The sequence below is a fragment of the Trachypithecus francoisi genome, unplaced genomic scaffold, assembly GCF_009764315.1.
Source record: "Trachypithecus francoisi isolate TF-2019V2 unplaced genomic scaffold, Tfra_2.0 Lachesis_group21, whole genome shotgun sequence".
Lineage (NCBI taxonomy): Eukaryota > Metazoa > Chordata > Mammalia > Primates > Cercopithecidae > Trachypithecus > Trachypithecus francoisi.
In genome coordinates, this window is record NW_022681467.1 from 58462354 (window position 1) to 58531963 (window position 69610).

A 69610-nucleotide genomic window follows, 5' to 3' on the forward strand; every position below is an offset into this window, starting at 1 on the left:
TCGACAGCTCCCCATAGGCAGACTCCAGGCTGTCTGCAGTTTGCTGAGGTAGGGTTGCGTGCATTCTATCTGGTGACAGGCAACGTCAGGTTATTCTCCCAAAAGGCCCTGGCAGGTTACCCCACACCCAATCCTTGCTGATTTCACCTTTGCCACCTCCCTCCGGGGACCTCTGAGACAGTTCTCCAGGACAAGGAACAGCATGAACATGTCAGCCTGTGTGGATAAAACAGGGAAGACGGCTGCGAGGCGTGTGCCCACACAGAGGTGTGGCCGTGGCCCTCAGCGGGAGGCTGGTGGGGGCACACAGAGGTGTGGCCGTGGCCCTCAGCGGGAGGCTGGTGGGGACACACAGAGGTGTGGCCGTGGCCCTCAGCGGGAGGCTGGTGGGGACACACAGAGGTGTGGCCGTGGCCCTCAGTCGGAGGCTGGTGGGGAGGCTGCAGCACTGTGGAAAATGCAGAGCGCACAGCGCGGAGGCGAGTCCGTCCCCGGAGCTGGCATCATAAATGTGGCTATCACTGGGCAAGGCCAGAAGAAAATATGGAAAATAGGAACATTGCTGCTGGACTCATGTCCTTGGGCCTTCAGCAAATGTTTTCCTTTAAACATTTCCTTTAATACTGTTGTAATGTGGTTTTTGCAATAAATAAAATTCCTGGGACAAATAGAGGAGGCAGACAGAAAGACAGAGGCAGAAGGAGAGAGAGCCCACAGCCCACCCGCAGCCCGCAGCCCAAAGCCCGCAGCCTGAAGCCCGCAGCCTGTGGGGGAAGAGGAGGGCGCCTCCAGGCAGTACGGCGGAGGCTGCAGATGGGGCTGGACCTGAGGAGGGGCTGGGCCGTGGGATTCTCTGAGCCCAGAACTTGGATGCCTTGCTGCAGACATGTCCTGGGGCTGTGCAGGACACAGATGGCCACAGAAGCCAGGGTGTGGTCGGGGCTAGACCTGTCCTGAAGGCTGCTGAGGAGGAGCAGGTGATGGTGGGGTGAGGACTTGAGGAGCAGGGGACACTCGTGTTCCCAGAGGAAGCTGCTCTCCCAGGGGTGCCAAGGTGGAGCAGAGCAAATGGGGCGAACGGACTGAGTTCACAGCATTTTAGGACGTGGGACTTGGGGTAGGGGCTTGGGTAGAAAGGCAGGGAACAGGATTAGCCCTGGGAAGGAAAGGGGGATGTGGCTGCCTCTTTAGGGGCCGGGGTGGGAGTCGGCCCAGGAGGGCGGCGGAGGAGGAGAGGGTGGTGCGGGCAGGGAGAGGTGGCCACAGGCACTGGTAGTGCCCAGGTTTTCTGACAACCTCAGCCACTTGGCCAGAGCCTCTGGAAAGATTTGTGGGAAGCATATCTGGGGGAATCAAGCCTCTGTGACAGCACAGAGGAGCCCAGCAGGCCTGGCTCCAGCGCCAGCCAGAGGAGTGGCTGGGGGATGAGACAGGCCAGGAAGGCACCCCAGGGAGGTGCAGCGCGCACCGGCTGGCTCAGCCCTGGGCCCTGTAAGCAGGAGCCACCCCCTTCCTGCAGATGGAGCAAACCATCTGGGGTCAGGAAATTGAGCTGGCTCATCTAATCTCCCCGAGAGCTCCACGTTCCTGGGGTTTAAGTAGAACATCCAGGCCTCTCAGTGAGCCAGAAAATCCCATTTCTACCCTGTAATGGGGAAAATGAAAAATCTGTGAGTCCCCTACATGGGAAAGGGTCCGGCTTGCCTGCAGGATGCAGACCACATGGCACCTAATCACAGAAAGTTCTGGAAAATTCCTTGCCCCTGTGTGGGCTTAAATGTTGCTCACTAGCTTTGACAGTTCACCCAGCCCCTGGGCAGCATGTTCCAGGGCAGAGCAGGTCGGCACAAGATGGACATGGTCATGGTAATTCCAGGGTCACAGGACTCCAGGGACAGCAGACACCACTCAGGAAGGAATCTCAGGGACCTGTGGGCATCCCTATTTTTGTGCCTCTGGGTTCTATCACCTGACTTCCCCCAATAATGAGCTCTGCACAGGGCCAGGGAGCTCTGCACACGGCCAGGGAGCTCTGCACATGGTCAGGGAGCTCTGCACACATCTAGGGAGCTCTGCACACAGCCAGGGAGCTCTGCACATGGCCAGGGAGCTCTGCATACAGCCAGGGAGCTCTGCACACAGCCAGGGAGCTCTGCACACGGCCAGGGAACTCTGCACACATCCAGAGAGCTCTGCACACGGCCAGGGAGCTCTGCACACATCCAGCGAGCCCTGCACATGGCCAGGGAGCCCTGCACATGGCCAGGGAGCTCTGCACACGGCCAGGGAGCTCTGCACACATCCAGGGAGCTCTGCACATGGCCAGGGAGCTCTGCACGGGGCCAGGGAGCTCTGCACACATCCGGGGAGCTATGCACATGATCAGCAAGCTCTGCACACGGCCAGGGAGCTCTGCACACAGCCAGGGAGCCCTGCACACGGCCAGGGAGCCCTGCACACACATCCAGGGAGCTCTGCACACACATCCAGGGAGCTCTGCACACGGCCAGGGAGCTCTGCACACACAGCCAGGGAGCTCTGCACACACATCCAGGGAGCTCTGCACACAGCCAGGGAGCTCTGCACACACAGCCAGGGAGCTCTGCACACTGTCAGGGAGCTCTGCACACAGCCACGGAACCCTGCACACTGTCAGGGAGCTCTGCACACTGTCAGGGAGCTCTGCACACACAGCCAGGGAGCTCTGCACATCGTCAGCGAACTTTGAAAGGGCCTGGCAGGTCACCTTCCTTTCACCCCCAAGTGAGTGAGGCTGCAGTGGTGTGTCCATGTCCTTGGACAAAGCTCCAAAGCTCCTAGCTTCTCTGAGGCTCACAGAGGTGTCAGCTTGGTGGGGAAGGTGCCAAGGCAGGGCCCTGGAGGCGGGGACAGGGACTGTCCACTTCCATTTGCCAAAGTCCCAGTAAATGAAACATGAGGGAATGAGTGCTCAAAGAGGGCGGCAAACAATTGCCAACAACGCAAATGATTGCATTTAATGCTTTTACCGTAAACACCCTCAATGCAATATAATCTTGCTAGTCATGCTGGGTGGGCCAGGATGAGAGTGGAAGACCTGACAGGTCTGTGCCTCGGCGGGTCCGGGACTGCACGCATGGTTGTATTGGAAGCTAAGGTTATCACTTACCTAATGCCAGGCCCTTCCAGAATGTGAGGTCCCAGCCAAGTGAGCCCTGTGAACAGCTCCACCCCCAGACCTGCGGGCAGGCACAGGAGCCAGGCAGACCGAGGCAGTTCCAGATGCCCTCGGGCTGGCAGACGTTTATCTCTTTGTAAGAGCGTATGTAGAAGACCTCACAAGCAGATCACCAGGGAAATTCAGATGACCCTTCTAGAGAGGCTGTGGGCAGCCAAGGCCCCGGGTGTGGACAGGGCTGGTGCTCTGCAGTGCTGGGGGCAGCACGTCTCTTCCTGCAGCTCCATGTGCCTTTGCCATGGAGCCACCGGCATTCAGTGGCCTTTTCCCCACTTGGCTGATATGTGTCCCCTGGAACTCAGGGCACTCCAGGTGTCCTCAAATCATGTGTCAGAGCTCAGGGCCGTCTGGCCAGGCAGGGAAGTCCAGATTCCAATTTTTTCTACCCCAAACCTAATCTCTAACAGCAGGCTCTGAACACACAGGAATTAGTTGGTGGCTTCTAAAGAGAACATGATACCATAATGTAGCTGCCTGTCCAGATGCTGAAGCCTGTGCTTTCGCCAGACCCCAGTGCTTGTGAATGACGGTCTCTGTTCTCCTGGGTCAAAACTTCCTTCACCACCATCAAGAAGGCCACCCTTTGTCGGCAGGTTAAATGCAGTGTTATTCACATATGGTTGATTTGGGCATCTATAATCCCAGGGCGAGAGCCCACCATCCACCAGCATTTTGGAAGAACGCCTGAGACCTGAGACCTGGTGCAATGGAATCAGATTCCCTGGTGGCCACTTTTAATGGTGACAGAGTCTCTGAAACAGGCAAAGACTGAATTGAGTCTGTCTCCCTGGAGTTGTCCTGCTCTGGGAGATGCAGAGGGAGGACAGCAGGAGGGAGGACAGTGGGAGACCTCTGTTGTTCAATTGCTAGGCTGCTGTCACCGGACGGTGGATGGTGTTTGTATAGCACTGGCCAAGGGCCCAGCTCAGCGGGGCCAGTGCCTCAGGTCACATCGCGGGCGAGAAAAGCAGCGTGGATGGAAGACGAAGATCTTCATCCCACGGAGGGCTTGCTGTGTGCCCCGCAGGACACAGATCACCGGGAAGAGCAGGAAGCAGAAGCCCAGGAAAAGCAATGCCATGCCCGAGGCATGGCCAGCAAGCTGGGCCCTCCAGCCACACCCTGCTCCAAGGGAGCTCCCAACAGGGAGGGACATGGACTGACGATTTCCAAGAGAGAACATGCTTTCTATCATCCATAGAATTTTGCTACCTAAGAGCCTCCCAGCCACCTGTGCCCTTCCCTAACCTGACAATCTTAATGCCCCCATGTAACTCCTCCATCGCAGACATTTGGACAACTCTGGGCTGAGTTTTTCCTAAGGCCACTCCGGTCTTGTGCTTCTCCTGTTTGCTAAGCTGTGTGCCAGCCGCCAGCCCACATCTGGGTCGCACCATGATCCTAACTCGTCACCTGAACTTAGCATTTAACAGATTGAAACGTGCGACTCTGTAGCTGGGGACTTGAAGCCACGTTTTGCCTGCAGCCCGATCACCTTGAAGCTTCAGCAAAACCCTCTTTCTCATGCAAAGCAGTGCAGTCATAACTTTAAATCATGGTTAGAAACTTTCTCGAGAGCCTCCACTGCATGGTCACAGCCTAAGACTTTGAAATAATGAAACAATTAAGCGATGTTTTCATTTCTGAGGCTTATCCATTATCATGAGGCTGAAATGGCCATTTTTTTGGTAAGTCAAGGAAGGACAGGCAGTTTCAAATGCGTCAGCTAAGACACATACCAAATTGACAGAAAATAGAAATGAAATATGACCACAAATGGAAGCAACCACAAAAATATTATCAGGATTTTAAGTATCCTCCTAATCAAGTACTAATAGCTAAGTGAGGTCATTTTTTGGATACCATTCCTGGTCAGAGCCGGGAATGGTGTGTGTTCCAGGCTGGACCCCCCAGGCGGAGGCATCGGGATCCCACGCTGTTTCTGGGTTGGCCAGGATCCCACGCTGTTTCTGGGTTGGCCATCAACCTGTCCCTCGACCTGTCGTATCTCTCTCTTCTCTCTCTACATTTCTCTTCTGATCTTCAGATCGATTTTCCTCCAAGTGACAATGTCCATAGAGAGGGAGGCGGAAATACAGGCTGTCACCTTTCAGCTCTTTGGGGTGCCTCTAAAGATGATGTCAGAGAACAGTAAGTGGCCAGTAAACACGCAGCATCTGTTCCCAGCCTCCTGAAGCCGCCCTGACAGGTAGCAGTGCAGCCCTGCAAGGCCACAGGGGAGCCAGGGGGTTCTTGCTTTCTTTTTCTTTTAATTATTTCCTCTCAAAAAAGAAAAAGAAAAGAAAAGAAAGAAAAAAAGCCCTGCTGGGATAGAACTTATTGAGTTCAGTATGTTCCAGGGCACAAAATCAGGCTGCCCTTGTTCCAAGACACTGCTGTGCTCTGTAGCTGACCCCAAGTCCTCTAGGGCAAGAGTAAGGACAGAGTCAGCTCCCGAAAACTGGTGCAGATGGACCCCACCATGTGGGGCCTGGAGTTGGGCCAGACCTGCAGACCACCTTGATGGCCTGCGGCAGGACCCTTCCGGCAGCTCGCACAGGTGAGGCCTGGGTGAAGGCCTCCTGGCGCTCCTAGGAGCCTCTTGGGGAGCTTGGGTACCAGGGTTTGCCTTTGAGGACAGGACTGAGGGCCTGCGTTTGCATGAATGTACCCGAAATGTTTGCTCTGGATTTACATTTCCAATGGTGCCTATGCAGGAATCCCAAAGAATGCCTGGTGGGGTCTAAGGCAGGCCTGAGGCCGGGAACACTCCACAGGTAGCAATATTTGGCTAGAGTTTAATACCATTTTGTTTCTTTTTATCTATTTTTATGGTAACCTCTTTGTGGTAATTGACACTGACCTTTTTAAAAATAAACTTACCCTTTTAACCAAATATGTGAATTGTTTAAAGGAAAAACATTGTGTAAATAATGTTTTGAGGGGATAGAATCCAGAAGTGAGTTTTGGAAACAGAGTCCAGTCATGCTTCTGACAGTCGAAGTGCTTCTCCAGCATTATCACCAGAAGATGGGCTGTCTCTGCTCACACGCCTCCTGTAACAGGGAGCTCACTACCTCTCAAAGGCACCTTCTGTCAGGTCTGCCTGGAAATGCTGCTCCCGCAGACTCCGCACCCGAGGCCAGGTCTGCAGTGAAGCTCAGCCCCCTTCCTTCGCAGGGGATATACTTCTGGAAGTGCACCTTCCACTCCTGGCAGTGGATACTTCTGGAAGTGCACCTTCCACTTCTGGCAGTGGATACCTCTGGAAGTGCACCTTCCACTCCTGGCAGTGGATACTTCTGGAAGTGCACCTTCCACTCCTGGCAGTGGATACTTCTGGAAGTGCACCTTCCACTCCTGGCAGTGGATACTTCTGGAAGTGCACCTTCCACTCCTGGCAGTGGATACCTCTGAAGTGCACCTTCCACTCCTGGCAGTGGATACTTCTGGAAGTGCACCTTCCACTCCTGGCAGTGGATACCTCTGGAAGTGCACCTTCCACTCCTGGCAGTGGATACCTCTGGAAGTGCACCTTCCACTCCTGGCAGTGGATACTTCTGGAAGTGCACCTTCCACTCCTGGCAGTGGATACCTCTGGAAGTGCACCTTCCACTCCTGGCAGTGGATACCTCTGGAAGTGCACCTTCCACTCCTGGCAGTGGATACCTCTGGAAGTGCACCTTCCACTCCTGGCAGTGGATACCTCTGGAAGTGCACCTTCCACTCCTGGCAGTGGATACCTCTGGAAGTGCACCTTCCACTCCTGGCAGTGGATACCTCTGAAGTGCACCTTCCACTCCTGGCAGTGGATACCTCTGGAAGTGCACTTCCACTCCTGGCAGTGGATACTTCTGGAAGTGCACCTTCCACTCCTGGCAGTGGATACCTCTGGAAGTGCACCTTCCACTCCTGGCAGTGGATACCTCTGGAAGTGCACCTTCCACTCCTGGCAGTGGATACTTCTGGAAGTGCACCTTCCACTCCTGGCAGTGGATACCTCTGGAAGTGCACCTTCCACTCCTGGCAGTGATACCTCTGGAAGTGCACCTTCCACTCCTGGCAGTGGATACCTCTGGAAGTGCCCTTCCACTCCTGGCAGTGGATACCTCTGGAAGTGCACCTTCCACTCCTGGCAGTGGATACCTCTGGAAGTGCACCTTCCACTCCTGGCAGTGGATACCTCTGGAAGTGCACCTTCCACTCCTGGCAGTGGATACCTCTGGAAGTGCACCTTCCACTCCTGGCAGTGGATACCTCTGGAAGTGCACCTTCCACTCCTGGCAGTGGATACCTCTGGAAGTGCACCTTCCACTCCTGGCAGTGGATACTCTGGAAGTGCACCTTCCACTCCTGGCAGTGGATACCTCTGGAAGTGCACCTTCCACTCCTGGCAGTGGATACCTCTGGAAGTGCACCTTCCACTCCTGGCAGTGGATACTTCTGGAAGTGCACCTTCCACTCCTGGCAGTGGATACCTCTGGAAGTGCACCTTCCACTCCTGGCAGTGGATACCTCTGGAAGTGCACCTTCCACTCCTGGCAGTGGATACTTCTGGAAGTGCACCTTCCACTCCTGGCAGGGCCGCGAGCCTCTGCGGCACGCTTCACCCTCGGGGAGGGACCCTCTTCATCTGGGAACAATGCGGGTAGTGTTTTCTCTTAAAGGGCAGTGTCAGGAATGGAAGCGGATGCACCCAACAGCAGTGGGCCTCCCATCTGCTTCCAGAAGTGGAGGCCGGCCCGGGACAGCGGGAACCCTGAGGACACCACCAGGGGGTCCCAGGACCAGATGCGAGTGGGCACAAGCCCCAAGCCCTGGAGGAAGGAAAACCATTTCATAAATAACCGCATGGGGTTGTGGGCCTTTTCTCACAAGCCTCGGCACCTCCTTGGCCTCTCCACGGTGAACCCACCCCCTACCCTATGCGACCAGGCCAGGTCCTGCAGCACCGCCTTCGTGGCTGGGACTTCCTCACCAGCCTGCGGTCGTGGGGTGGTCATTTCCCCCTTACCTGACTTATCTCAGGATACACACACACACACACGCTTGACTTTTGGAAACTTCTTTTAAATTAGTTTCACTGACACTAAAAGGGAAGCTTTGTGGAGTGTGGCTGTGGTTACCTGTTAATACTCGGCAACAATTATGAACCCTGATATGAGCCAACTTCTTCCGTCTTATCCCCTTTGAGGACGCTCTGTTATCGCCCCCATTTTACAAACGAGGAAACTGAGGCTCGGAGGCCTGGGGCAATGTATTCCAGAACGGACGGCAGGAAGCCGGGGCAGGAATTCCAACAGGGAATTCCCTCTGTGGAAGGGAACGTGGCTGGCACCTCCCTGCCTTCCACCCTCAGTGCTAACATGAAAAAGAGGATGGTGTTATGGAAAAGGCAATGGGCTGGAGATCCCCCGGATTCCCAGGTTAGGGCGCCGGTCTCACCGTGGCGCAGATGGGGCGCGTGCCAGAACAGGACCTGGGGTTCAGGCCAGGGGCGGCGGGCACCTTCACCAGGGCCGCCCGTGACGTTCCCCCAGCCCCTCCGCCGCGGGTCCCACGTGGCCCAGACCCTGCGGCGGCCCTTCCGAAGGGCGGAGCCGAAAAACGGCGGCTTCGTTCCACTCGGCCCCACAGCGCCCAGGAGCGAATCCCGAGTCCGCGCGGAACCGCCTCGCCGCGTGGCCTGGGGCGGCGTCGCCACCGCGCGTTCTCGGCTTCCCGGCTGCGGCAGCGATGCCGGTCCTTGGAGCTGGAGCGGGGATTCCGGGAAGCGGCGGCGCCCGGGAGAGAGACGCCCTGGTACCCCGCCGCGCGTTCCCGCCTCTGTGCCCTCAGGGGTGGGGCCCCGGACGCCGCTGCCATTGGCCGTGGGGGGTGAGGCGGACCCCGCGCAGGAAACCCCGCCCTCCCTCTGCGGCGGGGGCGGCCCCAGCCGATGAATGAAGAGGCGCGGGCGGCCGGGGAGGCCAGAGCGTGGAGCGCAGCGCTGCGCGGCGGCCAGGCCCTGGAGAAGAGGACGGTGAGCGCGCAGGGAGCGGGGAGCGGGCGCGGGTGCGCAGGGCCCGACCTGGTGGCGTAGGAGCGCGGCAGGTGCCGCCATCGTGGGCGGGGGCTGGAGCGCCGGGGCGGGAGGCCTGGGCACCGGTTCAGCTCCCCGAGCCCCTCCGTGGGGGAGGGCAGGACCGAGCAGAATCGGAGGCCAAATTGGCCGCTTCCCGCAGCCGGCTACGCAGGTAGGAGCTCCCGAGTCGCCCGCAGGAGGACCGCTGCAGCGGGTGCGGGGAGGAAGCGGGTGAGTAGGGGCTGGGGCCCTGGCGGGGACTGTCGGAGTGGCCGGGGCGGGTGACCTGGGCAGGTGGCCCGGAGCGCGCGCAGGTGCAGGCACCACAGGTCCAGCTGGGGACGAACGCACCTCCGTGGAGCTCCAGGGTTGCGGAGTCAACTACTTGCGGCGGCCGCTGCTGCCGAGTCAAGGAGGAAACCTTCATGCACTGAAGTTTCTCGGGGGCGGCCGGGCTTTGTTCGCGCGCTCGAGACACCTCCAGGAGGGTAGCGCGGGCGGAGCGCACGGGGCTGGTTTCCAGCAGTGGCAGTGCCCCTTTCCCTGCCCCACCACGCGACGTCTTGACCTTGGCTTGGGGGAACTCGGGCGCCCCCCAGGTGCAGGCAGAAGGTCGGGTGCCCTCGCGTTGCTGTTGGGCGCCCCTGGCCAGGGAGGATGTAAAGGAAGGAGCAGGCAGGCTTAGCTGCCCTAGACCGGCCCTAGACCGGGAACCCGAGAGCAGATCTGACTTCCACTTCCAAGGGAGAAACCGCCTCCCTCATTGGCGTCCCGAGGGGAGAGAGAAGCTCAGCTAGGTTTCCATGTGGTCTGCGTGGTTGATGAACCCTCAGGCTGGGGGGTACCCCGCTTGGCGTGCAAGGCCCTCTTTGGAGCTGCCTGCCGCGGGACCAGGCTATGCGTCCTGTTTCTGTCTGGAGGCGGCTGGAACGCGGTAGTTTTCCACATCGATGCAACCAGCTTGTCAGCTGCTGCTGCTCAGCTGTGGTTTTTGGAACCTGGGTTACCTCCATCTAATCAGAAACTGGCTCTGTGGAGCCCGTTGTCAGTGAGGCTTTCATTCCCAGCAGCGCAGAGCAAATGGATCTCAGAGGACAGCTCCTTGGTCTTAGCCGGTTCCACTTGTGAATCTGGTAATAATGACAAAGACAGTGACAGCCGGGGTGAGGTGTTGAGTGCTGGAATGTGCCGGGCATGGTACCCCTGCTTTAAGCATCCTCTCATTCAGTCCCTAACGACCCCACGAGGTGGCCATTATCACTCCCACTTTATAAATGAGTAAACTGAGGCACCGAGAGGTTAAGTGATTGACTCTAGGCCACACAGCTCATAGGTGCTGAAGAGGTCTGACTCCAGGTTTGTCTGATCCAGGCTTGGGCTCCTGCTTTACGACTCTGTTCTTAAAGAGGCAAAAGGCAACTGTGGTGGTGGTGGGGGGCAGGCCAGAGACCCAGAGCAGCGTCCCAAGTGGTGGGCCCGCGGTTACCGGGCCAGAACATCTGTTCTGGGTTTCGGTGACTGCAGGACACCAGTAGGATGTCGCTCGGGCGGAGACTTTCCTCTGTGCTGCTGGAGGGAGTGAGGGCAGAGGCCGGCCACTCGGTGAGACCTGGATGCTGACCGGTCAGGCTGCCCTGACTGCGCTTGGCAGGCTATGTCCTGCCTTCCTGCTGGGCAAGGTCAGCAGGTGGTGCCTGGAAAATTCTTCATGAGGGAGCTTCCCTCCCGAGTGGCCATGACCTAATCTGTGGGTGTGGCCCCCAAAGCAGGTGCTGGGCAAGTCCCTACCATGGTGGAGAGCTGGCTGGCACGTGGCAGGCAGGGCAGGCTGGGCCGGGTGAAGGGTGGCCAGGTGGATGGACGTGCTCTCCTTGCTAGAGCAAGTGACTCCAGTGACTAAGCCCAGAGAGACTGGCTCTCCTTGGGGCTCTGAGGGGCCCCTTGGCTTGACCAAGCCCCATTGCAGTTTTGGTTCCAGGTCGGTCTGACTTCCAAATGGCAAAGTTTTTCTCAGCCCATTGTAGAATGAAAAGTTAACTTATCGAATTTAGTATTGTGCCTACAATGTCCTTGATCTGGATGTCTCCATGAGTGTTCATCCATTTCTGGGGCGGATACTGCTGAGCCAATATACATTCCTGGCTTTCTGGACTGGTCAACCAGAACATGTTGGGTCCTGGTGCTCTCCCCAGCGGTTGGTTGTAGGTGGTCAGAGATGAGCCACAGAAAAGTCAGTGTGCAGCCTGGTGCTGGGGGCAGGAGGGAGCGGGGCCCTGGGAGCACCTGGCCGGGAGGGAGCCACGCCAGGCCAGCCCTCCTGCTTCCTCCAGCGGGGTGTGGACAGAGGCCACAAAACGTTCCCTCACTTGCCATGTGACTGCCTCTTTCGCAAGTGGCAAGGTGCACACTGTTGGCTTTTGGACAAGGACATGGGACAGTCCTCGGACCTTGCTGTTGCTTTCATTCTGGGACACGGACCACTGTCTGGCCCCCAGCAAGCTTACTGAGTGTCAGCTGACTTCAGGCAGGATCTGGGTCTTGCCCACTTGTTGGAACCACAGGCGCGTGGGGATTGCACCCTTGAACAGGGAGGGAGGCGCCAGCAACTCACATGCTAGGTTAACAAGTTCTGGGTGACTCGGAGCCTTGGCCCTGCTAGGGGTGTGGGGAGGAAACTGGCCCTGCTTCTGGGACAACAGTCTCTGGACTTGTCCTCCTGTGGGTCTCTGCAGAGGAAGCAGACTGGGGCCACAAAGAACAAACTGGTCCTGGGGACCCTGCTTCCTTCTCTGGCCCCTGCCGGCCCTTCAGGCTACCTGCTGTCCTCAGATGCTGGGGTCTCCAGCTGTCTCCCACCCTTCAATTCTTTTCCGTAGGCTCCTTCCCACCAGCATCACACAGAATTAGACCCTGGGACTACATTTCTGGGGGAAAGTGTCTGCTTTTTAAAACCACATGCCTTCTGCAGAAGCCACTCTTCGTGTAGCCCAAGTGTAGGGTGAGACTTGCCACCACTGGCCGGGGTCGCATATGGATGCCAGAGAACCCAGATTCCTCTCCCTGCCGTGTACACCCAGGCCCCTCCTGCCCACAGACCTTACCTTTTCTTGGTGTTTGTTTTAAATCTGGCAAGACTTGGGGGGGACCTGAGGCATTGCCCCTCTGGTCCAAGCCACAGGGAGAGCTTGGGATGCTTTGGGTGGCATGTGGTATCCAGTCTGCCCCAGGCTCACTTGGGGCCCTTGCATTTGCCACTGGGCTCTGCCCTTCAGGAGACACTGCAGACCTGACACTTGGACCCATGGGCCTAGGAGGCCACCTGGAAGGAGAGTGGCCCAGCTGTGCTAGGCAGGTCCCTCATCTGGACAGAACCTGCATCCCGTAGCCTCTCAAGCCCCCCGAGGGCCCTGCTGGGTCTTGTCTCTCCCACAGGTTGGCGGTCAGATTTGAGCCCCTTTGCTGGCGGGCCCTCTGAGCTGCCCGCTTTTCCCTCCCACCACCTGCTCTGCCTCCTGTGGTGCACAGGGTTCTCCTGGAGGAGGGAGGTCATGGGCATCCCCCACCTCCTCACCTTCACCCTCAGGAGTCCCAAGGCCCTGGCTGCTCTGCACAGCAGGCTGGGAAGCAGGCTTTGTGCCCAAGGACTAGCCTGAGAACCGGGAGGTCCTTTCCCCTTCCCCAGAGAACAAGGAGAGCTGTGAATACCACGGGTCTGTAAAGAGGACCCCCACATGCAGGAAAAACTGAGTTGTGGCATCACTTACACCTTCAGTCCCCAGTAGCCGAGGCACAGTGGGGGTCCTGAGCATGGGCAAGGCAAGCCACTTCCACTGCAACCATGGAAGGAGGCTGAGGAAGCCAGGGCAGCGGTGCACATCCGCGGCAGGCAGGGCCTGCGGGGCTCCGGGGCCGGTCAGGATGGATTTCCATTCTGAATCTGTTTCCCATAAACTCCAGTGCTGACTGGGCCCACTTTGAATAGGCCGCTCAGTGGCTCATTCCCATTCTCATGATGTCTCTGTTATGGGGGAAACTGAGGCAGAGAGAGCCCCCCCCATGACCTGCGTGGCTTGGAGCCACCCTCTCTCTTCTTCTCAAACATGCCCTCAAATGGCAGGAAGCTTTTAGTTCCATGGATGGGATGATGAGTTGGAAGGAAGAGTAAACCTGCACACCCAGGTTCAGTGGGCGGAGACTGGGTGCAAGTAGGGACCTCTAGGTTGAGGGACGGGTCTGTCTGGGCCCGCCCTGCTGCCGCGCCCCAGCTCCCTCTCACTCAGACAGTCCTTCATTGTTGGCCCCATGCAAAGCAATGGCTTCCTGCCTGCTCGCCTATGCGAGGTCACCAGGTATGCAAATTGGGGTGCACCAGGCACAGCTGAGGCCCCCAGATGCTGCTCCCAGAGTCTGTGCCTCAACCTAAAGAAGTGAAAGCTCCCTTCATTCATTTACCCAGCTTGAGGAAGAGACCCCGGGGTGAATTTGGAGACAGAGGAGAGAGTCCCAGGTGTCACAGGGGGCTGGTGTGGCAGGGGAGGCGGCTGAGGACGGCGTGGGGAGCAGGCAGGTGCTCAGGGCAGCCTCAGAGCCGTCAGGTGCCAGGGGGAGGGACTCAGCTTTGTCAGGCAGTACCTGGGCTGGAATCTGAAGAGAAAGGAGAACCGAGACCCTGTGGCCCTGCCTGGCCTCCAAATTCTGAGTGGGGCCTGGAAGCCGGGCCTGGGACATCCCCTAATGTGGAGGGGGTGCTACCCACCCAGCCCAGCTCCAGCCTCCCTGGGAACATTTGCTGGGCCACAGTAAGTCAGGCAGGTCAGGCCCAGGGGCTGGCAGGCTTAAAATAGGTCTCTCAGAGATGCTGCGTCCTTTCCATGTGCTGCGCTGAGAGCACTTTGCAGAGAGCCAGACTGGGAAGTAAGTGGATGGGGCCTGGGGAAGTAGGTAGGCTTCTAGAAGTGGCACAGGCTGGGCTGTGTCAGCTGCCCGCACATGGGGATACAGGCTGGCACCCCAGTTCCCATAAGCCAGGCCGTGTCAGCTACCCGCACGCGGCCACTGGTTCCTCACAGGCCACTGTCCTGGCTTGAGAGGAGGGGGAGGCAGAAGTCAGCTGGATTCACCTCTAAAAGACCCTAGCAGAGGAGTCGACCTCTTATCCCGGGGATGCAGCTGACTGGCCAGGCCAGCATGAGGAAATTGGAAGAGAACTCTGGCCCCCATGGCCTCCTCCTAAAAGAGCGGGCACAGACGCATACACAGGTGCACACGCATGCGTACACCCTCCCCAGGCCTGCCCTCGGCCGGAGGCTCCAGGGACACATTATCCCCCGGCTGATCGCCTTGGCCTAATTCACGCCCTGGCTGCCAAGGCCTCTGGCAGCAACTTTCCCCCTTCCTCCCCTGCGGGGTTGTTGTGGGTTAGAGCAGGGACAGGGCCTGAGGGGGCTAAACTCCCAGGGAAAGGGCAGCTGGCTCTGTGGATGCACAGGAGGGGCGGGGTGGTTTGTGTCTCTCTTGGGCTGAGAGCCACCTAAGGCTCTGCTCGGCTTCCTCTGGTCTTAGATGGTCTCCCATGGATGGAGGCATCAGGGTGGCAGGGAAAGGATAGGCCCAGAGGTGAGTGGGTGTCCCAGGGTGGGGCAGCCACAGGGGGCCTGGAGTGGCTTGCAGACAGGGCCACCAGTCAGGGTTCCAGGCCTGGGCACATGGGCAGGCTCTGCTTCCAGGGGCTCCTTCCCACCCACCGGCTGCATGGGAGCCGTGTGGCTAGAACCCTGGGGAAGACCTTGTCCCTCATTCTGGAGCAGCCGTCTGGAGTACAAGGCCATGGGAGAGGGCCCTACGCTGTGGAAGTGATGGACCCTCCTCCCTTAATGGGGCAGATTTCAGTGACTGTGTGTGGACAGGAGAGCTCAGCTGGTTCAGGCCTCCAGAAGGTTCCCGGACGGCAACGGCAGTGGTGTTCTGTCAGAGCTTCCTCCCGAAGCCCAGCTCCCAGGGCCTCGGATGGTGCCTGGAGTGGACTCCGGGTTCCGTGCCTCTTGTCCCCGCCGGTCTCTGCAGCCCAGGTGGTTCTGATTTGCAGCCATGGACAGCTTTTGCGCCCTGCTCTCGAGTGACTGCCACTGGGCTCCTCACGGGTGCGACGGTGTCCTGGGAGTCCCTGAAGCCCGGGTTTCCCGCACAGCAGGCGTTAGGAAGTGGGTGCCAAAGCATAGAGGGACTGGCTTGTATTCGTCTGAGTTATCCAGAGAAACACAACCAACAGGATAGGTGGAAAGAGATTTATCCTGAAGACCTGGCTCACGCACTTATGGAATGGGAAGTCCCGAGACCTGTCGTTGGCAAGCTGAAGGCCCAGGAGAGCTGATGGTTTCGGTCCAGTCTGAGTCTGAAGGCCCAAGAACTGGAGAAATACCACTACAGGTTCCAGCCTGAAGGCTGGAGATCCAAGAAGAGCTGGCATTTCAGTCCAAGCCCAAAGGCAGGAAAAGACCAAGGTCCCAGCTGCAGCAGTCACCGGAGGAGGCCTTCTTACTCAGCCTTTGGCTCTTTGTAGGCCCCAGCTGATTGGATGAGGCCCACCTCCCTGCGAAGGACCATCCCTTCACATGCTAATCTCACCTGGAAACACTCACAGCACACCCAGAACGATGCTGGGCCAAATGTCTAGGCACCCAGGGCCCACTCAAGTTGACATATGAAATTCACCATTACAGTGCTCTTGGCCCTGACCCTGAGACCATCGCACATGGCATCAGAGGCTGTAGAGTGGGCCCCGCAGAAGACAGGAAGCAGATACCCTGGTGTTAGATATAGTCAGGGTGTTCAGATGAGGATGACAGTGGACTGGAGCTGGGAGGCTGACAGGAGCCAGAGCAGCCTGGGGGCTGGCTGCTGGCCTGTCCTTCCCGCGGGTGCAGTCTCCTGCACTCCATGGCTGACCCATCCCTACCCCGGGTCTCCCACTCCCTCCTCTGCCACCTGGCTGCCACTGCCCAGCCTTCCACAACTGCCTCTCAACATCACCCCACCTGCAAATTCCTCATCTGCAGCACTGGGGTGCAGTCTGGCCACATCAGCGGGTGCAGTCTCATCTGCGTATAAACCAGCCCACCCATGCAGCCAGCTTGGGATGAGAGGATAGTCATGACGTCCCCGTGGCCCTTGGAAGGAGGCCTTTGGAAGAGGCAGGTCCTTTGAATTTGGTCTGGGGTCAAGGCTGCCTGCAGCTCCCTCCCCAGCCCCGTAGTGGGGGCTGTGTCCATGCATCAGAAGAAGCCACTGCCTTTTCTAGGGGAAGCTGAGGGTGTGGCTCTGGGATGAGGATGAGGCTCCATCCTTCACTGTTGCAGGGACCAGCTTGGGAAGCTAATGCACCTTTTTCTCAAAACCAATTTCAAGTGGAAAGAAACTATAGGCACACGTGCCTGTGTACACGCACCTACACAGCCGTGCATACACAGGCACACACGGGGTGCCAGAAAGAAGATCAAAAGGACAGGCCTCCCTTCTTCCCTGAGCCCAGCTGCAATGTCCTGTTCCCCTTGGCGGGGCCAGTCCAGGGGCCAGGCGGCCTCTACATAGGGCTGCCATGAGGCCCTTCCAGCTCCTGAAACTCCCTTACCCCGTCCCACACCAGCTTATCCATAATGGGCCTGAGACCAAGAAACCAAAGGTGTGGGCCGCCGAGCTGCCCGCCTTAACGCAGACCAGACAGCATTACTCCAGGCACCATTAGCAGCAAACACAGAGGCGACGTTCACCTTCTCACTGAGCCATGAGCTTGTCTGCCTTGGCCATCTCAGAAGCTAGCAGATCCCAGAAGGAAAGCCACATGTGAGTGGCCTGGATGGTCCTCATGGGCCCCAGCAGCATTGTCCTTCAGGGAACTGATTCCTGAGACCAGGACGGGGCCGCTGGCTGCCTCCACCAAGCATGCGTCTGGCTGTCCACATTGCTGGACTCGGCTGCTGCGGCTAAGATGCTTTCATGTCCCGCGTTGGGCTGGTTTTCGCGCCAAACGCTAGCCCTGAACTGTGAGTCCTGCACAGCGTATTCAGCAAGGACTCCTCCAGGTCCAGGCCAAGCATTGACACACATGTTGGGCACCCACTTCTCCAGGCAGAGTTCTCATCCCTCTGGCTCACCAGCTCAGAACGGCAGGCTAAGTAAATTCCAGTGCTTACGATGTAGCCACGTGAGGTCTTGCTACAATCCCAGAAACTTCCTTTGGAAAATGCATGAACATGGGACTGTCCTCATCACCCTGAGAGTTCAGGAGTGTCGCCTGCTCTGCATCACTCAGCAACCCATCCGTCTCCTGGTGATGGCAGGAGCCAGGCAGATGCCCCATCAGAGCCAGCTTTTATATTTGCTTCTGTTGTCCTGTAGCCCCTGAGTCATGGAACGCCCACCCTCCCCTTTGCAATCTAGACGCCACTGTTTAAGGGGGAAATGGCCTCCCAGAGATTTTCAGCTTCAGAAGATAACCCAGAGCTGAAACTCTTGGGCATGATGAAGATGGAATGGGTACTGTCACACGCATGCCGCTTGCGTGAGGGCAAGTACAGATTCAGATAAGGGGAGGCTGGCCCGAAGCCAGATCACTGCTGGATCTCAGAAAGATGTCAGAACCAGGCCCCAACGGAAGCCCCTGGAGGTGCACAGCTGAGTGGTGCTGCGTATTTCTCATCGTGTGCAGCCGTCTGATGGGCATCTGCCAGAAGCCACATGGCTAATATTTAAAATAGGATTTTAAATTTGCTGATTTAAATTTAATTTTAATAGGTGACTTTCGACTGAGCTTTACATATTTATGTCAGAGCTTTTAATTCAGGTAAAACAGCCTTCAGCTTGGAGCTGTTTGGACCCCTGCAACTACCTGTTCTTTCTCAGTTGCGGCTTTCATTTTCAAGAAGGAAGTCCTTCTGTTTCTCTGTGGCCATTGCTGATCACGAAGCTTAGCGATCTGGCTTCCTCTCAAAGCTGTGCAGATGGGAACCTCTGCCTTATCTGCTTTGACCCCCAGCGTCTGGTCCTGAGGCCAGGGCTGAACACACGGCGTGTACAAGGCAAACCCAGTATCGGGCGTTGAGTGCATGTTTCGCGGCAGCCAGTGTCTTGGTCCGCAATGGTTTACGTGGGTTTGCCCACCACTGAGCATCCCAGGACCTCATCAGACCCTTTGCAGAAGTGCTGGTGAATCCGACCCGCGCCCCAGCCCGCCACCCCCTGTCCCAGCATTGGCAGCTAGGCGGAACCTCTGAGCTCTCCCTTGCCCGCGTCAGGCTGTTCCTTCCTTGGCCCCGCTGAGGCTCCTTCCCTTGATGTTCTGGCCCAGCCCGGAAATGAGGTCAAGTTTCTGCTATTTATGTGTCTGCATGTGTGTGTGTTTGCGTGTGTGTGGACCTTGGCCTCCAGGCAGTCCCCAGGGTACTTCTTGGCTCTGTGTGCGTGGGCTAAGAAAAACGACCGAGGGAAACACACCCAGATGCTGCCTGGGGAGTCTGGGTAGCTCTGAGCCTGGTCTGTCTCTGAGGTTGCTTCTGTTTCAGCGGCCGGTGGAGATCCTCCGGGCTGCTGAGTGGTGGAGCCGTGGCCCCTCCTCACCAGTCCCACCCCAGGGCTGTTGCTCCTCCGTCTTTTCCACTCGATTCCTGGCATTCGAGTTCTTGTGTTAAAAATGCTCCTGGGACGTCCTCCTTGCGACAGCTCACTTCAGTGGCAAGCCTGTGGCTTGGGGGTGGCAGTGGGTGGCTCTCTGTCCCTCGGGGAGGTGTGGAGCATTGCTCTTACAAGGTAAAAGTCTCTCCTTCCTTCCACGCACACTCCCTTTCTGACACAGCAGGTCCCAAACCAGCCTGGCCTGCCAGCTCGTGCATAGGTGTTGGCACTGTAAATAAAACCCCGGGTGTGGCCACGGGCACCCAGGGAGCAGGCCCCAGGAATGACTGCTGTGGAATCTCTGCTGTCCGAGGCCTCCAAATACGGCCTCAAACAGTCTCACAGCAGCGTCCAAGATCAGTGGACGCACGTGAGTGCCACACGAGTGTACACAGCTCTTTCAATAGGTGTCAGAAGGCAGCTGTGACGCAGACTGTCAGCTCTGGGGCCAGACCGCAGGGGCTGCATCCTCATTGCCACCGGCGGGCTGTGTGGCCTTGAGCAAATGACTGACCCCCCTGCGCCTTCTTCCCCTACTGTGAGGCCTGGGACAGTGCCTGGTACAGAGCTGGCGCTCAGTGTGCACAGCGGGTGTCAGCACCCCGCCACCCAGCGGGATTCTTTACAGCAGCTGCCTGCATTCGTCCCAAGGAGCCTGGGGCTGGGGCATCCATTCACTGAGAGGCGAGACCTCCGATTCCACAGAGGAGCTGTGTGGGGACCGCACTTCGGTGGAGGACGTGGGGAGAGGACCCAGAGCCCAGCTTTGGGGGCTCAATTCTGAGATCCGTGTGGCCTTGGGGAAGGGGTGCTGGTGCTGCCAGATCTCTCCAGATGTAAAACAAGCCTTGCCTCGACCTGGGGGAGATCCCACGGCCCGCTCGCAGCCTGACCATGCTAGGCCCGTTTATCTGCCCTCACAGATGAAGTCACCCCTTTATTTAAAAAACAAAACGAAAAACGAAAAAAGCAGTTTGTCATCCCCAAATGCTGCAGTGTCTGTCAACGTAGGCCTGTCCTAGGGCTGGTTCTCACTGATACCCCTGTGTCCCCTTCCACTCCCATGGTGGATCAGCGGCTGTGCCTCTGCTCCCACCCGCCACGCTCACCTTACAGTTTGTGTGTCTGTTAAGCTCTAACTCTGCCTCAACCCCGGGGTCATCTCTCTGGGCCCTCCCCAGGTCTCTGTCATCTCCCAGATTTGGGGGCACATGTGGCACCTGTTTGCCTCCGTGGGGGCTGCTGCAAGAAATGACCACACACCAAGAGGCTGAAAACATACAATTTTATTTCCCCAGCTCCAGAGGCCAGGAACCCAAAATCCACACGGGCTGTGCCCCCCCGGGGCTCTGAGGTGGGTCCTTCCTGCCCCAATGGCTCCCGGGGCTCCAGGTGGTCCTGGGAGCGCCATGCCTGTCTCTGTCTCTTCTGCAGGTGGCCTTCTCTGTGTCATCTTCTTCTCTAAATGCACCTGTCACCAGGTTTAGGGCTCACCCTGTTCCAGGATGATATCTTCTCAGATCACTCATCACATCTGCAAAGACGCTTTTTCCACATAAGGTCACGCGCTCAGTCAGGTTCCAGGTGAACGTGACTGCCTGGGGAACGTGGGGGGCACTGGTCCACCCACCCCAGTCCCAGCGCAGGCCCAGCAAACAGACTCTGTAAGGAGCTGCCAGGAGGATCCTGGGACATCGCCTAGCCCAGGTCCCCATGGGACTGCCCACTGTCCCTGCATCTCCATGCATCTCTGCGCATTGCCAGCTGTGGCTGGAAGGAGACCCCATGGCTGAATACGTGAAGCTTCGAACTCTGCAGAGCCCTGAGCATGGCTGAGGTGGCCCCAGCCTCAGCCTGACGTCAGTGGGCAGCATTTCTTACGCTTTGTGTTTTGGAGCCTCCCGGGGTGCGATGTTTCATGGACTGAAGAAGCTTCTGGAAGCGCCAGGTCCCTGTTGATTGTGATACAATGTGGCCCAATATGGACACGCCACTGCCCACCCCACCCCAGCTCCGCAGTGAAGACAAAAGACCAGACTGTGGACTTAGACAACAGAAACAGGCCCTGTCTTACTGCTGAGGACCGGAAATCAGGGATCATGGTGTCTGCAAGGCCGGCCCTCGGAGCCTGCGAGGAAAGGAGCCGCTCCCGGCCTCCCTCCCGGGCAGGGGAATGGTCTTCACATCCACGTGGCGTTCTCCCTCCCTGCGTGGGTGTTCACATTCCCTTTCTAATATGGACACCGGTCACATTGGATCAGGGCCCACCCAATGTCTCTGTTTAACCTTAGTCATCTCTTTAAAGGCCTGAGTTTCAAAAACTGTCACATTCGGAGGTACTGGGGGTTAGGGCTCCAAGACAGCTTCTTTTGGGGGTCACAATTCAGCCAGAACAGGAGGTGCCCCGGATGGCAAGCGCCTTGAGGTCTGCAGGAAGGACCCTCCCAGGCCGGGGGCAGCACAGGTGTTCCTTCTCACAGCATCCCCAGGAAGGACCCTCCCAGGCCGGGGGCAGCACAGGTGTTCCTTCTCACAGCATCCCCAGGAAGGACCCTCCCAGGCCGGGGGCAGCACAGGTGTTCCGTATCACAGCAGCCGGTTTATTTCTGGTGGGGAAACCCCTTAAGATGCAGCGAGACTGCAGCCACCTGGGTTTCCCAGAAGGCCTTGGGCCGTGGCGGGGACCTGTTTGTCCGGGAATTGGTGTGGGGAGTGAGCAGGCGCCCTGCGGAGCCTCGGGATGGTGGGAAACGGGGCTGGTGAGGGCAACGGGGCAGGGGCAGTGCAGGGTTCAGAAGGAAGGTGGCGCGTGGACACATTTTCCTGGTAACTGGTTCACATGGCTGCCGATTGCAGCTCCTGTTAGCCACAGGCAGCGATGCCAGCTGCCGCAGACCAAGGCCGACCCAGCACCGGCCAGAACTTGGCGGCCGGGGGCGTCTCCAGTGCTGGGGGCACACGTGGCCTGGGAGGCCGTTTCTAGCTCATTCCTGCACCTCCCAAACTGCACCAAGAGGAGCTCCTTTCTCACGCCAAAGGGTACAGAAAGCTGCCAGGGCATGAATTTAAGGATGAACAAGGTCAGGCTCCAGGACCAACGTGGAGACCCCCTGTGGAATTCATCCGGGCCACTCGGCTGCAAACGGCAGGGGACATGGCTGACACAGCGAGTGGGGGCAGGGCGGGTGCAGGTCGGGGTGACCTGGGACCCCAGTGTCTGACTCGGCCTCTGCGTCTCAGCTCCACTCTCCCCTGTGTGGACCCATCTCGGTGGGCCCTGCCTTCTTCACAGCCCCGACGCCACACTGCTGAAGCGGCCGCTTCTCCTTCCAACAGTTCTAGAAAGGGCAGGAACCGAGCCCCTGTGAGCAGGCTGGGCACAGCCCCCTCTTCCCGCAGCGGAACTGCGGCTGGGAGACAGTGCCTGAGTGTGGGTTTGGCCAGACGCCACCCTCGATTTGGGAGACTCTTGAGACAAGGCAGGCAGAGCTTTGAGCCACCCCCATGATGGGTGTGCTGGAATGTTCCCGCCTGGTCGTGCTGTATCCGTGGAGAGACATGAGCTTGCTAACCAGACATTCTTCTCACAGGACACACCAGCCCCTTGGATACCACTTGGCCACTCCCACGGAGGCCACTCACACTGTGGCTGAAGCCTTGAGGTCACCAGGTGGAGGCGCAGAGATGCCCCTGCACCCGCTGGGGGACAAGCCGCTCACCTTTCCCGGCCCCAATTCAGCCATGGAAAACGGGCTTGACCACGGCACGCCCCTGAGCCCTGGCTCCCTGCGCTCCGCTGCCCATAGTCCCCTGGACACCAGCAAACAGCCCCTCTGCCAGCCCTGGGCCGAGAAGCGTGGCACCCAGGGGACCCACGAGGTGCGGTACGTCTCGGCCGGGCAGAGCGTGGCATGCGGCTGGTGGGCCTTCGCACCCCCGTGCCTGCAGGTCCTCAACACGCCCAAGGGCGTCCTGTTCTTCCTGTGCACGGCCGCATTCCTGCAGGGGATGACCGTGAACGGTTTCATCAACACGGTCATCACCTCCCTGGAGCGTCGCTACGACCTGCACAGCTACCAGAGCGGCCTCATCGCCAGCTCCTACGACATCGCCGCCTGCCTCTGCCTCACCTTCGTGAGCTACTTCGGGGGCTCAGGGCACAAGCCGCGCTGGCTGGGCTGGGGCGTGCTGGTCATGGGCACGGGGTCACTGGTGTTCGCCCTGCCCCACTTCACAGCTGGCCGCTACGAGGTGGAGGCGGACACGAGCGTCAGGACGTGCCCTGCCAACCCCAGTGCAGCGTGTGCAGACCACACCTCGGGCCTGCACCGCTACCAGCTGGTCTTCATGCTGGGCCAGTTCCTGCATGGTGTGGGCGCCACCCCCCTCTACACGCTGGGCGTCACCTACCTGGATGAGAATGTCAAGTCCAGCTACTCGCCCGTCTACATTGGTGAGTGGGGCTGGGTGGGTAAGCACGGGGCAGGGAGGGTGGAGGGTAGTGTTGCAGGAATGAGGGTGACCGGCGGAGCCAGCCCCGCCCCCTGCCTTCGTGTGCCCCTTGTCTGCATGGCCCCGGGGCTGCTGCGAGAGGTGGTAGGGGAGGGGAGTCAGGCCTGAGGCCCAAAGCTGACATAAGGGACTACGGCTTTCTCGTGCGGACCCTGCTCAGGGCTCCAGCCTGCTGTGCCCAGGAGTCTCAGTGCAACCCCTGCATAGTGTCCAGCCCACCTTGCCAGGAGACTCTTGAGACAAGGCAGGCATGGCTTTGAGCTACCCCCATGACGGGTGTGCTGGAATGGGGCACAGAGTCACCAGGCGCTGGGTGGCACCAGGTCCAATGGTGGCAGACCTCATGCTCCAGCTGGGAACCTGGCACTTGCCTGGGAAGGAGTTTCATGTGGGGTAAGTGACGAGGGACAGAGCCCGGAGGCCACACCCATGTCTCCCTGAAAGCACCATGTTGGTGCCATCAGCCACACAGAGGTGGAAGGACAGAGCCCTGAGACCACACCCATGCCTCCCCGTGAGCACCATGTCTGCTCTGGCAGCCACACAGGGGTGTGGAAGAGACCGAGCAAATCCGGAGAGTCAGAACTTTGAGGGGAAAAGTAACATGAAGCAGCTCGTGGCTGCTTCACAGCCCTCTGAGAGTACAGATCTGTCACAACCGTATGCCAGGCAGCTGAGCTCACTGCCCTGGGGCAGCCCTGGGCCCCTCACTGGCTTCTGGCTCCTGTTTGTTGAGACGTAGGGAAGCCCCATGGCCTGTCCAACAGGGCCAATTTGACCCTGTGCATGGCCCGCCCGACCCCACTTCTCGGTGTCCCCTGCCTGACTTTCCTGTCCTGGGTAGGGCATCGTAGGGATGGTCAAGGGGAGCAGCTGGCCCCAGCCGGACTCTGCAGTGACCTCGGCCTCCTCATGTCCTCTTTGAGCTCTGCTCATCCCAAGAACCAAGGCGGGCGTTGATCACTTCACTCCAGTGAGGGTCGTCCCACCACCCTGACCCTTTCAAATCCCAGCCTATCGGGGCATAAGCGTGGCTGGGCGGAGGGGCTCAAGCCTCTCTGGTCCCTTTCCCACCCTGGGCCCCTAATTCCTGCCAGGGTCGGTCTGTGCGGCTACTTAGACGTCCTGCCAAACCAGGCTTTGAGGACCTTTGCCCTATTGTAAGGGAAAGACGACAGTGCGCTTGGCTTTGAGAAGGCTTTTTAAAGTTGACGCTGACCCACGTCAGGCCCAGTGGTGGCTGCACGGACTCGCCTAACTTGAGGCCCACGAGGGGAGTGGGCCAGAGATGCAGTACGGTGGGTGCAGGGCTTCTCTCAGGCACAGAGGCCCACACGGCCCTCCGCAGCCCCAGGGTGGTGCACAGTGGCCCTGATGCCTCAGCCTCTCTTGCAGCCATCTTCTACACGGCAGCCATCCTGGGCCCCGCTGCTGGCTACCTGATCGGAGGTGCCCTGCTGAACATCTACACGGAAGTGGGCCGACGGTGAGTGGCCACGCACCCTGCTGCCTGCTGCAGGTCCACACCCACGGGAGCCCACCAAACTGCCTGCGCTGGAGAGACCACGTGTCTCTGGAAGGGGGTTCGGAGCCAGCAGGGCCCACTCTGAGTCTGGCCGGGCGTGGTGCCGGTGCTGGGGCCCCCGGGCTGGAGGGAGTCAAGGCTGGCCTTGGCTCTGTTGGACTCAGGGGATCTTGGGGGCCTTGGGAGTCCGCCCCAGGGCAGGGGGCGAGGCAGATGGACAGTGCCCAAGGCCCAAGCGCTTGCAAAGTCCAGCGAGCCCCGGCCACTAGTTCCCTGATGGAACTGAGATTCTCTTGTTTCTTTTCCTTTCTTTGTATCTTGTGTGTGACGCTAGTTTCTGTAAATGTAAGCAGGAGAAAGCAAGTGGGGGTGGAGGGAGAGGCAGAGGGAAAGACACAGAGACAGGAAGAGACAGAGACAGACCAAGAGACAGACACAGAGATGGAGATGCAGAGAGAAAGATACAGAGAAAGAAGACAGACAGTGACAGAGAGAGACAGAGGGAGAAGGGGAGGGAGAGGAGAAAGCATGTCCTTGCTGACCTGTCAGGGCTCTGTGGGCGCAGATTCCCCCATTCGTCCTGTGCCCAGCCTGCACTTGTGAAGTTTCCGAGGTTGACTGTGACATGGTGTGGGCACTGCTGCAACCTTGGGACTCTTTCTGCAGATGGTGCCTCTCCTGGAGGTCTCTAGCACTCTGGCCTCTTACAAAAGCCCCTCTGGCCTCGGGTTGATAGTGTGGGGTCAATCGTGTGCGTTCTAGGCAGAGCCTGGAGGTAGGTTTGGGGCTCGTGTCCTGGGTCTGGATGCTTCTCAGTCTCTCTGCCCCATCTGGCTCTGGGATCTGGGCCCACTTTGCACAAAGTGAGGAGGCAGCGCAGGGTCTGGCCCTGTGCGGCGTCGGCGTTTCCCTGCTAGAACAAGCCGGTGCCGCCTGGCTGCAGCCTTGCAAGGTGTTGACGCTCCCTGTGTCCTGTCTCTGCAGCTCTGCTCCCGGCCTTTGCTGACCTTTTGCCCTCCCACCTCCCTCTCACTGTGAAGACGCATCCCTGGAAGCCCAGAGCTTGGGTGGGCTTCTCCTACTCACACAGCCGCCTCAGCCCGTGATTCTTTTCCACTCACCTTTTCATTTGAAAGTGCACTTATGTGCAAATTGCCGCGTGCACGACAGTCCCTTTGTGGGGAGCTCTCGGTAAACTCCAGCTGAGCCCTCTGGCATCCCTGGGAACCCCATTTGTCACCCTCTGCTATGGGGAGGGATGCCTCAGCCCGCTGTTGCCTGGAGAGCCTGCTCCTCCTAGCGCCCAAACCCACCGTGGTCTCAGGACCAGGCCACAGGTGGCATCTCCAGACCTGGAGCGTGGGCCAAGGCACGGAGCCATCCGTCTTAGACAGCTAAGCCAAGGTGGTGTTTGCTTTAGTCTGCAAGGAAGGGACAGGACCTGTGGCCAGCAGCGCCAGGGGCCTGTGTTGACCAGTGTGCAGACAGACCCTGGAGGTCTGCCTGGAGGAGGGGCCAGGGCCCCCCCCACCCCCAGTACGTGTGCCGTGGAGGGCACAGGTAGGCTGCACGCTGACCCGTCCTCTTCCACAGGACGGAGCTGACTACCGAGAGCCCGCTGTGGGTCGGTGCCTGGTGGGTTGGCTTCCTGGGCTCCGGGGCTGCTGCCTTCTTCACCGCCGTTCCCATCCTTGGTTACCCTCGGCAGCTGCCAGGTGGGTTCCCCGTCCCCAGCCCAGCCTTCACATCCGGGGGATTGTCCCTTAGTCTTTGTGAAGGGGGCACCCCATTTCCTCTGCTGTTTTTTCCCCGCCACGATCAAGTCTGCGGCACACCCTCATTCTCAGTCTTTGGTCTGCATCTTCCCATCTGGGTGGAGAGATGCCTCCTGGCTGTGGCACAAGGCAGGTTGTGTGTCCGTCCTGTCCTGTGGCCTCCCCTCTGCCCCAGCGGCTTCTCCCCCTCAAGCCACAGAACAGGCTTGTGTCCCAATCGGGGCAGGGCCTCCGTCCCTTCCTTCCCCCAGCCCCACTTGGGGCCCCAGCTCTCCCACACCTCCAGCCCGGCTTGTGGAGCATTCTCATGCAGCTTCTGTTCCAGCGCCGCCTCCCTGGGGCTGCAGGGATGTCAGACAATGACGTTTCCAGACTGAGGAGGGGCAAAGGAGTGGGGGCAGAGCCTCCCTCAGAGAAGTCCACCTCCAGGAGCCCCCAGCCCCAGCTGACTCTGTGCCCTTCCAGGCTCCCAGCGCTACACGGTCATGAGAGCGGCGGAAATGCACCAGTTGAAGGACGGCAGCCACCGGGAGGCGAGCAACCCGGACTTCGGGAAAACCATCAGAGACCTGCCTCTGTAAGCACCGAGGGCAGGAGGGTTCCTAGTGTCCTCAAACCCTTTAAGGGCCCCCATCTTGGGGAGTTGGTGAGACCCCTCCAGGACCATGATGGGGATGAAGCCCCAAACCTCCATGGTGGCCCCCAACCCCTGAGACCTGGGCAAAGAGATTAAGGAGCAAGAGCTAGAGCCTCCAGGGCCAGGGGCTGCAGACCCCGCTTCAGGGCGTCAGAGCCATGGGTGAGTCCCAAAGCGGGGCCAGGGCCTCGGCCTGCACCCAGGGACCTGTCACTCACAGTGTGGAGGCTCCTGCGGGCTGCTCCTGGCTTCCAGTGGCCACGGAGCAAATCCCTTCCACACCAGCAAGTCTCCCCATGGCCTGAGTGTCCCTGGGTCCCCACGGAAGCTGCATTTGACTTGAGACCCTTCCCTCACTGTGACCCCCCCACACTCTAATTCCCTTTCATCAGGTGTCACTTGTGCCATACCCCCCTCCCTGGCCTCTGGGATGCTGCCCTCTGTCTCCCTCCCTCAGTTTCTGAGGACCTCCCCCCTCCACCCTGTGTGTCCTGCTCACCCTCTGGGAAGGTTGCTTGCTTTGCCGTCTGCCTTGGCTGCCTTCCCTTCTTTCTGCTGAGTGTGGTCCAGCCTTGCTTTGCTGTCTTACTGCACTGCTAGGGTGAACACGGAGTCCTGAGCTGGTGGGGTCCTAGAGGGACAACGTAGGGGCCCAGGCCCTCCAGGTCTCTCCTGGGGATCATGCCTTCCCCAGGGGGCTCTCTCCAGGGCTGGGCACAGGTAGCCCTCAGTGTGGTCACCACCCAAGTCCTCAGCCTCTGAGGCCGTAGCACAGGGAGACTCTTGTGCCCCTTTAGCAGCAGGTCCCTGAGCTCACAAATGGCTGCGTCTCACTGGCCATAGTGGGTGGAGGGTGTGGGCAGTGGGTGCGTCCCCACTGCCTGCCCTCAACCAGGACAGGAGGAAGGCATCAGGGCCAAAGGTGGCCCCTCTGAAAGCCCCAAGCTGTGAGCAGGGCTGGATGAAGATGGGAAGGGGAGGCTCATTAGGGCCCTGATAGACCTCCAAAGGAGCTGGGAGCTGCCTGCTAAGGAGGGTGACCCCATGGGCTGAGCTGACCCAGGACCATGTTCACCAGGAGTTGGGAACATCATGCAGGCACCAGCTCATCCTCTCTCCCCCACCTGGCAGCAGAGCGGCTCAGAGCTGAGGGCCAGGCGCCCTGTTCCCAGCGTGGCTGTGAGCCCCAGTGTGGACCTGGGAACCCTGGGGCTCTTTTAGTTCATCGGGTGACAAAGAGGCTTATGTCCAGGGTTAGTTCCCTAAACCAGTTGTTGGTAAGAAATTGTGGGACGTGTTTCCTTTATTTAAAGTCATGACTAATTCTCTGGGCAAATTCAACGTGATAATATCAGCCGAGCAACCCATGATTAAGAAATGAAGTTTGCATAGCACTTCGGAGAGTCATGGCCTCCTAATGCAGCCACACACCCCGGAGTCTGGGCAGGTCTGGGAAAAGCCCCAGAAAGGGACTCCCCCAGGGTGCCCACCCCAGCTCTGTCCCCCACACACCAGGACCCCCCAGGGTACCCACCCCAGCTCTCACTTCCATATGCCAGGACCCCCCGGGTGCCCACCCCAGCTCTGTCCCCCCACACACCAGGACCCCCCCCAAGGTGTCTACCCCAGCCCTGTCCCCCACACACCAGGACTGGCTGGAGGGAAGGTATGGGGGGAGGTATGGGCTGGGGTCTCCTTTGCCCTCAGTCATCTTTGCCTTTTTCAAGACGTGGGCCCCAAGTTACCCAGGAGGAAAGGCTTTGGAATCCTCAGGTCGGGAAATAATTTTGAAAGAATTGGGCTGTCCCATTTTAATCAAGGAAGGGAACAAAAAACCGTGTTCATGGCTGCTGAGGTCAGTCCGAGTCAGCGAACACCTCCAAGCAGGCAGAGTGTGAGGCTGGAGTGGGGTTTCTGTTGCTAACATCAGCTCTGCAAGGCACCTGTAGACCTATCGGAGCTCAGGCTAACCAGGGCTGTGTTGCCCGTTCCTAATTCTTCAGAATCCATTTACATTTGGCCACATCCTCAAACAAGAGCATTTGAATGTTCCAGGCGTTCAGAGTTGTGGCTGGGAGGAAAGAGCCGCCCTCTTGCCGTTGCGGGTGATGTGAGGCCAACACTGCTCTGGTGGGAGGCTAGAAAGCACAGGTTTACAGGACATCGCTAAGCTGCAGACGCAGAGGTCCAAGTCAGCGACACTGTGGAGTGAGCAGTGCGACGTGCCTGGTGCCCCTCCCGTGTGGTGGGTGCGTCATTTATTGCGAAAATTTGCATTATTGTGGGCTGATGTGAGAGGCTATTGTGCCATGACCTACGGCTTCAGGAAAAGTCTCTGCCCCGGTCCGTGTTACTCACGAGTTCTGGGGACAGGAAACAGCTGCGTCTCAAACACCGTGAGGCCAAGAGCCCCCCCACTCAGTGGGGGAGAAGGTCACGCACAGGAGCGTGCTGTGAACAGGGTGTAGCTGTGAGCTGGGGTGACGATGTGAGCTTTGCCCAGTCTGGTGACCTGTGTACCCCAGAGAGAGTCGAGCCTCTCTTCAGAGGCGGTTCCTCTTCTCTGTCTGCCTCGCTCACTGCACTGGCCAGGAGGGCTTCGCTTGGTTTACGCCACATGACACGTTTTCCATCTCAGCATCTTGCGTGCTTAAGCAGCAGTTGGGAGTTAGCCCTGCTCGGCCCTCCAACGCTAACAAAAACGGGGAGAACGCCCCTCCATCCACCAGGGCCCCGTGTGCAGGGATGGGGAGCCCCAGCGCACTGTTGTCAGCCACCACCTGGGTTAGAAACTGCAAGGCCTCACTTGAGGCCTTCCCAGCTTCCAGGGGGGCATGTCCTCATCCTGAGACCCCACAGCCAGGATTGCAACAGGCAGACATAAAGGCTGAGGCTGAGCCCTCAGGGCCAGACAGGGCTGAGTTCCCACAGTTCCCCCCAGGGCTCCAGGTGCATGCACCAAGGAATCGCCCCGGTTGAGGACTCAGTGGCCCCCAAGTGCAAACCAAGCCAGCTAGGTCCACCCAGGGGCTCCTTGGATGGAGGATTCCAATCCCACTTCTCCCGGGGTCTGGTGATTAAGGACTGGCTGCATCTCTTGGTGACTCTGGTGACTCTGTTCCCTATCCCGGGGCCTCTCCAGTCCTGGACTTGGTCTCTGCCTACCCCAGCCAGTTCCCTTTTTCGGGTCCTGGGTCACTTGGGGGGTCTGCCCACCTGAGCTGAAGCTCTGGCCAAGGCACTGATAAGGTTTTTCCCTAATCAGGGGCTGCAGCTTTCAAGACAAGTGGGCCACAGGCTCAGTCTGACACCCTCTGGGTTTCTCCGGAATAAATGTGGGTATCCCCCACTTGCCTGTACCCCACTCCACTGCCTGTCAGAATGGGGGCCCTTTGTGCTCAGAGCGGGGAGGTGACAGCCTCAGGAACAGCAGGCTCCTCGCACCCTGGGTCTGGCCCACTCTGACCCTCGGTCTCTTCTCCACACCCTCACTTCTGCCCAGCTCCATCTGGCTCCTCCTGAAGAACCCCACGTTCATCCTGCTGTGCCTGGCTGGGGCCACTGAGGCCACACTTATCACCGGCATGTCCACGTTTAGCCCCAAGTTCTTGGAGTCCCAGTTCAGCCTGAGTGCCTCGGAAGCTGCCACCTTGTTTGGTGAGAAAACTCTGGATCTTGGGGGTCCTCTGCTTTTGTGTCAGTTCTCAGAGAAGCGAAGAATCCTTGAGGGCATCTTCTAGGAAGACCCAGACAGGGTACATGGCAGCGAGTGCCGCCCTCCTCCCTACCAGCCAGAGCAGGTGTGGAGAGCACCACGGGGGCTGAGCGACTCTGTCCTCAGGCCTGGGGGAGTGGAGGTCCCACCCTCTTTGTGGGACATACTTTCTAGGTAGAAGGGTCCGGGGTAGGCTCCATCCACTCGCTACCCAGCCTTGGCTTCTGTGACTTGGTGCAGGAAGGGTTTGGACCTGGTTGTTCTGTGAGCCAGGTTGCTGATGCCTCAGGACCTCCTGGGACAGTGCAGCTGGGGTTTCTCGGTGCCAGAGGCAGGCTGGCCTTCTCAGGCTGGGCAGGTCTGCAGAAAGTGGGGGCCCCTCAGCTCCTCCTCCTGCCAGCATTTACAGGTACCCTGGGCCATGGCACGTGGGCCACCGCGGCCAATCTACCATGCTCTGCCCTTCCAGGGCCTATCATCTAGATAGGAAGAGGGTGTCAGATGAGGGCTCCCCTCTCTTCCCCATAGGCCCATCCAGGCTGACCTCACAAGCCTACACCCCCACACTCAGCAGACCCCCAGAGGTCAGCTGTACTGCCCCTTGGAGAACCTCCCCACCAGCTCCCCCAAACCTGTCCCCTCCCGTCCTTTCCCCTCCCCACTTGGCCCGGAAGAGGGGTGTCAGCTAATCCCAATTTTGTACTGATGGGGCCACTCAGGCTTCGACAAATGTCCTTGTCACAGCCTGTGGGGACCCGGCAGAGGCCTCTGGGGCAGGAGGGGGTGTGGCTGCCCTGGGCGGGCACTGGAGGAGTCATTGGCTTCCCACTGGGGTATGGGGTATGGGCTGCGGACCTTGGAGCACTCTGGGCTCTCCTCCTCCCCCAGCCCTGCCCATGCCCTGCATCTTTCAGCCTCTGAGGCGTCCTCGCTGCGGGCCCTGGACAGAGGTCCCTCCTAGGACTCCATCAGCAGCTGAGCGCTCAGGTGTGGGGTTGAGGGCTGCCATGCAGGCAGGAATTGATAACTCTGTGCCTCAGTTTCCCCACCTGTAAAGTGGACCCGGCTGATGCGCCGCCCTCTCCCACCACGGTCTCCTGCCTGAGTCCCTGGCTGAGTCCCTCCCTCTCCCCAGGGTACCTGGTGGTGCCAGCAGGCGGTGGTGGCACCTTCCTGGGTGGCTTCTTTGTGAACAAGCTCAGGCTCCGGGGCTCCGCGGTCATCAAGTTCTGCCTGTTCTGCACCGTCGTCAGCCTGCTGGGCATCCTCGTCTTCTCCCTGCACTGCCCCGGTGTGCCCATGGCGGGCGTCACAGCCAGCTATGGCGGGAGGTGAGTGCCAGGTGGCACCTGGATTCGAGTCGGGGCCCTGAGCACCTGTGGTCCCTGGTTGGAGGAGGAAGGGTGCAGCACTTGGGGGAGGTGGTTTTTGGAAAGGGCTACGTCGCAGGACAGCAGCAAGGGCAACACTCGTTCAGCAGGGCGCCTGGCAGCCATCAGAAGCGTCTGCGCTCAGGTCCCGGTTGTGCCCCTGGGCAGTCATATGCCTCTCTGGACCTCAGCCCTCTGCTCTGTCAAATGGAAGAGCAGCCCTAGTGTTTGGGGCCCTCGAGGCTGGTCCCTGTCGGTGACATAGTGTCCCAGGATGTGCTCCCAGCGTTGCCATGTGCTGGAAGTGGGAGGGGGACCTGCTGGTCACGTGGCAATTAGGGAATATCCAAAATACATGCAGGTAGCCTGCACCTCGGCCCTGCCCTGCAGGCCCCGGGAGTGCACCTACAGACGCTGTGCAAGACCGAGAAGCACAAAGCGGCCATTGTGGCATTATCAGAAACAACGTAGGAGTCCTCAGGGTGGACGGGGTTACTATGCTGTCCTCATGACAGAGGCCCCGCCCACAAAGGAATGGAGGAAGGTCATCCTGGGCCACTGCCAAGACACACCGTGAAGTGGGAGAAAGGAAGGAGTTGGACAATGGGCACGGTGTGCCCTGATTCAAGGGAGAAGTGCAGACGTGTGTGACCGCCGAGGGGCGTGTACGTGCAGATGACCCCTGCAAACACATGGCCAGCCTGTGGCTGGAGAACCGAGGGTGGGGGTGGGGCCGGGGCCGCGAGGCTGCCTTCGTGTACCTGGCGCTCGCTTGCTCTTCATGTTTGCATTTGATCCGCGTGAGTGTGTTGCCTGTCCAAAAACAAATGAACTAGGGAAAGGGGCTGTGCATCAGGCGGACGGCGCTGGGGGGCACGGATGTACCTTCCTTGCATGAGAAGGAAAAACCATTCTATCACCAGAAGGCAGTGCCTAGCGTGAGTGCCCAGCGTGCTGGGGGTGGTGCAAGCTTGGCAAGTTTGCAGACCCAAAATGCAGGCTGCATAGGTTCGAGCCCCAAGGCTGACCCTGTGCCTGCCGGGCTCCAGCATGGCTCTGGCCTGGGCCCCACCACCCGCTTGTCCCCCTTCTGCAGCCTCCTGCCCGAAGGCCACCTGAACCTAACGGCACCCTGCAACACTGCCTGCGGCTGCCAGCCAGAGCACTACAGCCCTGTGTGTGGCTCAGACGGCCTCATGTACTTCTCTCTGTGCCATGCGGGGTGCCCTGCAGCCACTGAGATGAATGTGGATGGCCAGAAGGTGAGTGAGGCCGCTGCCTACCCGCCCCTTCCTCCCCTGGACCCTGGGAAGGGGCCCCCATGCCTTCCCCTTGTAATCGGCGCTATTGTTGGGCTTCCCAGGTGTACCGAGACTGTAGCTGTGTCCCTCAGAATCTTTCCTCTGGTTTTGGCCATGCCACTGCAGGGAAATGCACTTCAACTTGTCAGAGAAAGCCCCTCCTTCTGGTTTTCATATTCGTTGTAATTTTCTTTACATTCCTCAGCAGCATTCCTGCACTAACGGCAACTCTACGGTAAGCGGGGCCGGGTGTGCACTTGTCCAACGCTTTCCTTGCAGCACCCCGAGGCAGAGCTCTGCAGATCCTGAGACGGGAGCGCTCCGGGAAACACCCAGGCCCCTGCTAAGCGGGCCTGTCACTGGTGGCAGGAGAGACCTCACTGTCTCTGACCTCTGATGAGGGGCTTCCCGCTTGGGGAGGTGACGATGTGGCTGGGGGCTGGGCCAGGAGGCCGCTGGCCTGGGGGGTGACTTGGCATGCAACCCCACTTCTGTGGGTGCTGACGCTGCGGTTTTCTATTGCAGATGTGTCTGTGACCCTCAGAGATCCTTTGCCCTGGGAATCCAGTGGATTGTAGTTAGAATACTAGGTACTGTGCAGTGTGAGGAAGCCGTGGTCAGTTGTGCGGTGTGCTCACTGCACGAGGGCATGGGCAAGTGTCTAACCACCAAGTGGATGTGCTTCCCAGCAGGAGGCTGTGCCTGCCTGGGACGGGTTCCATTCCCTAACTGTCCACTAGAGGGGCCCATCGTCATTTATTTGCCCAAAGGCTTTCCCTAGGCGATCATGGGGAACTCCCAGCCCCAGTGCCGAATCTCCAAAGAAAGGAACATTTAAGCCCCTTTGCACCTGCTGAGAACTCCAATGGCCAGTATTCCAGGCCTCTTCGCTGCCCGCCCCCTGCCTTGCCCCTTGCCCACTGGGAGTGTGGCTGCTGAGTGGGCTTCTCTCCACAGGGGGCATCCCGGGGCCCATCGCCTTCGGCTGGGTGATCGACAAGGCCTGTCTGCTGTGGCAGGACCAGTGTGGCCAGCAGGGCTCCTGCTTGGTGTACCAGAACTCGGCCATGAGCCGCTACATCCTCATCATGGGGCTCCTGTTCAAGGTGAGCAGGCCCAGGGAAGGGACGGAGGGTCTGCTCTGAGGGTGGCTGGGGGCTCCAGACACTCCGCCATCTTTTGGCAGCTTGGACCACAGCCTAGTACATCACAGATGTCCTCACAGCCAGTTTCTAGAAGGGCCCTTCCCCCATTCCTCATGAGCCTGTTGTGGAGGGAGGCAGGCCGACTGCAGGGCCTCCCCCTGGGGTTCGCTATCCAGGTCCCCAGCAGCTCCTGCAAAGCCCAGGCGCAGGTGCTGCTCGCTTTCCCGCCTCCTGGGGCTGCCCCTCCACAGTGTGGTCTTGTGTGTGCCTGGGGTGCCCGTTAACCAAAAGCTTTGCAGAAATAAGCAGCTTCTCCCATTAGAGCGGCTCGATTAGCTGGTCCACTCCGGGCCTTGGTCTAGGGGGCCAGCGGGCAGGTTGCAGCCTCTCCATGCTCAGTGCACCTTGAATTCCACTGGATCTCTTAGCCTGGCTCTTATTTTTCAAGCTAACAAACTTTCTGTTGTGACTTCTGGCATATGCTACCTGGGAGGAAGCGCGGTATTTGTGTTTGGAATTTGCCCCCATTAGAGAATAAAGCACAAAACCTTCTAAATAAAATGCGGTCCCAGGGCCAGCTGTTCAGAGGATCTTCACGCTCTTCCTTGGGTGACAGACCCAGGAAAGTTGATCCTGCAGGAACCCCTGGCCTCAGGCTTTCCGGGAGGGAGGTTAGAGAAAGGGAAGGAACCCAGCTGGTTCACCTGCCCTGGGACTAACAGAAAATAGGCGAGTCTGAGCAGGGCCTTGCGTGGCCCTGGAGAGAAGCAGAGTGGGTTAATTTAAAGAGAACTATACCTCGGTTTCCCCCTCATCTGAGGTTTCACTTTCCACAGTTTCAGTTGCCCGAGGTCAACCACAGTCTGAATATATTAAATAGGAAATTCCAGAAGCAAACAGTTCATAACTTTTAAAGCGTGCGCCATTCTGAAATCTTAATCGCATTCTCCCTTTGTCCAACTGTGGAAGAAGGCAAGGTCAGAAGTTATTCTGCAGGGAGCTTTGGGGACACTGGATCCTAAGGCCCAAGCCCTGTGTGATACGCCTTTCACTTTGGCATCAAATAACGGCTGACTATCAGGGACTGGCGATGTTTGGGGAGGCCGGAAGGCATATGTGCATCAGGAAATTGACCAAATGACTTCATAAGACATAATCTTTGTCCATCACGTCCAGGCTGTCCACGCCACCACCTGTTAATCACTTAGCTGGTGTGGTTACCACATCCCCCATCACCGTATTGCAGTGCCGTGTTCCAGCCACCCTTATTTACCTAGCCATGGCCCTGAAGCACCGGACCACTGACGCTGCCATTCAGCTCTGCCAGCGGGAAGCCAGAGGCGCTTCCTTCATGAGAATGTGTGGTTCCTTGGCTGGGCTGAGTATCACCCTTGACTCACACGTCCTCATGGGTCTCAGTGTCTGCGATGAGGGGGCTGCTGTACGTTCCCAGGGAAGGTCTCTGTTGGATGTCTCTGTTGGATGCATCCCTTATGCTGGAGCAGCCGGCCAAGAGCCCTCCACACGTAACCATCCCCCCGGGCTCAGCACAGCCAGCGGGAGCCGTGTCCAGGGGTCAGCGTTGGCCTCGGCAGCACATGCTTCCGTATTAATTCTCGTGGGGGGAGCACAGTGGCTCCTTATGAACATCCTCGCGTTCCACTTTGTCCCACACCAAGTCAGAGCAGCCTCACTCCCTGAATGCAGGCTCAGGGCCATCAGCCAGGCTGATGCTCCGGGAGGCACAGTGGCTGTTTCTGGCCCAGGCCCAGCGTGGAAACCGTAGTGGGGCACATGACTCTGCGTGGCACTGCGGCAGCATCCGCGCTTGGACCGTACCGCCTTTGGGGCCCACGTGGGATTCCTGCCACGTCGTCCTCTCGCCCTGCAAAGTCAGTGCGGCCCCTCGTTGTTGACAAACCAAGACCCTGAAGGTTAAGAACTGCCCATGATGGCGGCACCCGGGCTTGAATCCGGGCTGTGGTGGCGACCAGCAACCAGCGACTGGCTCTGTGTGAGGTTCCTGTGGCCGCCACGACAAAGGACCACAAATGGGGTGGCCTAACAGCAGAACCAGACTCACTCACAGATCTGACCCCAGAAGTCAGAATCAAGGTGGGGGCAGGGCTGGCTCCTTCCGCGCTCTGGCTCTGTCTGCAGCTGCATGTGGCCTTTCTCTCTCCCTGCCTCATCTTCCTCTCCTTTCTCTCATGAGGACACCAGTCATTGGATTTAGGACCCACCTTAGATCCAGGATGACCTCATCTCAAATCCTTAATTACATCTGCAAAGGCCCTATTTCCAAAAAAGGTCCCATTCACAGGCGTGTGGCACCATTCATCCCATAACAAACGCCCAGTCCTGCGCCCCTGTTTTTAGTCAAAGGGTACGTTTCCTTCCCTCTTTAACAATGTTGGTGTCGACACTACAAACCGGTTATGGGGGAAAGATACCCTCAGAGCGGGATGGGTTTCCGCGGCCTGGTGAGGGCGCTGCAGGCTGGGGCAGAGACAGGACCAGGACAGGCCCACCAGCGTCCAGAGACTCTGGCAGGGCTTCCAACAAGGTCCAGTGGGCTCCTCTCTCCCCAGGTGCTGGGCGTCCTCTTCTTTGCCACAGCCTGCTGTTTATACAAGCCCCTGTCGGAGTCTTCAGATGGCCTGGAAGCTTGTCTGCCCAGCCAGTCCTCGGCCCCTGGCAGTGCCACAGAGAGCCAGCTCCAGAGCAGTATCTGACCGCCGCCCACGCCCATCCGGCCACGGCAGGCACTCAGCATTTCTTGATGACAGAACGGTGCCCCTGGGTGATGCAATCACACGGAAACTTCTATTTGACCTGCAACCTTCTAGTTAACCTGTGGTTTAAAGTCAGCTGTGAACTCCTGTCCCCAGAGCAATACAGCCCTTCAGTGGATGGGAGCAACTTGCACAAATATATATTTATGGACACGTATTTTGCATCAGAACATATTTATAGAATTATTTTATACCTGATCGTGTGTGGTATGCGTGAGGGCAAGCTCTGCAAGGGCTGAATCCCACTGGGAGGGTGCGGGCCTGCAACCCAAGGAAGGCTTGTGTGTCCTCAGTGAAAGCTGTGCATATCTAAATATATTTTGTATTTAAGCCTGTGTTCCCAATACTGTGTGCTTTATTTCTATGAGTTTGCAGAGTTTGGTGGTCTCGCCATCCTTGGTATGGTCTTTGGGACTGTGTGCTCCAACTGAGACCGGCTCCCACCTCCAGTTCAGCCTCAGGCTTCAAGCCTGGCTCCCCGCCCCAGACACTTCCGTGAATGACTTGAGCTCTGTCTTTGCACATTGGGACTGAGGACAGAAGTGGCCGGCAACTGCTGTTAACGCAAAAATGTGTATGTGTGTGTGCATGGGTGCACGAGAGTCAGCACAGGCTCTCTCGTTTGCAAGGCCCTTGGATAGCCATGCCTCATCCCAGGAGGGTGGTGGGTCACGGGTGGCAGCCCGCGTGGTCCCAAGGCCTGTGGAGCGGCTCTGGGGGCTGCTGGTGGCACAGACCCCAGTGGGAGAGCCCCTTGGGAATGAGGGGAGACACAGGCCCTCATCCTGGTCGCAATGTCCCCGGGTGATGCTCTGAGGTCAGGAGAAGTCTGGGAGGTTCGGGCACCAAAGAAAAGGCAGTTTGAGCTGCCCCATGGGATGGAGGGCCCTAGGATGGTGGTGGTGAAAACAGCAAGCAGGGGGGCCGGGCGCGGTGGCTCACACCTGTAATCCCAGCACTTTGGGAGGCCAAGGCGGGCGGATCACGAGGTCAGGAGATCGAGACCATCCTGGCTAACACGGTGAAACCCCATCTCTACTAAAAAAATACAAAAAACTAGCCGGGCGAGGTGGCGGGCGCCTGTAGTCCCAGCTACTCGGGAGGCTGAGGCAGGAGAATGGCGTAAACCCAGGAGGCAGAGCTTGCAGTGAGCTAAGATCCGGCCACTGCACTCCAGCCTGGGCAACAGAGCGAGACTCCGTCTCAAAAAAAAAAAAAAAAAAGAAAACAGCAAGCAGGAGACCAGCTTACTGGGAAGGCCATTGACCCCTCGCATCCTGTAAGATCGGGGGAGTCTGTTACCCTTCCCTGAATGTCCAGATCTGACCATGCAGTGACCAGGCTGGGCAGGACTGACCCTTCCCTGAACGTCCGGATCTGACTGCGCCGGGACCAGGCTGGGCGGGGCTGACGTCAGAAGTGTCGGATGGAGGGTCGGTTCTGCTCTTGGGGGAAGCTCCTCTCTACCCCCTGCTGATCCAGGCTTTGGCCCTTCGGCAATGGCCTCGCGTGACCCAGGTCAGGTCTCCAGAGGTGCTGGGAACAACAGGAGGGGTGAGGGACAGGTGACTGGGGCTGGGCCCTCAGGGTGTGCACAGGACAAAGAGGCATCCCCAGGAGCCTGTGCGGGGCATTCCGGGGGCACCCAGCCACACGCCCCCTCCCCAGTGGCTGCATCTTGTGTGACCACAGTGAGGGTTGCCGCGTGAGCCGCCTGGGCAGGTGTGTCTAGTGCTTTGCTGTTTACCACACGTGCAGGTGATCAGGCTGCAGAGCTGCTCCCTGGAACCACCCCTCATGCCATGCCCAGCACCCTCCCAGGCATCCCTGCCCCTGTGCCCACTGAGCCAGTCCCCATCTGCAACGTGGCTGCCTCAAGAATGCTACCTGCACGGAGTTGTCCAGTGTGGGACCTTTTGGGATTGGAGTGTTCACTCAGCACTGTGCCAAGACCCACCCCAGAGGCTGCGGTGTGGATGGAGATTCCCACGCATCTGCTCTTGGATTCCTTCTGTAGCGAGGACCCCACCCCACTCTAGGGCTCCCCTTCCCTCGGTCACCTGGTTGACCTCACCTCACAGAAAGGAAGTGGAGCCCCAGAGGCATAAGGGTGCTGGCCCACCGACTCTTGTCCTCACAGTCTTCAGGCAGGGGTAACCCTGGCCACGTGCTGAGTGACAGCGTGGGCTCCTGGAACCCCAAGGGGGACTCAGCCCAAATGACAGGTAGGGTCAAGGGGCAGGCCCAGGAGCCACAGAGGCACCATCCAGGCACCTTGCACATCTTCGTGCAGTGTTTGCCGACAGGAGGGGTTTGCCAAGCACCTCTGCCAGGCTCCATTCCAGGTGCTGGAGAGACAGTGGCACCAGGCCAACACGAGGTCCTCTTCTCCAGAACTGATGGAAAGGGGGGATACAAGGCTCCACACAGGGAGGCCGGGGGTGCCATTAGGGCAGTCAGGGAAGGCTTCTCAGAGGAGGTGATGTGCTGAGACCTCAGGAGGGGATGAACATTTTAGGTAAAAAACAAATAAACAAACAAAAACAGCAAGTGCCAAGGTCCTGAGGCAGGAATAAGCCACAAGGCCCAGGGAGCAAATGGAAACAGTCCCGGCCCTGGTAATGGGCAGGGCATCAGCTGTGTTTTAGAAAGCTTTTACCCACTTTATGCCTAAGCGGGTCATGCCCTCGGGTCTCTGCTGTCATGCGCTTTCTTCCTCCATGCATCAAGAGCTGACTCCTTCCTGTATCATATGGCAGTTGTGATGGACGCTCCCAAACTTAGCCACATCCCCTGCAAGAGCTGTTGGGAAAGTGCCCTTTAGGCAGAGTGGGGGAACTAGAGTCACGCGCACGCACGTGTGTGGGGCCAGATCATCCTCCGATTGTGCCACTGCACTCTAGCCTGGGAGGCAGCATGAGACTTTCTCAAAATAATAAGAAGAAGAGTTGAATCCAGAATATAAGAAGAATTCCTACAACCCAGCAATTAAAGGATGATCCAATTTAAAAACGGGCAAAGGATTTGAATTTTATTTCATCACAAAAGACAAGCCCAGGAGAAGATGCTCAAGATTTTCCCAGACACCCAGGAAAGTGCAAACCAAAGCCACAGTGCTGACTGTATCAAAAACAAAAAGCAAACAAACAAATGAAACCAGAAAACGACAAGTCGTGGAGAACTTGGAATCCTCACACACTGTGGGTGGGAATGGAAAATGGAAAAATGGCACAGCTACTTGGGAAAACAGTTTGGCGGTTCATCAAAAAGTTAACCATGGAATTAGCAGAAGACCCGGCAATTCCACTTCTAGGTATCTACCCAAGAGAAATGAAAGCAGATGTCCACATAAAGACAAGCATGCAAGTGTGCACGGCAGCATCGCTCCTAATAGTCCAAAAGTGAACCAGCCCGAATGTCACCTGGCTGACGAGTAGGTAAATCAACGTGGGCTGACCACACAGTGGGTCTCACTTGGCCGTCAATCAGAAAGAAGGAAGCCCAGCACTACTACGGTGTGCAGGTGCACACCGATCCTGAAACATGCTCGGAGGAAGAAGCCAGACACAGAAGGCCATGTGTTTAGTGATTCTTTTATAAGAAATGTCCGGAATGGACACATCTGCAGAGACAGAAAATGGACTAGTGGTTCCAGGGTCTGGGGGAAGGCGAGGTGGGAGCGACGGTCATGGGTGCAGGGCATTTTGGTGCAGTGATGAAATGTTCTGCAGTTAGATCATGGTGATGGTTGCACAACTCTGTGAACACGCTTAAAACACCGAATTGTACACTTTAAAAGGTGAATATTTGGGGATGTGACTTATATCTCTGTAAAGCTATTATTAAATACATCCATCCATGCATTCATCCCTGGCTGCCTGCCCTGTGCTTTCACTCCTGTAGACCCTGGAGACATGTTGGTGTATCTGTGTCTGTTCCATAACCTTCTGGTGTCTGTTCCATAACTGCAGCTCTGCCAGGAGAGCATGTGTGGGCCCCATGTTCAGAGGCACCCCAACTCCCTCCCTGCTCACTTCCTTAGGATGACAGGAGGCAAGAAGGGGCCGTGGAGACCTACACTCCAACCCCACTGAGGCAGATGATGTTTTCCAACAACAGCCACAATATGTCTCATTCCCTCTGCTGGAGGTGGGGTCTGTGCACCCTCTCTTCGACCCTGGCAGGCGATTGGGATTGCCTCGTGGCAGAGGTGACACAGCTTCTACTGTCAGTGCCTTCTGGGCACACTCACCTTGGGAACCCAGTGCCACGCTGTGAGGAAGCCCAGACCACGGGAGCCCTGGCGCTGTGCACCAGCTCTCAGGCCGAGTTCGCTGTGAGGGGGGTGCCGTCTTGGGTGCTCCAGTCCCCAGCTGGGCTCTCGGTCCCCACTCCCGCTGTAGGGGAGGGAATCAGCCCTTCCCACCGAGCCGCACCTGCAGATTTGGGAAGGAAAGAAGTAATGATGCTGTTTTAAGCCTGAGGGCCTCTGCTGTCAGTAAAGGCTTGAAGGAAAGTGAGGCAAAGGTTGACGGAAGCTGGAGGAAGGGAAAGCCTCAGAGGACAGGAACAGTAGGTTCTGCAGCGCTGTGGCCTGCGGGGACACAGAGGCAGAAAATGTGCAGATGCCCCGGGCGAGTAGCGACTCTAGGCAGAAACACCAGCAGGCTTTACTGCAGCTGTGTGTAAGAATGAGAAGAGAGGGTTTCGTTTTTTAACTTTAGTTTTCAAGCAAAATTTAGATAAAATTAAAGAAGCCAGGACTTAACAGAATTTAAAAGAAAGCTATTGACAATGCCAAGTGCTGATGAAGACTCAGGTAGCTGGAACACTCCCCCGTCACTGGTGGACGTAGAGCTCAGGAACCCAGCTCTACAGTTTACTATAAAGTTAGACCCACACTTTCTTATAACACAGAAACTCCACTCCTAGAGAAAGGCAAAATTATGTTCACACAAAATCTTGTACACAAATGTTTTTTATAGGGCTATTCTTTTTTTTCTTCTTTAAGACTGGGTCTTGCTCTGTCGCCCAGGCTGGAGTGCAATGGTGCAATCTCAGCTCACTGCAGCCTCTTACTCCCGGGTTCAAGCAAATTTTCACAATCATCAACAAAATTGGAAACCACCCAAATGTCCTCTGGGGCGTGGAAGGATCGTCACACAGCCACCCACTGGACTCAGCCGTGGAGGGAGGCACTGTTAATATGCAACAGGGACGAACCTGGGAGGCACCACGCTGAGCAAAAGAACCAGACCCAAGAGGCTAGTAGTGTATGGTTTCATTTACATGACAGCTTCCAAAAGGCAAAGCTGCAGGGATGGAGAGGAGACCAGCTGCTGCCAGGGGCTGGGGTGGAGAGGAAAGTGTGGCTTTTAAAAGTAGCCTGGGGCTGGATAGGGTGGCTCACACCCATAATGCCCGCACTTTGGGACGCCAAGGCATGCAGACCACTTGATATCAGGAGTTCGAGACCAGCCTGGCCAACATGATGAAACCCCATCTCTACTAAAAATGCAAAAATTAGCAGGGCTTGGTGGCGCCTGCCTATAATCCCAGCTACTCCAGAGGCTGAGGCAGGAGAATCACTTGAACCTGGGAGGCAGAGGCTGCAGTGAGCCGAGATCACACCACTGCACTCCAGCCTGGGCAACAGAGCGAGACTCCATCTCAAACAAACAAGAAAGTAGCATGGTGGAGATGCTCCGCGTCATGAAGCTATCTGTGTCCTGACGGTGGACATGGTTCCACAAATCCATACGTGTGTCAAATTCCTTATTTTTTCCTTTTTTTTTTTTTTTTGATACAGGTTCTCACTCAGCCACTCAGGTTGGAGTGCAGTGGTACAATCATGGCTCACTGAAGCCTTGACCTCCTGGTCTCAGGTGATCTTCCCACCTCAGCCTCCCAGGTAGCTGGGACTACAGGCATGCACCACCACACCCAGGTAATTTTCTTTTTCTTTTCTTTTTTTTTTTTTTTTTTTGAGATGGAGTCTCGCTCTGTCGTCGCCCAGGCTGGAGTGCAGTGGCCGGATCTCAGCTCACTGCAAGCTCCACCTTCCGGGTTCCCCCCATTCTCCTGCCTCAGCCTCCCGAGTAGCTGGGACTACAGGCGCCCACCACCTCGCCCGGCTAGTTTTTTGTAGTTTTTAGTAGAGACGGGGTTTCACCATGTTAGCCAGGATGGTCTCGATCTCCTGACCTCGTGATCCGCCCGTCTCGGCCTCCCAAAGTGCTGGGATGACAGGCTTGAGCCACCGCGCCCAGCCCACCCAGGTAATTTTCATATTTTTTGTAGATATGGTGTCTTGCTCTGTTGCCCGGGCTGGTTTTAAACTCCTGAGTTCAAGCAGTCCTCCTGCCTCAGCCTCCTAAAGTGCTGGGATTACAGGTGTGAGCCACCAGCCCTGGTTTATAGAATCACTTCTTACAATCCAGTTTTACTGCACAGTGGCTTAAAAAATAAATCAGAAACACTGTTTCTCATTCCAAGATTTTGCAGGTGGCAAAGGATCCTTAAATTAATGAAAGGGCATCAGGCCCAGGCGCCAGCAGCAGAGGGTCTAAGGAGGGAGTGAAGGGCGTGGCTCTAAACGCCTCTGTTAAAACAGCAGAAAAATTTCAGGCAATTATTCATAGACTCTCTCAAATAAAAGAAAGGTCTGGCCGGGCGCGGTGGCTCAAGCCTGTCATCCCAGCACTTTGGGAGGCCGAGACGAGCGGATCACGAGGTCAGGAGATCGAGACCATCCTGGCTAACATGGTGAAACCCCGTCTCTACTAAAAAATACAAAAAACTAGCCGGGCGAGGTGGCGGCGCCTGTAGTCCCAGCTACTTGGGAGGCTGAGGCAGGAGAATGGCGTGAACCCGGGAGGCGGAGCTTGCAGTGAGCTGAGATCCGGCCACCGCACTGCAGCCTGGGCGATAGAGCGAGACTCCGTCTCAAAAAAAAAAAAAAAAAAGAAAGGTCTGCAGTGGATCTTGAGGGTATACCTTAAAGACGCTCTACACGAAACATGGAGTTTCTAAGAATCTTCGGGGAGGTGTTCCAGGGCAACCCCCAGGAAGCCCGCAGGAGAGGAGGGCTCGTCTTGACAAGATTTGTAGATCGAGATTTGGGCTGATGGGGTGAACCCAAGGAACAGCCATAGGAACCACAATGTTTTCATAACGACTGAGTTTAACGTTCATAGAAACTGCTGCTCTATTTGAAATTTCATTTCCCAGTACCCTCTGCTGGTGTAGAGAGATTACAGTTGAGTCCCGTGTGCTGACTCTGTGTCATGAAACCTGCTAGGCCTACTTTTGGGCAGATGCCATGGGATTTCTACATAAACGGCCATGTCATCTGTGAAGAGGGAGAGTTTTTATTTCTTCCTCTCCAACCTATATTCCTTTCATTTCTTTTTCTTGCCTTATTGCACTGGCTGGAACCTCCAGTAAAATGTCAAATAGGAGTGGTGAGAGAAGGCATCCTTTACATGTTCCTCACCTTAGGAGAAAACAGTCCACCACTCAGTGTGAAGTGTGATGTTAGCTGCACGTATTTTTTTAAATAGAAGCCCTTTATCAGTTAAAGAGGTTCCCCTTCTATTTCTAGTTTGCTGACAGTTTTTTTTTTTTTTTTTTTTTAACCGTAAATGGGTGTTGAGCTTTGATGGCCATTTCTGAGTCTGTTGACACAACCCTGCAGTAGACCTTCTTCAGTGCTGATGTGGTAGACGGCACTGGTCACTTTCGGAATGTTAGGCCTGCCCCCACCCTGGGGTAAACCACACTTAATCATGAGCTATGCTTTTAAATATTGCTGGATTCAATTTTCTGGTGTTGTGTTCAGGATTTTCGTGTCTATATTCATGAAAGATATCGGTGTGTAGTTTTATTTTCTTGTACTGTCTTTATCTGGTTCTGGTATATGGGTAATGCTGGCTTCATAAAATAACTTGGGAAATGTTTCATCCTCTTTGTGTTTTTCCAGACAGGGTCTCACTCTGTCACCTGGACTGGAGTACAGTGGCATGAACACGCCTCACTCTAGGCTCACCCTCCCCGGGCTCAAGGCTCAGCTGATCCTCCCACTTCAGCATCCTGAGTAGCTGGGACTATAGGCACAAACCACCACACCCAGATGATTTGTGTAAATTTTGTTGCCCAGACTGGTCTGTAACTCCTGGGCTCATCTGATCCACCTTCCTTGGCCTCCCAAAGTGTGGGGATTACAGGCATGAGCCACCCTTCCTGGCCTTCTTTTCTTTAAGTTGAAGTAATGTTAGACTTCTATGCAGCTGTAAGAAATAAACAATACAAAGAGATCCCTTGTACACTTTGCCCAGTCTCCCCCATGGTAAGATTCTACAAAACTGTACTTTGGTATCACAAACAGCCAGCCCATCAACCTTATTCCAATTCTGTGGTTCTGCTTCTACTCACTCGTGTACGTGTGTATTAAGCCGTGTGTGCCACTTGTGTGCATGTTTATTAAGCCGTGTGTACACAACTGTGTGTGTGTATTAAGCCATGTGTACACACTCGTGTGTGTGTATTAATCTGTGTGCTGTTTTTATCTCCTGTGCAGGTTCCTGTATTGACTGTGCTCGAATATCCACGTGCAGGCTTTGTGTGAACATGAGCTTATCTCTCTGCGTAAAATCACCAGGCTGTGTGGTAGTTGCAGCCCCTCATCCATTTGTATGTTAGAAGAGATTGAATAAATTGATGTTACTTCGAATTCACTAATGAAGACATCTAGGCCTGGAGATTTCTTTTTCAGAAGGTTTCATTGAAAAAAAAATCCATTTTTTAAATAAATACAGGACTATTCACTTTATCTGTTTCTTCTTGGGTGAGTTTTGGTAGTTTGCAAAAACTTTTCAGCTACAAGGATGAACTAATTTTATGGAAAAGGAAGGTTGACCCAGAGGATGGAACTGAGAGCCAGATGGCAGGGCAGCCCTGGAGAGCCATCCCCTGAGCTGGGACTGAGCCCTCAGCCCAGCCCAGTAATTTCGCTCACCCAGATTTCAGGACCGCATGCCCAGGAGACTGCTGCGTGCCTCTCCCCTCCCTGCTCTTTGAAAGGAGAGCCGACAGTGTGGTCTGTGTCTGTCCCACTACTGGTGTTAGCTTGTGAGGGGCAGATAACTCTTCAGTTCACAGCTCTTCAGATGGAGAGCAGGGTGCACCTGGGAGCCGCATGCCTGCAGCACCTTGTCCATACCTGGACTTGGATTACGGGACAAGACCCTGGGCTTGAGTCAGAGTTTGATGTAACTATGGAAGGAGACCGTAGGGCAGCCAGGGCAGAAGGTGAATTTATTTTGCATGAGGGAGAATTATGAGTTGCCGGGGCCACAGAGTAGACTATGGCAGATGGCACTTTCCCCAAATGCCCGTGCTGTATTTCCCATTCTGAGCGCCCTCCCAGCACCTTGCCCCTCCCTCATCAAGACGGGGAGGTCCGTGTCCCCTCCCCTCAGATCAGCAGGAGTGACACTGTCTTTCCAGACTTGCTTGTCTAAAGTGACACAGCTTCTCCCTGGCTCTCAATAGCAAGTTAGAAATGAATCCTCTGCCCTCAGCAGAGGCCCTGGTGACACTGCAGAGCAGAACAAGCCCTCCTTGCCAAGCTCTGGCCAAACTGCAGATCCAGGAGCACGGTCAGTGCTGACCATTGCTCCAGGTGTGGGCTGGTTTCTTACACAGCAATAGATTCCAGAATGCCACTGTCTTGGCTGCATCCCCCAGAAGCAGGCTCTGCAACAAGGATTTGGGTGCAAATGGATTATCTGGGGGCTGATCCTGGTAAGCACAGGTCGGGGTGGGGAAGGCAGGCAGGGAAGGGAAGGAGCCAATGAGGTGCTCCATCCAGGTAATGACTACCGAGGGCACCTGGGCTTTGTCCTGAGGGGGACCCCTGGGGCCAGGGTACAGCAGCATTGTCCCCTGTGAGGACCCCTCTGAAGGGGAGACCACTGCTGGGACAGATGAGCGTGGAGACCACGGAGGGGACAGGTGAGCGTGGTGACCACGGAGGGGACAGATGAGTATGGAGATTACAGAGGGGTGCAGCTGAGGACCCCCTTGGTGGACCACGGCATGCAGAAGGGACTAAGAATGGCTGTGGGAGGAGGAACTGGTGGATTTCGGAGGGGAATGAGGATCCCACCACTCTGACTCTGGACAGAAAACCCACAGCCAGAGAGACCCTTCAAACTCAGGCAGGTCCCATCTGTCCCCTGGTTTTGGTGGCCACTGGCTGCCCTGCCCGGCGTGGTCCGCCTGCCTCCTCCTGCCTGTTCCCTCCAGTCTCGTGGCTCCCCCACAGGCCCGGCCACCCCTGCCCTGGGCCTTGGCATGCAGCTTCCTCTTCCCCGACATCCCCAGGGCTCCTTCCTCTGCCTCCTCCTGGTCTGTGACAAGGAGGCCCTGATCATCCTGTAGAACTGCATCTTGCAGCCCGCTCCCCCCCTCTGGTGCTCTTGACCCCCCACTGGCAACCTTCTTTTCTGTTTTCCAAAATCTCCATTTCCTTCTAGCTGGTGACGTAATTCAGTGTCTGTAGGGTTGCTAGGACACAGTTCCCCACAGGCTGATATCTTTGTTTTATTCACCTGGCATACAGTTGGTGCTCAATAAGTGTTTGTTGTGGGCGGGACCCAGGAGGCAGGGCTAACACCATCCAATGACCAGCTGACAAAGAGGGGTTTGCCGCCCTGTCCACTGTCCCTCCCTCTCTGCACCCTCAGGGAGCACTGAGGAGGAAACCGTGAATCATGCTTCCATTGGAGGCCAGGTACACTTGCCCATTCTCACACTGCCACAAAGACATACCTGAGACTGGGTAATTTATAAAGAAAAGAAGTTTAATCAGCTCACAGTTCTGCAGGCTGTATAGGGTTCATCTTCTGGGAGGTCTCAGGAAACTTATAATCTTGGTGGAAGGGGAAGGGGATGCAGGCCCATCTTTACATGGCAGCAGGAGAGAGAGAGAGCAAAGAGGGAGGCACTACACACTTTCCAACTACCAGATCTCGTGAGAACTCTCACAAGACAGCACTCGGGGATGGTGCTAAACCATTAGAAACCACCCCCATGACCCAGTCACCTCCCACCAGGCCCCACCTCCAACACTGGGGATCACAATTCAACATGCGGTTTGGGTGGGGAAACAGCCAAATCATGTTGCCAGCCAAAGAGGCAGACATCTCTCCAGCAATCAGAACTTACAAGGGAATCCGTGTGGACTGGCAAGATACATGGTGAGTGGAAACAGCCGGCCACGGTGGGCCTCACGCCCGGCCTCCCCCATGGCACTCTCCACAGTGATGACCCTGGCTGGCCACAGGTGTTGCTTGTGTGCCTGGGAGGGCTGTGCTCCTCGAAGGCTCCCTAGGGATGCCAGCATGTTGGCCACGTAGGTGGGAGCCCAGAGCAGAAGGGTCACGTATGGCCATGGGCGGAACGTAGGTGGGCCTGTGGCCCCGGATCCAAAGACTTTACAGGACTGAGATGGGGGTCCCTGGGTTCCGTGAGCATGGTGACCTCTGCCGGGACAGATGAGCGTGGTGACCACTGAGGGGACAGATGAGTGTGGTGACCTCTGCCGGGACAGGCCCACCCTTCCCACAGTTTCTCACTTCCAGTTTGGGGAGAATCTCTCCACTCAGGGGGATGGTGGGACATTCCATGAGTCTTCAGAAATCTGGGGCACCTGCCAAAATCCAGGCATCATCCCATCAGATAGCAGCATGTGTGTGCGTGTGACCTCACACACACACACGCATACCCCCAAGCACACACACACGTGCACACACAGGCACACACGTGCACACTCACAAGTGCACACACATGCGTGCGGGCACACACACACAGGCACACACACACACAGGCGTGCACACACACGCACACACCGTTGTCATGCACTGTCCCGGTGAACGGTGGCTCCTAGCTCATTCTGAAGTTGGGGTGAAATCCTGGCTTTGCCACTTACAAGTCGTCTGAACTTGTGTGGATCATGTCACCCCCCAACTTAGTGTCCCCATCTGTAAATGGGGCCCATACAGGGACCCCCATCATAGGCATGGTGAGGGTTAACTGCTGCACCTGTGCAGAGCTCTGGGGACACAGCTGGCCACAGCACGAGGACGGCCAGCATCTTCGCCAGGCAGGGCCACACGTGGTCTCTTTCTGTGCTGAGCTGCAGGCTTGAGGCTGTGGACCCTGAAGCTGTGCAGGCTGTGAGGGCACCCCTGCGCTTCCTCTCAGTGGCAGCTCCTTGGGGAACACGAAGGATGAACCAAAGGGAGCGATTACTCAGAACTATAATTTGCACTTAGATTGATTTTAATTGGCAGCACATTAGAAAGGCCCTTATGTGATCACTGTTTAATGACTGTGATATGCGTAATCCATTTTATTCTCAGCTGGCTCCTGTGGTAATTACATTTCTCTTGTGTTTAATTCATAACTTGATCATTTATTCCAAGTCGTGTTGGGCTTGGACCTCGGGCTCTGAGGAACGGCCGCTGACGGAGCTCAGGCCCAGCACTTCTCCTGGAGAGCCGGCCGCTCGCTGCTGCCATACCTGGAGATGGCGAGGACAGGCTTTTCCATCGCTCTTGGTGGGGCACCTGGCCCAGGGGCATCTCCATGGGCGCTTGGTGGGACAAAGCTGCAGGAATAATTGATGTTGAGGTTGATGGTGACAGTGAGGACTGACAGAATACAGTCACGTGCCGTGGGACAATGTTCAGGCTAGTGATGAACCTGTAAGGCCACAGGGTCCCGTACAATGTGAGACCTAGTTTTGCTGCACCTTTTCTAGGTTCAGGTGTGTTTAGAGACACAAATGCTCACCGTTGCGTTACAGTTGCCTCTCGTATTCAGCACAGCAACACATTGTGCGGGTTTGCAGCCTTGGAGCGACGGGCAGCACCACGTGGCCTCGGGCTGTCATGGGCGGCACCGTCTGGGTTTGTGTGAGTGCACTCTGCAGCGTTCACAACCCAACACCGACTTTCTCAAAACTCTCTCCATCAGTAAGTGATGCTGCACCAGATGCAAGATCACGTGACCACGCACTTCCCACACACGCTCACGCAAAGACCTCAGGTGACCACACGCTTCCCACACACACTTATGCAAAGGCCTCACATGACCACAAGCTTCCCGCACACACTCACGCAAAGACTTCATGTGACCACGCACTTCCCACACATGCTCACGCAAAGACCTCACGTGACCACGCACTTCCCGCACATGATCACGCAAAGACCTCATGTGACCATGTGCTTCCCACACACACTCATGCAAAGACTTCACATGACCACACGCTTCCCGCACACGCTCATGCAAAGATCTCATGTGACCATTCGCTTCCCGCACAAAGATCACACAAAGATCTCACATGACCATGCGCTTCCCGCACATGCTCACGCAAAGACCTCCCGTGACCATGTGCTTCCCACATACGCTCGTGCAAAGACCTCACGTGACCACGTGCTTCCCACATACGCTCATGCAAAAACCTCACGTGACCACGTGCTTCCCGCACCCGCTCACGTAAAGACCTCACATGACCACGTGCTTCCCACATACGCTCGTGCAAAGACCTCATGTGACCATGTGCTTCCCACATACGCTCACGTAAAGACCTCACATGACCATGTACTTCCCGCACCCGCTCACGTAAAGACCTCACGTGACCATGTGCTTCCCGCACCCGCTCACGTAAAGACCTCACATGACCATGTGCTTCCCACATACGCTCGTGCAAAGACCTCACGTAACCACGTGCTTCCCACATACGCTCATGCAAAGACCTCACGTGACCATGTGCTTCCCGCACCCGCTCACGTAAAGACCTCACGTGACCATGTGCTTCCCGCACCCGCTCACGTAAAGACCTCACGTGACCATGTGCTTCCCACATACGCTCGTGCAAAGACCTCACGTAACCACGTGCTTCCCACATACGCTCGTGCAAAGACCTCACGTGACCATGTGCTTCCCACATATGCTCATGCAAAAACCTCACGTGACCACGTGCTTCCCGCACCCGCTCACGTAAAGACCTCACGTGACCATGTGCTTCCCGCACCCGCTCACGTAAAGACCTCACATGACCATGCACTTCCCACATACACTTATGCCCCCACAGCAGTGGGAGGTCCAGGGACATGCAGCAGCCCCAGGGGTCCTGGGTGTTCCACTTAACCTTTCTGTGCCTCAACTTCTCCCCTCTGAAATGGGGCTGATACCAGTCTTAGTTTCACTGGGGTGATGAGCTGGGGGCCTAGATTACAGGAAGTAGAGTACAGATGTTTGTTAATCACTGAAACCATCATCACCTTTGCCTGACAGGTGAGGAAACCGAGGCACAAGGAGCTGGTTGGCCCGTGATGGCCTCAGAAGAACTCGTCAGCCAATCCCCACCAGGCTACACTGCCTCTTCTGGGAGCCTCCGGTCTCCCCAGAACATCTATCCACTGGAGTTAGATTTGTCCAGTGCTCCCACCACAGTCACAGGGGAGCCTGCTTGTCAGCACAGGGCCGGCCACCCTGGCACCAGAGTTCAGTCCCCAGGGAGGCTCTTTCTCTGGCATCCTGGGGAATGAGCTGTCGTTTAAGTTTAGGCCACTGTCACCTGCTCATTCATCCCCCCACGCCCTCCCTCAAATTTCCCGAGTGTGTACGCAAACCCCCGCCCCACTGCCCTGGACAGCTCATTCCCGCCAGGGTGATCAGGGTCCCCATAGCTCATCAGGGTGGCTCCCGCCCCAGCAATCCCCACATCTGGAAGTTGCTCATTAGGACCTCATTAGCCTGTGCTCCACCTCTCAGCCCACGGCCGCGGTGAGTTTAGTCTGCAGCAACAACCCGACCGACTGCACCAGCAGGGCAATGAGAGCCACAAGAATGACAGCGCTGTTTACTCTCCACTTTCCCCAGAAAGGCCCGGCCAAAGCATGCACAGGCAGCCATGCCAGGGGCTCCTGCAGCACCTCAAGAGACCAGGAATGGGGTGGATTAGCAAGCGTCAAGGGTCTGGGGTGAGGCCACAGTGCATGGAGTGCATGGAGGTTGGGGCACGTGTGACCAACCAGCGTCATAAAACACACAGTCAGAGCAGGGGACTCAGAGGCCAAGGAGGGGCATGGTTGGGAGGCATGGGCAGGCCTTGGGTGCAGTGAAGTGGGCGGGCAGGGGAGGGTGGCAGCAGGGTGTGCAGGCTGGGAGGAGGGAGGTGGTGGGGATGGAGGGCTGCTTCCTGGCTGCCCTGGTTGCCCCCCTACCCCTTCCCCAGCTGGCCAGTGCCCAAGGCTGGGTTCACGGGGCAACGTATCTGCTCCCTTCCACTCTGTCTGCTGTGGCCTGACCCAATGGGCTGTTTTCTTGCTTTGTTTTTTTTCTTAAGGAAGAAGAGAATGAATTTAGAAGGCTGTAAACCCCATCTGAGCCTTACACATCGTTCTCCTCTAATTGGATTTTCACCAAGGCTGTGATGGATGTGGAGTCTCGGCTTTCTGACAACGTCTTCCAGAGCAGACTTTCTCTAGAGGGTGAACCGGCTGTGTTCTCCTGGGAGAGAATGCACTTGCCTCCGATGCCCAGGGCGCAAAAGAGTGGAAGTGGAGGGGGTAGATTCTCTACCTGGGAAACCCAGCAGGGCACGCACACGTTGGAATTCAGATCTTGTAATAAGTGTGTGGATGTGCCCATTCTAAGGAAATAAAGGGTTCTGCCCTCCTAAAAATTCTGCCCTTGCAAGGGGCGTGGAGACTGCAGAGCTGCCTCCTGGCTTCTTCCTCCAGGAAGCCTTCTGTCCTCCTCCGAGCTGTAGACACAGGGCTGGTAAACGGGTAGCCGGGCGCCCCCTCAGCCTCCGTGTGGTTCCATGGCTGAGCAGGTCCTCCCTGGCCACTCCCATCTCTGATGACAGAAGGTACCATGGTGAGAGCCACTGAATTAGGAAGATGGTGAGGGGAAGGTGCCCTCCGGGCGCTGGGGATCTTCTGGACTCCGAGAGCCGCTGCCTCCATTCCTGGTTATCGCGGCCACTGCCCATCTGGGCAGGGCAATCTCTGTACCTGGGGAATGCAGCTGCCCATGGAGATGACTCAGAATAATGAGCAGAATGTCTCCGTGTGGCTCCCGCCCCGGTGCGGAGCTCCTGGTACAGGATGGCAGGTGGTGTCTAAATAGCTCTTCACCAGGACATTATCTCCCTTCCAGCTGAGAAGTGACAGGCACTTCCCTGTTTACTGAGGACAACAGTCGACTGCAGAGAGGCATGGAGCCCCTTTGGGAGGGTGGCTGCCCCCTACACCACTCAGTGCTAGGGCTTACTCATGCGCCCCCAGCCTGTACACCCCCAGCCCATGTACCCTCAGCCTTGTGCAACCCCCACCTGTTCACCAATGACCCCGCTCGCCCAACCCCGCTCGCCCCAACCCCGCTCACCCCAACCCCGCTCGCCCCACCCCGCTCGCCCAACCCCGCTCGCCAACCCCGCTCGCCCAACCCCGCTCGCCCAACCCCGCTCGCCCAACCCCGCTCGCCCCACCCCGCTCGCCCAACCCCGCTCGCCCAACCCCGCTCGCCCCAACCCCGCTCGCCCAACCCCGCTCGCCCAACCCCGCTCGCCCCACCCCGCTCGCCCAACCCGCTCGCCCAACCCCGCTCGCCCCAACCCCGCTCGCCCCAACCCCGCTCGCCAACCCCGCTCGCCCCAACCCCGCTCGCCCAACCCCACTCACCCCAACTCCACCTGCCCCAACCCCGCTCACCCCAACTCCGCTCACCCAATCCCGCTCACCCCTAGCCCCACCAAGTTCTTAAGCAAAAGCTCAGTCTGTGAGTACACAGCAAATACAACTCTAACTCTCTTGTTGGACACTGGAGGCTCTCTTGGGTGAGTAAGAGCAGCAGCTCAGGCTTTTGAAGGCAAAATGGAATGGACGCAGGGCCCAGGAGACACCCACTGGGTGAGAGCAGGGCTCCAGAGCCAGCAGATGGCCGGGGTGGGGCATGCACGACCCTGCCACCCACTCCAGCAAACCCAGTCCCCTGACTTGGGTTGTGTCCAGCAACGGCTTTTGGGGCTGGAAGGCAGAGGTACCAGGAGGAAGGACTCCCTCTGCAATGTCAGAAGCACCAAACACAGGGAGACGTAACTTCCAGGGCCTGGGGGAAGCTGGGGTGGCCAGGCTAGTGGGAAGGAGATATTCACATTTTCCAAGAATCCCTTTAATTCTTCCAAATAAACCAAATGAGTACAAACCTCAGCATGGAAGCACATCTTTCTAGAAGCTGGAAAATCAGACTCATCACAAAAGCTCGAGCAAAGTTAATTTTCTCTGACATTTCCTCTTGTGGTTAGTCTTGGAGCCGGCAGGTGGCCGGAGGCGCCCCACTCTTTTCCATAATGAACGGTCTCTAAGGAATCAAGCCAGGCCCTCATCTCCAAACCCTCAGCCCATTTTCCCCCGGCCTGCACGTGGCTGACTGTGCCCCGCGCCTCGCAGGCCTGTCCCTGGGCAGAGTGGCTCCCTGTCTCCATCAGTCCCTCCTCCATCACACTGGCGCTCGTGCAGAAGCCGGGGCTTGCAGACGTCACCCTAGACACTGAGGATACCAGCTGCCCGAATGGACAGGCAGACGCTCAGCCTCCTCAGGCACTGGCCCATGGCCTCCCAGGCTGGATGAGCGGCAGGTCCCTACGGGGGATGTGGCAGAGGGGACCCCAGGCCCAGCAGGGCCCAGCGAGGCGGGTGCCCAGCACAGCACTCACCTGAGCAGCCATCTCCACTCCACATTGGGCTCCTCCTGGGGACCACCCCTTTCCAAAGACTCCCTGGTCATCTTAGACCCCCAAACACTCTGGAAGGTGACTGCCATGCCTTGAGAACTCACGGAGCCTGAAGCGGAGCCCTGGGGATCCTGCCGAGCTGCCTGATTCTTTGTATTCCTGGCAGGAGATCCACACCATCCTCACCCCACTCCACTTGTGGGAAGGGGCACCCAGGAGCGTTTGGGGCCAAGGAAGGGGGTGGGCCTGAGGGAACCCCGACCTGCAAGAATAATCATGGAAGGTGTGGAGCAGATGCGGGAAACCCGCGTCCTCCCCCTCACCACCAGGACTGAGCCCACACCTGCAGCCAGCGCCTGCATTCCTGTTCACATGAGCTTCCCTGGCCTCTGCCCCTACTTTGCACCTGCGAGGCAGGCGAACGACCCCAGCCCCCTTGCCTGGTGGGTGGGCCTGTCTGCCATGGCTTCTCCAGCTGCACGGTGCGTCAGGTGCCCGCAGTGGTCCTGGCCCGCCCCTGGCGTCGGCTGCCTCCCTGCTCTAGCGGGGATTCCTGTGTGTCCTCCCAGTAAACCTCCTGCACCTGACCCCAGTCTCCCCTCTGTCTCAGGGGGCCCACAGGGAGACAGACAACCTCTGGGTGCTCGTAATCTCATCAAGTCCTTTGATACCCCAGGGGAGTGAGGCTGACAGTTTTCCAGAGGAGGATGGGGTCAACAGAGGGTGTCACCTGCATGGGGTCACCACAGGCTCCGACCCTGTAGCCAAGGAAGGCTCTGCAGGAGGCCCAAGACTCCCAACCACAGACCAGGAGGGAGCTGCCTGCTCTCACTCCACGCCTGCCCGCCACTGAGCTGCAGGCCAGAGCCCTGGTTCCACGGTTACTCACTGTTATCTCAGATTTACCATTCATTTCGCCAGGAGCGAAACTGCAAAAGGAAATTAACATTTCCATACTCTGCAGCGAGACACTTTCATGAACGCCTTCTGAGATTTATTCTTTAATAATGGAAAGGAAACACCCCACTGGTTTCCAGTTCGGGGCCTGACAGTTCATCCTATTCCAGGCAGAGAACTGCAATTCAGTAAACATGCTTTCATTCGTTTTGTTTTATTGACTTCGTTGTGTTAACTTTGTTGTGGGAAATGTCAAACATGGTAAACAGAATGAGGATGGATCATGAACCCCGCCCTCCGGGCCTGCTGTTACAGCTTCCACTGTCAGGCCCCTCATCTCACCCACTTACCCGCACGCAGTCTTCCCCAGTTAGAGTTCTAATATTACCTGGAAAGTCAAGAATTCCCCAACGATCCCTTGGCAGATGGAGAGTGGAGAGGAGCGGTCTCAGGGGAGCTGCCCTCGGCTTCTGTTAAAGGAGAGGCTCCCCAGCTCCGGGGTGGCCCCCGGGGGTCTCCAGCACAGCCCCGCTGGGAAGGACAAGCCCCCAGGACTTCAGCGCAGCCTCTGCAGCCCCCAGGCCGGGGAAGGAACCAAACACAGAGCGTTCGGGAGCGTTCAGAGTAGAAACCAGCTGGACCACGGCCCGGGAATGTTTTGAAAGAAGGCCCTAGGATTATGGATTATGTTTCCTCAAACATGTTTTCTTTTTCCTTTTATTTTTTTTTTTTTTGAGACGGAGTCTCACTCTGTTGCCCAGGCTGGAGTGCAGTGAGGTGATCTCTGATGACAGCAACTGCCGCCTCCCGGGTTCACGCCATTCTCCTACCTCAGCCTCCCGAGTGGCTGGGACTACAGGCACCTGCCACCACACCCGGCTAATTTTTTGTATTTTTAGTAGAGACGGGGTTTCACCGTGTTAGCCAGGATAGTCTCCATCTCCTGACCTCGTGATCCGCCCGCCTCGGCCTCCCAAAGTGCTGGGATTACAGGCGTGAGCCACCGCGCCCAGCCCAAACGTGTTTTCTGAAGTGACTGGGCTGTGTAGACAAACCCGTCTGTGGCAGCGACGTGCTGTGATGAAGCTAATCATTAGCTGTCACAGGAAGCGGCAAATTATCTCCAGTCGGCTCTTCTCAGACCGAAGCCTCTCAGGAACGAATGTCTTTATTATCAAGCCTTTGCAATTTCCAGAGAAGACAAGAATCTATTCATGCACGACGCTGTCAGAATTTTCCAACTGGTTACAGAAAATGGAACCGTGGGCTGGACCCTGCCGCTTGCCCGCCATTTCCTGCTTCATTTGTGGAGTAAGAGGCTCAGAAACCACTGGCGAGAGGCCCCTGGGGGGCATCTGGAGGGCCCCTCTGGCCACCTGGGTTCCAGTGCCCACGCTCACCATGTCTAGGTGCAGGTGAAAAATCCAAGAAAAACCAGCTTGAGGAAAGGCAGGGGGCAGGGAAGAACTCAAGGGGCTAGAGCAACACCCCCAGACCTCGGTGCCTCTTCCATCCCCAGCTCTGCCCACAGCCACCAGGAACCCACTCGGCAACCAGTGAGTGGGGCTGCCTTTCCCAGCAAGCCCAGTGAAAGGGCTCTGGGTTCCACACTGGCTGGTGTCCCCATCCCAAGACCCACCCTTGGAGCCTCGGGAATGGGGCCTCTGGTTGCTGGGAGAGGGCCAGCCCATCCCCCACACCATATGGGATGGGCTCTCTGTGACCCCGCAGAAGGTACAGGGCTGGGGCGGGGCCCCCATGAGTCTGGGAAGCTAAACCAGCACATGACCCCTCCTATGCCTGGGTGCCAGCTGCCCACTGCAGAGCAGGGCTGCCCAGCCGGCTGTGACGGCCAACAAAGAAACACCAGATTCCCCTCCAGAGGACATGCTTGTTAAACAGAAATGACATTTGAAAAGGATTACAGAGCCAGACTCTGGGATGCAAGGGCCGCTCAGGATGTGGACAGCAAGATTCTTCATTTGGCGACATCCGGCAGCCTCAGCCCTTTTTTAAAGAAAAATAAAATAATAGGTCTTCTCGTTTAGCATCAAACCTTTACCTATGGGCATATATTTAATATATCATGTACAACTAGTGTGTGTGTGTGTGTGTGTGTGTGTGTGTGTGTAGAGGGAGAGGGAGGGAGAGAGGCCGGGTGGGCAGGAGCAGGGTGCGTATCAACAGGGGCCATGCGTGTAACAGGATTCAGAGCAACGCAGACACGCAGCATGCACCAGACTCCAGTCCCATGCCCATGTGCGTGTGCACAGGCCAAGCATGTGTCATTGATGAACATGAGAGAGAGCATGAGTGAGAACATGAGAGAGAACACAAGAGAGAACATGAGTGATGTCGGCAAGTCCTGTGGGTTCACAGGGAGTGTCTGTATTCTATCTGCTCATTTCTACTAGAACACATTTTCCTTCAGTTAATGCTCCTTTTTTCCTCCAATGATATTTTTAAAAACCAGATTGCAGAGCTGTGCTGGTTGCTAAAAGAGATTCCAACCAGCCGGTGCCCTCCTGTGCCAATGTTTTTGAGTCCCTGCAGAAGCACATGGCCAGAGGCACAGGAATCCCGCAGACAGCGCCCCAGGCTTCCCAGGACTGTAACCGAAAGGGGGTCCACACTGTCCCTAGGCCCGGCAGAGTCACCCCCCAGGTACCCTCAGGGATGCCTGTGAGCAAGGGCGAGAGTCACTCAGGTTGACGCCGCTGTACGTGGAGCCCCTGGAGAAGGCGGTAGCTTCCTCCACACCCTGCGGTTGGTGTCAGTGAGAGCCCACCAGCAGCAGGCACAGGGAAGCTGCTGCTGTGCCCACTCTGGCTGAATGCCCGCCTGCGCTGCCCGAGACACACCTCCTATGGGCCTGAATGTCTGGAACGTGTCTGCATCTGGCCCCCGCTTGGCCAAGGGTCCCTTAAAGTCTGTGGGCTCTTCTATCTCCTCATCTCATTGTTCCCTGAAGGACCAGGGGTGTCCCTGCCAGTGAATGCCTCCTGGCAGCTCCCCAGGAGCCACCATCACAGCTCCAGTTCCTCAGAAGCAGCCCCTGGTGTAAGTGTCCCCAAGGCCGAGATGAAGTCCCAGGGTTAAGTCCTGGATGCAGCCGCGTCTCAGCCAGGCCCCCAGGGAGCAAACTGCAGCTCAGATGCTGTCCCACCTCCAGGGACCGGGCGGTCCTGCAGCACGCTCTGCCCTGGGGGTGCAGCACCCGGCTGATCTCCACTGTTCTCTGGGTTGGGCGAGGCAGCTCTCAGGATGGTCCTCGAAGTTCCCGGCTGCGGCTAGGCTGAAGATGTGTCCCCGCCCCAGTCCCTGATCCTATAAAGTGCAGGTTTGATCAAGGGTACAGGCCTCAAGGCAGGAAGGTCTGAGAAGATGTGGGAAAAAACCAAATTGTTCTTCCTACCCTCACAGCACTGGACACAGCACTCCCGACCCAGGGGGTGGTCACTAGTCCCAGCACCAAGCAGTTCTCCAGCAGATGCCAGCTGGTGTCCTTCAATTCAATTCTGACACTGTCCACCTAGAGATGGCGTCAGACCCTGCAGAGTGAGGGCTGAGTCCCACAGGGCTGCCCTCACTTTCGAAGTCAACTGCAAGCTCCAGGGGCTTCTGTCCACACAGCTATAAACCGGGTCCCGTGAGCCCCTCCCCAGGCTGGAGTGATTTGCTGCAGCAGCTCCCAGGACTCAGGAACACAGACTCACCGGTTTCTTATGAAGGACGTTGCAGGGGACGCAGATGACCAGCAGGCGTATACCTGGGGGAGGTCCGGGGGGTCCCTGGGTGCAGCAGCCTCTGTCCCTGTGCAGTTGGGGCCGCCCTCGTGGCAGGCAGATGCATCCTCCAACCCCAAAGCTCATTTGCACTGAGTCCCTCTGGGGTCTCATGAGGCTTCATCACACAGGCATGATTGGCTACGTCACTGACCATCGGTGATCAACTCAACCTTCAGCCCCTTTTCCTTTTTCCCAAAGATCAGAGTTTGGGGCAGAAACTTCTAATCTTGTGGTTGGTTCCCGTGGCCACCAGCCCCCATCCTGAAGCCCCCAGAGCCACCCCATCAGCTCGAAAGACGCTCCTATCACCCCAGAAATTCCAAGGAATGGAGAAGCTCTGGGTGGACGCCGCTATCCTTCAGGAAATTGCAAAGGCTGTAGGAGTTCATTGTTAGGAACTGGGGCCGAAGACCAAGTATCAGAACAAAAGATTCTCCTAGCCCCCCTAATGGTCAAGAAACTACAAGGGCTATCGTTGCTCTATGTCAGAGGCCATTGAAATGCGTATTTATTCTTATATCACAACATGGCAGGAGCTGATCCTGGATGATCTGGGTGGGCCAATTTGATCACAAGTCCTCCACAGCAGAGACCCTCCTCTGCCTGGCCTCAGATGCAGCAGGAGTGCCAGGGCTGGGAGGGGCGGGGCATTCCCTCGGAAATCAACGGTAGGGTCCAGTCTGGAGCTTCTCATGCGGGGCGTTACTCACGCAACGGCCCTGATGCGTCCTTCTGCCGTCTGCACCTGCACCCGCTCTGCGGCGCGGACGAGCTCCAGGCTGAGGCGCCTTGGGTGGGCTTTCTGGCTGTTCTGCAGGCTCACTCTGGATTTGAGCAGGAACCTGTGGGCAATGTGGACAGTGCTCTCTTCCTGCTGTGAAGCTAAGGGCATTCCAGGGCCTCCTTGAGCAACAGCAAAATCAGAGAGATAAGGATGTGGCCTCTCAAGGCATTTCCTTTGATAGAAAATATCCATTTTCTATGTTGAAGTTCTGGAAGCTTGGTTAAGCTGCAGATTCACTTTCCCAGAGCCACACATATACCTATCACCTTGTAAGTCCATCCCACACACGTTTACCAACCACCCTTGTTGCCTGGTTAATCTTCCCTCGTCCACTGGCAAGGCAGCTGGCAGAGTTTTCACCATATCATATTCCGGGCACTGAGACTTGGAGGGGCCACGTTCCCTGCCCAAGGGCCTGGTCAGAAAGGCCTTGACTCCCTGGGTCAAACCCCTACCCCTCTGCACCAGCTGTGATGCAGGGACAGCGTCCTCCAGGGCCCCCAGAAGGCTCCGGACAGGCAGCATTTGCTCCCATCAAAGCTTGTCCAGAGCGGGAGGGCCACCGTCTGTCCTGTGGCTGTGCAAGGAAAGGGTGGCTTGGGAGGTCCACGTTTGGAAAGCGATTCTGAGGGAGACGGCCCCTCTCAGTTCTCGTTTTATTCTCTAGACACACACACACAGCAACGCACAGACACACAAACGGGCCACTTGCAGATGCAGCAACGTGTACATGGGGCAACACAAACAGGACAACAGGAATACTCAGGAATACACAAGTACACAAATGAGGCAATGTGCAAACAGAGCAACATGCACACTTATAAATACGGTAACCCCAACATTTGGCAACATGCCGTTGCGGCAATGCACACTTGCCTGTGCTTACGGCAGGCAACCACCCGCCCATCCACCTGCCCATCCATCCCCCTGTCTGTCAAAAGACCACATAGTGGAACATATCATCTAACAACGCCACAACATCTCACTCGGCAATCGTTTGAGGGGAAAGCTCTGGGTTCCAGTGTCTCTTACATGGGTAGTGCGGGTGAGGCTGTGCAGTGGGGCTGTGGAGTGCGCCTGCACAGCGTGGCGTGCAGTGGGGCCGTGGAGTGCGCCTTCGCAGTGGGGTGTGCAGTGGGGCTGTGGAGTGATATGGTTAGGTTTTGTGTCCCCACCCAAATCTCATCTTGAATTACAATCCCCATAATCCGCATGCGCCAAGCGAGAGACCAGGTGGAGGTGACTTGATCCTGGGCGCGGTCACTCCCATGCTGTTCTCATGATTTTCTCATGAGAGCTGCTGGTTTGATAAGGAACTCTTCCCCCTTCACTCAGTACGTCTCCTTCCTGCCGCCGTGTGAGGCGCGTTCTCGCTTCCCATTCGCCTTCCGCCATGATTGTAAATTACCTGAGGCTCCCCAGCCATGTGGAACCGTGAGTCTGTTAAACCACTTTCCCTTACACATTATCCAGCCGCAGGCAGGTTTTTAAAGCAGTGTGGAAATAGACTAATACATGCAGTGAGGCTGTGCAGCACAGCCGTGCAGTGAGGACGTGGAGAGAGTGTGGGGTGGGGTGTTGGGTGGGGTGGGGTGTGTTGTGGGGTGCGTTGTGGGGTGGGGTGTGGGGTGTGGGGTGGGGTTTGGAGTGGGTGTGGGGTGTGGGTGGGGTGGGGTGTGGGGTGTGGGCGGGGTTTGGAGTGGGTGTGGGTGGGGTGTGGAGTGGGGTGGGGTGTGGGGTGGGGTGTGGAGGGGGGTGTGGAGTGGGTGTGGGGGATGTGGAGTGGGTGTGGGGTTGTGTGTGGGGTGGGGGTGGGGTTTGGAGTGGGTGTGGGGTGGTGTGGGGTATGGAGTGGAGTGTCGGGTGGGTGTGGAGTGGGTGTGGGGTGGCGTGTGGAGTGCATGTGGGGGATGTGGAGTGAGGTGTGGGGTTGTGTGTGGGGTGGGGTGGGGTTTGGAGTGGGTGTGGGGTGGGGTGTGGAGTGGGGCTGTGGTGGGGGTGGGTTGTGGGTGGAGTGGGTGTGGGGTGGGGTGGGGGTGGAGTGAGTGTGGGGTGTGGGTGGGGTTTGGAGTGGGGCTGTGGACTGCAGCTGTGCATTATGGCTCTGCAGTGAGGCTTTTGGAATCGGTGTCATACTCAAGTTTTTAACTGGCCTGGGAGGACTTTAATGTCCAAACATGACCTGCCCTTTCTGGGGTTTGCCTTGAGCGTCACTGAGGGGAAGAGAAAGTGACTGATTGTGCAGTGAATGGTTCTCCTTTCCCTGAGAAAGTCCTGGCCACTTCTCTCCTCACAGGGGCTGGCCTCTGAGCCCCGGCCTGTTCTGCCTGCTAAGAGAGTCCTGGTTACCTGCGGACCTTGGGCCAGGCTGGATAGTCTGTGCTATTAATCAGATCTGTGGTGGGCGTTTTGGGCCACATGGTGTCAGCTGTGCCTCTGGAGGGATCGGAGACCGAACCGCCACACGTGGTTGCCTGACGGAGCCTGTGGGACTGAGCCCCAGCAGAGCCCTGAACCCCAAGGCAGCCCATCAACTTGGGGAGAAGCAAGTGCTGTCAGGCTGCCCAGTGGGGAAACCAGCAGCCTGTGCCTGGGCCCTCCTGGACTCTGCCAATTCCCTTCGCCGATTCTAGCCGGCACCCCTTTGCTCTAATGAACAGCAAATGTGAGCACAGCAGGTTTGCGACACTGTGTGAGCCTTCTAGAGAATCGCAGAGCCTTCTGGAGAATCGTGGAGCCTAAGGGTGGTTTGGGGACACCAGAGCTGCAGGGGGTAAGGCAGTGAAGAAAAATAGACCTCGTCTGATTTCTTCCCCTAGGGATTCAGGCTATTTAATGAGCCAAATAGTCATAAACCGTGTTTGGGGACCGTACGGATAATGGTCTTCCAGTGACTGGCAAACCTGCTGCCTGCAGTGCCATGTGTGGAGCCTTGGTCCCTGGTCCCACCACAATGGACTCCAAGAGCTTCCTCCCCGGCCCGGCAAAGGGGCTGGGCTGCTGGGGGCTGAATGCCTGGCCCCGTGGTAGGGACGGGTCTTCCAGGCAGCACAGAACACACCTGAGAGGATCAAACCACGTGTGGTCTCAGCACCTGCCGATGGAGTCATAAGAACAACCGAAAAAATCAGGGAGCTGGGGACAGGGACCGGTGCCTACACCAAGGCCAAGTAGCCTCTCATTCCTTATCTAGAAAGCACAGGGGAGGTGGTGCTCGGGGCCCAGCATCTGTGTCTGTTACTTTTAGAAAAGTTTTACACTCAATTATCCATGTCAAGCTCAACATCATTCATTCTCTGAAAAGAAAACGAGCAACAGTTAGGCACCCCAGCCCACGGTCTGGGCTTCCTCTCCCAGAGCAGTCCTCTGAGACCAGGCTAAGCTATTGGGGGTTGAAAAAGCAGGTCCTGAAGACTTAGAAGTGTAGGGGTTGGGGGTGATTGCGTGGGGAGGGAGAGCTGGGCCCAGTCTTGGGGGAGCATGTGGTCCGACCAGCAAGGCACTGGGTACAACACTGGGTACAGCAAAGGGCTCCTTTCTCATCCCACAGCCTGAGGAGAGGTACCTGGTGACTTTAAATGTGGAGGGGGTGCAGCTGGGGAGGGACCCCGAGGGGAGCCCCCACACTGTCCTTCAGGAGCCTGCCCGAGAGGCTGACCTCTCTCCTGGGCTTAGCTGCTCTGCTCTGTCGGGCCCTGGATCGGATGCCCGTGCCCTGGTCTTCTGCCCACTGGACGCAGTTTCCCCTGACAGAAGAGCAGGGTATCAGGGCCTGCCCTCCAGGTATCCTCATCCCCTAGGAGGTGAATAAGTGATGGAGGTGTCTCCTAAATTCACAGATGACTGTCCCAGGACATCGGGGCACATGGCAAAAACCCAAGTCAAACAGTTCGAGAGAATAAAGGTTCCATGGGACTGAAAGTCCGGGGGGCAGCTGGGGCTGGCCAGGGCCTCAAATGGTGTCCCCTGAAGCTTCAGGCTCCATTTGACTCCAGGAATGGTCCCAGGAGGGCAGGAGTCCTGGGAAGGCATGGGGTTCAGACCCAGAGAGGGGCTTTGTAATCAAATGCATGCCTGTGGCTCCTCCAAGTTCCTGGGTTGGAATTCCAGCCCCCGCTCCTCCCAGTTCTTGTCTTGGGATTCCACCCCCCCGGGCAGTGTGAGAAGTGGGGCCTTTGGGAGGGGGTTTGCTGGTGAAGGTGGGGCTTCTTGCAGGAAGGCGCCCTCCGTGAACCAGGAAACAGGCCCTCGGCAGACCTTGAACCTTCCCTTGATCTTGGCCTTGCAACTCCCAGACTGTGAGAAGGGATTTCTGTTGTTTAGGAACTCCATCCAGCCTCTGGTGTTGTGTGTCAGCACCGCGAGTGGATGGAGACCGGCTCCCTCTCTCTTGCTGCTGGGATGTCTCCCCAGGACCTTCCATGTCTTGCCACCCTCACCTCCCAGCCAGAGGGAAGCCAGGAAACCAGGGAGATGCTGCTTGGCTGGCAAGGGTGCCCTCTCTCCACACCCCCTGCCAGAACTTACTCTGTGGCATGTCTAGCTGCAGGGGAAGTGGGAGATGAAGCCCTTAGCTGAGACTTGGGGTGAAAGGGAGGGGGAATTCAGAGGCGGCCGATGGGCCAGCTCTGCCTGTGTCCGTGGCTCATGGGAGCCCAGACTTGCTGTGTGGACTGGGCTTGGCGTCCCCATGCTGTCCCCCCTGGTGTCCCACATAGGCCCATGCTGGCACCCCTGTGAACCCTCTGCTCTCTCTGAGGGTCATGGAGGGAGGGTGCCACCCTCAGTGAGCCGGGCAGCTGCCCTCAGATCCTCTTGCCCTTGGGGCTCCTTTCCCCATGGCATGGCCTCACGTTGTTAAAGAAAGCATCTCGAATGGGCCTTTGCAGCTCCAAGGCGAGAATGACAAAGGAGGAATCATTTTAAGGTTTTGCTTTTGGAAACTCCTAGGAAGCGACTACAAAATGGAAAACATTTTTCCTGTTTCAATATTTCTAAGCATGGAGGACTCCTGACTGCGGATAAAGGCATACACTTTGGATCTCCGGAGACGCAGAAGTCATGTTTATGCAAACTCCATCCTTAGACCAAGGAGGAAGGAAGCCTGAAAGTCAGAGGGAAGAGATGCCCCCACCACAGCACCCAGTCCTGCCTTTCCCAGAGGGCAGCCTGGCACAGCCATGTGGAAGGAAGGACAGGCATGATAAGACCCTCAGCTTCCTGCTCCAACTCCAACCCTGCCTCGCGCATCTCCTCACCTCCTCCAGGTGGGGGGCCGGACTGCTGAGCCTTCAAGAGAATGCAAGAGCTGCGGGTCCTTTCTCTCCTGACAATAAACGGAAGACTCATATTAGCCGAATGCAGCCCTTTTAGCTTTACATGGCCTAGTGTGCTCACAAGCACGCCTGGAAAGTTAACCACAAATTGGTGCATTTGTAAGAGCCATAAGCCCGCAGCTTCTGGGTGAGAGCAGACAAAATGCTACTTCTGTTTTGCAGATGGAACAGATGGGCTGGCTTGGCCCTCTGCAGCGCCTGTGTTGCCTGTGTGCTGTCTTTTCCCAAAAGCAAATTGCAAAAAGAAAATGGCTTTCTGCTGGGGGCCCAGCAATTAGGAACCCTCCTTCCAGCAGGAGGAGGCAGAGAGGAGAGGATAGGTAGGCCAGGGAGGGTATAAGGAGAAAAGGGAACGGGCTTAGGGGGCTGGGGGCTGATATTCATCAGTTTTAAACCTTCTAGTCCAGAGAAATTGGTGGAAACGTCACAGGAAATTCTAAGGGACACTGTGTCCATCGGCCTGAGGTGTGTTCATAGCAAGCCCTTCCCAGGAATAATTTTTAGGAAACTGGGCTGCACTGAAATATGTCTTGGAAATGGGTCTTCTTTCCTCAGAAGATAATCTGCCTAATTCCCTGTTTCCTCCAAAACATCAGCTTTCTTTGTGTGTCTCTTGGCGATTTCTTTAAAACTGCTGATGGGTTTCACAATCCAAGGTGACTCCAGGCCTTCTCTGCTTCACCCATCCACGCGGTTCTGCTCAGCAGGCCGGGAAAGGCGCACGGTGAGATTGCTGGGTGGACAGGAGTCAAGGCTGTGCTTCTGCGAGGAGTCAAGTTAGAGCCGTGGCAACGAGCCCCCCTCCTTCCTCTCCTCCCACCACCCCACTGCCTGCTGCCTCTGGCGGGATCCCAGAGCCACCAGCCCTGACCCGGGGCCCAGGTTGAATGTGCAGTGTCTTCCACTAGCTCCAGGAATAAAACTCCATGTCACAGGCACAGAGGTCCAGGAGCCACGTCCCTAATCCCTCTGTCTTCTGACCTCGGGCTGCACACTGGCCCAACCCCGTGCTGCCCGCCACCCTTCCTGCTCACACACCACATTCCAGGACTCGGTGAACGTGTCCTCCTGTCCTCCTTGGACAAGTCTTCCCAAACTGCCCCACCTCAGCCAGTTCCCCCAGACATCCGGTGCTCTCCCCATGAACGTGCTTGCTGTAGCAGCCCTGCCGGTCAGCCAGCACGGAGGTGGGCTGGGCAGGCAGGAGTCCCAAGAGCCCACAAGGCCCCAGCAGGGACATCAGGGTGCAGGACGCTCCAGTGCAGGCTGCTGGGGTGCAGGGCGCCCATCCTTGCTCCTGTTCACGGTCCAGCAAGCTGGGGAGGGACATGGAGCTTCATGGGCAAGATTCCTCCCTAACTGTGCCTCCCCCGCTCCACACAGAGCCGCTCTCCGGGCCATCTCCTGGACACCCACCTCCAGGTGCGGAGCAGCTGCAGCCACCTGGACTGTGCCTCTGCCTGCTCTGTCCTCATACCGGGTTGGCCTATCCTGAGAGGCCCCCTCTGTCCTCACTCTCTGCAGCACAGCTTGAGACACCAGAGCTGGACAGGAGGGGAGTAGTCTCTGGGCCGTGTGGAGCTGGGCTCTGGTCCTGAGCGCCTTCTGCTTGGAGGTGAAGGCCAGGACGGGTGCAGCCAGGGTGGGCAAAGAGAGCCTGGGGGACCCTGGGCCCCTCGTGCTGTCTTGGAGGGGAGAGGTCTGGTGTATGGCAGGGACTGGGCCCCAGCAGCCTCTTCCCACCTCCCCAGCCCACTTTAGCCATCCTTCCTTCACTCATCATTCAGCCAGGCTCTCTGGACACGACCAGTGTGGGATGCTCACAGCTGGCCTGCTGTGAGGACAGCACTGTGGCTCCCTGTGCGTCCAATGTGCCAGACCCTCTCAGGCTGCCATCACTCTGGTTCTCCTGCCTCTCTATTCCACATTTAAGGGCCTTTGTGACTCCTTTGGGCCCAGGACAGCCCAGCACAGCCTCCCCATTTCATGGTTGATGAGCTGCCTTAATCCACCTGCCCCCAATCCCCTTTGGCAGGCACCCCAACATATTCACAGGTTCTGGGGAGTCTGGCATGAACATCCTTGGGGTCCTTACTCTGCCCACCATGTGGGCAGCGCCATCGCATCCACACCCATGAACATGAGGCACAGTTAACATCCCCACATTCCGGAGGAGGAAGCTGAAGCTCAGGTCGCTCACTCTGGAGGTGGCAGAGCCAAGACTTGAAGCCCCTGGACTGCAGATCCCAAGCCCTCTGCCTGGTCAGGTGGAGCAGAGTCTCATTCACACTGAGAAACCAACCAACCGCAAGCAGGAGACGGTCCCTGGAGCTGCAGCCAGCGGAGAGGGTCCCTGGAGCTGCAGTCAGGAGATGGGGCTCTGTGCATCTGAGCAGACAGAACACAAAGCATGGCAGAGCAGGCAGAGGATGCCCTCCTCCCTCCCTGCTGGGCACAGCCTTCTTTGCCAGGTGGATGCCAGCCCTGGGGAGAGGAGACAGAGCCTCCTGCGGGGTCTCAGAGAAAGGACAGGAGATGAGCGTGGGAAGACCTGCTCCTGCCAGCAGGGACCCTCTGAGCCCCTGTGCCTGGTAGCCCAACATGCATGCTGGTATACACACATGCGCGGGCACACAGACCATGTGGACAGCAGGCGATTCACAGGAAGACTTGCAGGTGATTCACAGGAAGACTTGCAGGTGCTGGCACTCAGGCGAGGGGAGAGGCTGAGCAGGTGAAGTACCAGCTGTTCCCTCCAGGTGCTCACGATTCGCTCAACACACATCTCCCTGTCCACTGAGTACCAAGCCTGCGCCAGATTCCCACAGAGCCAGGTGGAAGGCAGGTGGCTCTTGGGGGCATGAAAATTAAGGGAACTTGACCACTTTTGCCCACTAGGTGTGAGCCCTTGAACCAAGGGCTCACCAGGAGGCTCTGGCCTCCAGGCAGACGGCAGAGACACACTTGTTGATATATGTCTGACGACTGTGTGAGTCAGACCATCCGGCTGAATCAGAGCCCGGAGGAAATACATGATTGAAAACTGGGCCCGTTGCAGAGCAGCCAGCTCTCCATGGAGCCATGTCAGGTTTGAATTAGAAGATTCTTGGCTTCTTAGCTGCGGCAGGTGAAGGAACCCTGGATGATTTGGGATTTGGAGGGAGTGGTGAGACCTGGTCCCAGTGGGGGAGACCTGGGCTAGGGGGTCAACGGAGCAGGAGAGAGCATGGGAAGGGAGGGAGGCTGTAAGAGCAAACTCCCACAGTACACA

General features: G+C 57.2%; 1 protein-coding gene across 7 annotated transcripts; it reads left to right on the plus strand.

The window, feature by feature from the left end:
* The first annotated feature begins 8049 nt into the window (after window positions 1–8049).
* On the plus strand, window positions 8050–43591 carry SLCO4A1 (solute carrier organic anion transporter family member 4A1). 7 transcript variants are annotated; one of them, XM_033187017.1, is made up of 12 exons: window positions 8050–9239; window positions 22538–23400; window positions 24855–24945; window positions 26578–26699; window positions 27225–27336; window positions 30899–31053; window positions 32247–32442; window positions 33578–33743; window positions 33845–34017; window positions 34308–34372; window positions 34740–34888; window positions 37519–38057. In XM_033187017.1, the coding sequence occupies exons 1-12, from the start codon at window positions 9160–9162 to the stop codon at window positions 37660–37662; spliced, it is 2316 nt and encodes a 771-aa protein (XP_033042908.1). In that variant the 5' UTR covers window positions 8050–9159; the 3' UTR covers window positions 37663–38057. The 7 variants fall into 7 exon arrangements, with proteins under 7 accessions (XP_033042908.1, XP_033042911.1, XP_033042909.1 ...); XM_033187020.1 differs by lacking the exon at window positions 8050–9239 and adding an exon at window positions 9330–9453; XM_033187018.1 differs by lacking the exons at window positions 8050–9239; window positions 37519–38057 and adding exons at window positions 9493–9512; window positions 43532–43591.
* Window positions 43592–69610: the final 26019 nt, after the last annotated feature.

Bases quoted from the DNA above. Each gene is read 5' to 3' on its own strand.
- SLCO4A1 (XM_033187015.1), top strand. From the start codon at position 22,452: ATGATGGGTGTGCTGGAATGTTCCCGCCTGGTCGTGCTGTATCCGTGG. The intron at 23,401-24,854 runs GTGAGTGGGGCT...CCTCTCTTGCAG, and splicing joins CTACTCGCCCGTCTACATTG to CCATCTTCTACACGGCAGCC. The intron at 34,018-34,307 runs GTAAGCGGGGCC...TTTCTATTGCAG, and splicing joins GCACTAACGGCAACTCTACG to ATGTGTCTGTGACCCTCAGA.